Source organism: Elaeis guineensis, chromosome 4, assembly GCF_000442705.2.
Source record: "Elaeis guineensis isolate ETL-2024a chromosome 4, EG11, whole genome shotgun sequence".
Taxonomy (NCBI): domain Eukaryota; kingdom Viridiplantae; phylum Streptophyta; class Magnoliopsida; order Arecales; family Arecaceae; genus Elaeis; species Elaeis guineensis.
Genome location: NC_025996.2, coordinates 10499565 through 10571653, shown reverse-complemented (window position 1 = coordinate 10571653; position 72089 = coordinate 10499565). Strand labels below are relative to the sequence as shown.

The window sequence follows — 72089 nt, the reverse complement described above, 5'->3', positions numbered from 1 at the left end:
CCGGGTCCTTCCTGGCGTGCCGTGGATGGCGGCTTCCACCGCCCACCGCCTTCACCTCGGGAGCCGTCCCTCCCGTCCGCTTTTGGTCAACACCCAAACCTAATAATACATACGGCTCCTTAACCTTAGTTTTTATAAAGCTACTATAAAATTATATATCAAATTAAAATAAATATTATGCCTTTTTTTTTTTTTCAGATCAAGTGGTCTTATACCTGTCAGTTAATCCATGACACAAGACGCAATTAAGAAAGATGGCAGTCGTAATCACTGTTGGTTGTTTTATCATGGATAGTGATCATGTGGCTGAGACGTAGACACGTAGATGGGTGTGACGTGGAGCGAGGCACCACGGGACAATGAACAACTTGGCACGGTATGGTCAGTTAGAGCGTTGTACTTGCCCATCAAGCATGCGGTCATCCTGGCCGACAAGAGGCGGCTCGTCAGAATTTATTCATTTCAAGAGTGATGGAGTGAAGCCAATAGGCCCATCAGGTGAGCTAGACTTCGCAACCATGAAAAAAAAAAAAAAATCAACCTGCCTTGCAGCATGGGCACATTAGTATGACTTGGACCGACTGTTCTGCTGCATGGTAACTTGGTGGAATCATTTGTTATCATTGGAGCATTTCATCGGCCTGATGAATTTTTTTCCAGACATTTTAACCTGAAATTTATATGATTTCTTGATATGGCTGGTTCACTTTTCTTCTAAATTTTTAAGTATGTTCGTTCTAAATAAATTAAACATGAAAATCATAGATTGAGGTTGCTCTCTCTCTCTCTCTCTCTCTCTCTCTCTCTCTATATATATATATATATATGTTGGTGTTTTTCTCAAAAAATATACGTTGGTAAGTTTGATTGACAGGGCAATAAAAAAATTTTCGAAGACACACGGGAGAGGGGCTAAAGAATGAGAAGATATTATATATTTAAAACTTAAACAAGAAAGCCGCTTTATGTAACATTTAGCTAATTTTGCCAGAGCAGATTAAATTGTGTGATAAAATTGCTTCACTTTGTGCCATATTGGAAGATGAATTATGGATAGAACCTCATAGGAAACATTGTATCAATTGGCTTATAATTAAAACACTAATGCATATTTGTTTTTCTTTACAATACATACATAACTCCAATTCGAAAGCACAAATATTGGAAATTAGGATAACCAATATTTTGTTTTTAACCTTAGTGTGAGGACCACGTAAATTGCATGGCACCCGACGAAGATCTCGAATAATAAGGTAAAAAAAAAAAAAGGAAGAAAAGAAAACAGATATCATCATCTCTGCTTCTTTATGTGTCACAACTCCGTATCGGATTCAGGGAAGGCCACCTAAATTTATCTATCTATAAAAATGAAAAAAAAAAAAAAAAAACGTACCATTATGACCGTACCAGCACATGCCTTGGGAGCCCACATGCTGCAGGCGATAGAAAGATGGACCATCAAAAACGTCGATAAAGTAGTAACCTTGCAAACTAAATGCGGTGGGAACTAGCTAGCCGATGCTGCTCCGGCCACACTAAGTTCATCCTGCCTTTCCGAAAACTGGAAGCATATAAGACATGGCTAAAAGAAGGCAATCTTTCTACGTGTCCAACAATCTGACAGCCCAACACCTGCGGCACGATTCCATTAGCCATGATATCATCCCCCTTGAGAATTTTTCAGTAGTCAATTTCGTCAATCTAAAAGCAGGGTTTCCCATAACCACAGGTCGAGGTTTTCCATGGCAGCAACAGTACTAGAATTTAATAATCCTATCGACCCTCCACTAGAAAATTCCGCGATGGTTCTGTCCACATTCGCCGAATCGCGCATAAATCGGACTTTTCTCGGGAAATAAGGGCTGATAGCTTTGTATTCCAAACAGGTGTCCCACATCCTGCGATAGACCTTCCCGTGGACTACGCCATCCCGTTGCTGTCTTAGCTGAAGCTGATCTTTCTAGAGGCTTATAAAATGTCAGGATTGGCCTTAAATAGGAGCAACCGTAATTAAAGAGGCAGTTAGTGGAGGATGTGGTTTAGAGTGTCTTTTGTGGTGGAGATCAGTTTGGCTTGGATACTCCCTCAAACGTAATTGGCTGGAAGAGGAAACAACATGTGACTAAGTGGATTGTGTGTGAAATCCACTCTTGTACATGCTATGAATAAATTGTTATCTGTGACGAAGGATTAGGTTGTAGTTTTATTGGCAGTATCGTAGTAACAGATACGGATCAGGGGCTCGTGAGTCAAAAAGATCAGGCACAAGTAAGTGCTTTGGTGAGGCAATTTTCTTGAAGCCTATTCATGACGAAATCAAAAACTATTCAAGTAATATTTAGTTTCCGGCTTCTTCTGTGAAAGTTTTAAAATTAGATACATCTCTGAATAGTATAATTTCGCTCATGCTAGTTGCTACATAATCAATACCGTACTAATGACACTCATACGTCATGTACAAGTAGATACAAACTCTTCAACCATCAAACCACCACCTGCTACATATCCAGAGTACAAAAAGGTCTTAGAATCAGATAGACGAGTGATACGGAGCCTCTTGCATACTAGTCGTGTACCCACGATTTCAAGCATTGCCGGCACGTGTCTCACCCAAGAATGGCAAGGTATATGCTTTGGTCTAATTGCCAAGAATGTGGTCCATGGCCTAATTCATGATTGTAACTTGATAATTATTTTTTCTCTCTGTTGGTTTTGGCACCATCGTAATTGGACCCCAGACCTATCCCTAAATAAATAAAGCGAGGCAAGAAAACAACGTAGACCTAATTTAAAAAGTGGCATCAGAAATAAACAAATGGGCTTAATGTGGTGGGGGGATGTAAAGCAGGGTTCCTTGCAACCAAAGCAGCTTAGACTCGGAGGGAGCCTCGGAGAAGCAGAGACTACGAGCGGATAAGAACAACCCAGCCCCTCACCACCCCCCTCCCCCCCGGCCCCACTCACGCCCACTCAAGTCTACAAAGACCTCAACCCCATCCCTTGCAGCCCCTTCTAACCCCTCCTCTCTAAGCTTTCTCACCTCTCTGTTTCTCCGCTCTCCTCCCCCCACCCTTCCCCTCTCTTCTGCCGAGTGCGTCTCTCTTATCCTTAAAAGAGAGCGAGAGATAGAGAAAAAAACGAGAACACTTTGCTCAACAAACTGGCGATCGATCACGAATCCCCCTTCAAGGAGCTCAAATTCAAGAACAGAAGGGCCATGGTGAGCTTACTATTCTTCATGCTCTCTTTCTTATTCTTTTGTTGGCTTGTTCAAATGTTGTTTTATTTGAGTTGATTTGTTTTTGCTTTAATGCTCAATAAGTTGTCAGTTGTTGTGTGGAACGGGAATTAATTGGCTTTGGAACAGGGAGGAGGAGGACCGGACGACGACAGCCGGTGGCCGCCATGGCTCCGGCCGCTGCTGTCGACCAGTTTTTTTGTGCAATGCAAGCAGCATGCTGACTCCCACAAAAGCGAGTGCAATATGTACTGCCTTGACTGCATGAATGGCGCCCTCTGCTCGCTCTGTCTCGCCCACCACCGCGACCATCGCGCCATTCAGGTATCTTTGTTTCCTTCAATCTAAATGCTTCATACACCGATTTTTTGTTCCGAAGACTTTCCTGTTTTTCTTGCAATTCGTGTTTCTTTTTTTTTTTTTTTTCAATAAATGCTATATTGTTGGTCTTATCAATTAAGAATCCGGTTCTCCATTTTTTTTTTTCTTTTTTTTAAGCTATCGGTTTTCTTGTTTCTCGGTCTCCTAGTTCCTACGTTTCCCGGACTTCTGTGTTATTTCCCACCAATGCGACAATTTTTGGGCTTCTAATTATTTCTACTTCTGATGAGATATAATTTCTGTGGTATATTTACTGCAGATAAGGAGGTCATCCTACCATGATGTGATCAGAGTGTCTGAGATACAGAAGGTGCTGGACATCAGCGGCGTCCAGACTTATATCATCAACAGCGCCCGCGTGGTGTTCCTCAACGAGCGCCCCCAGCCGAGGCCCGGCAAAGGCGTCACCAACAACTGCGAGGTCTGCGAGCGGAGTCTCCTTGACTCCTTCCGCTTCTGCTCCCTCGGCTGCAAGGTATCCGTCCCCTCCTTTATTCCCTCGCTATTCCCTTATCTTTCGCTTGGAACAACGTCTATTTTCTTACAGTGGAGATTCAAATTCTTGTCTTTTAATTCAATGTATTGCTCGATGAAATGCCCAGATTGTTGGGACCTCTATTGATCACAAGAAGAAGAAGAAGAAGAAGAAAGCAGCGGCTTCGTCGGCCTCCGACTCCGAGGAGTCGTACACCAGCACCAGCCGCGGGAGCGAGAAGAGCAATGCAGTACAGAGCTTCACCCCGTCGACCCCACCGCCGACCGTCCTCAGCTACCGGACCGCCAAGAGGCGAAAGGGCATTCCTCACAGGGCCCCCTTTGGTAGCCTCATCTTGGAGTTCTAGATTGCTCCGGTGGTGCCACGGAATGCATACTAGTATAGACGTAGAATATACGTATGTAAGAGAAGACAAGAACACCAACCCCAACTCTCTCTTGATGTCATATAGTTCATAGCTACATGGGGATATCATCCACGGCACTCTGTGCTTCTTGATGGGGAGGCCGGTGCTGGTGACTCACATCCATGCACAGAGAAACGGAGGAGCAGATGGAAAATACCTCAGACAGCTCATAGTTTAAATAGGCTTGGAAGTGTAGCTAAACACGGAAGTGAAAGAGAAGCAATCACAGGTTATGGTGTTAGATGATATGAATGGACGTACGTGTTTACTACTCTCCTTATACCGAAGTTTTGTGATAATAGGTTGGCTTAGCCCTGGTTAAATGTAAATAGCAAGGAAGACAGAAGAATGTTAAAGAGAGAGTTTGTTGTAGCGAGGGAAAGGAGACAATGTCCATAAGATGGGGAATGTAATAAAATGCTCCTTATCTACCTGTATTGTATGCGTTTTGGTTTTATGGGGGAGTTTATTTCCGGTCCGGATTGTATCTTTCGACGTCGACCGTTGGATCGCGTCCTGCATCGATCTCAAAGCTCTTAGAACTTCCGTTTGTATAGATCCTGAAGAGACCATTGTGGGCGATCCAACGGTGGATTCGCGCGATGGAAGTCTAATCCTTCTTTCGGGCGAAAGATACCCTGTCCGTTTATTTCGCAGCATCGACACTGGTGGGTGGCTCTATCGGCTCACATGTGGGTCCCGCACCGGCGGCCGAGTTGTTTTGGTCCGCGTGTGCGTGGATGGCGTGGGGAAGCTGCCAGACTTCTTGCTTGTGTGGTCTGTCCTGACGAAGACGTGGCCGTTCATGGTTGAAATTGTTGGGGTGTACCATACTGCTTCCGTTCGTGACCCGTTCTCGGCAAGCGGCCCCCGTCTTTCATTTTGATAAATAAGTGGTCCATGGTGAATGAACACAGCGTGATGAGCATTCGATGGCTGTGGGTTGGTTTGCTGTGTGTCACGCTGGTGTGGAAGATATTGGGCGTAAGGCTCGTTCCACACGGAACTCTCGCACGCGCCAGTGGCTGTTCCCGTGATCCAATATTTACTTCATCATACGACGTATGATGGCTACCACTTTTAGACATTTAGATGAGAACAGGAATCCACGGGGCAGCAGATGACTGCGTTGAGCGGCTATCCGCTGCGATGGGCGGCGCGCTACTGACGATGGACGGGGAATACCGTGTCTCTCGTAGCTCCGCTTGTAAAAGTTGTCCAACAGAATAGTGCCACGTGGCTAGAGCGGGCAACTGGACTCCCCGCCGCCCAAGACTTCACGGCTCGACTTTTCGCTCTCGGGGGAAAATTCTTCGATGCACTCCATCTTCAAACTCGTTCACGGACCCATCGATCCCCGCTCGTGTGGTCCCCACGTTCCACCAATTGGGTGTCGATTCGGCTGTCAAAAGACTAAGAAAATTAGTCGTGTTGATTTTAACTGCTAACGTGAAATGTGTTTCTGGTTGATGCGGTTCCCACGAGCACTCCGGGGGAGGGTTGAAAGTGGGTGGAGATGTGGTTCTCACCAGGGCTTTTTCCTTGCCTCTCCCAAACCTCGAACAGCCCTGACCCAAGTGTGTTCTCTGCCTGCCATACCCCTTAATTTATTAGATTCGGCTCCTTGTGCTCCACCCACTTGCAAGCCCAAAAGCTCCGCCTAATGGTCGTTAAAAGTTGGTTTGGGTGGAGAAGAACTGGGCCCCACCCGCGACCTCTATTTCGTGGATTGGCCTAAGCCATGATGTCATTTGTTCACTAACCTTCATCGACGGCAAACCAAAACCAGTGGGCCAGTCCTTCGTTCGGTCAGCAGCATCGATGGGCATGGATTGTAATGAGGATGGATGGGCCCCTGCGTCCACCACCCCCATAGTTACGGCCGACGTATGTTAGGGGTTAGGTTTCTGATTAAAATGACCAATCTGGAGCTTGGCAAACTTAATTGGATATTTTAATGTGAAAGCAACAATGGTCCAGTGTACTTGTTCTTGCTTTATATGGTGGGAGGACATGGTTTAGGCAAGCTACTTTTCTTCTTTACTTTGTAACAGGAGAGGGAGCTGGTGGGTGGAGGTTGATGAGAACCAACCGATTTGAGAAGTGATAAGGGATGGAGGCCATGAACGTCATGTTGAATTATAGAGCCAGGTGCTTCAATTGTCGCGACCCTCCTCTCTTATGGGGTCATCTTTCTATTGTCCTCAAATAATAGGACGAGGGGAGATGAAATAAATGAATAAATAAATAATAAAGAAAGAAAAGAAAGAAAATTTTAAGGAAGGGATAAAAAGTTACTAGAAACACGTTCACATTTGCATGATTAGAATGTGGATTTGGATGTTTAATTTGGGATAAAAGTGACCATTTTGCGCCAATGGCTCCGGTTTTTGGGTGATATTTGTAGCCCTAGCTTGCCCAACTCTCGCGCCTGTGTTCCAAAACACAAAAGGAGGTAGCTAAACTGTTTGGCCTTTTTATTTGACAGTGGAAAAGTCATATGAAGATTTTGGAGGGTTACGACCCACTAATCTATCATAAATCATGACTTGTGAGCTTGGTTAAGTTGCGCGTGAGACATGCGCCATGTCTCGTGCCTTGAAAGTTAGATAGTTCCATCTGATCTTGTCCTTTGTAGAAGGTAGAAGGGAAGCATATAGCGTCAGCATCAATCAAGTAATCTTCTCGCAGTGCCTTGGTTGCATTCCTGAAATTTTAGCATAAAAGAGGAAAAGAAAAAAAGAAAAAAAACGTCAACCGAAAACGAACTCAATGACTTTAGGTTATATCATAATATTTTGATAGATCTAACCCTGTTGTAGGCCAAGATCAAGCTAGCCTCAAAAATGAATCATCAGAGCCCAAGAATCAAATTATGGTGCACTAACCACTGTCAAAAAGTCTTATGATGGTAGTTATCTATAATTCAACCTTAGTAAATAGATTTCGAGTCCCCAGAAATCGACAATATTTATGCTATTCATCGTCAAATTATTGAATGGCGCCAAAACTAGCATTGAAAGGCAAGATAACTTAGTTTATTCACCATCAAAACCAATTTTCGTTTAAAAGATTAAGAGCAGTAAGATAGTTTAGTTCAGGTAACTTAGAAGTTGTTTCTCTTGTTATTTTCAAACTATCAGGATACCTAAACATTCCTAACTTTATAAGAGATATAAAACATAGAAATACCCTTTCTTGAACTTAATTTTAATCATTAAAAAATTAATAAAATTTCTCTTTTACTAGGCGTATGCTCTTTTTACAATGATAGATCTGCATGATCCAGATAGATACCGAGAAATGGCCTAGTTAGTGGAGTCTCAAGTCATAAAGTATCTTAAAGATACCAGTTAGTGGACTCCTTGACGACGGTGAGACCCTCTTAGTAATTTTTTAAAAATTCCATGCATTTGCTTTGTTGCATAGCCTGTTCTAGTTTTCAATTAGGTATAACTCCAAATTTATGCGAGGCCCCTAGCTTGGTCAATCCTTTACAACATTTTTAGTTTATTATATAAAAAAGTTCCAATGTTTGCTAACCACAATTCTCTTGGCATTTTAAAATGATGAAAACACTCTGGAACATTTGATAAGATATACCGATTCATGGCACGCAAAAATATCTTGTTTCTTTTTTTTTTTTCCCTTCTGTTCTGAAGATGTAAATCTTGCTAGCATTTGTGTAGTGGTCCTTTGCATGCTTTTTTTTTTTCTTTTTCTTTTTCTTTTTTTTTGCATCTAGTAGTACCTAGACTGGTTGGTACTCTTTATTTTAATATTTATTTATTGTTTAAGAATATATTTGAAGATTTTCCTGAAATAATAAGTAACAATCAAATAAACTATGCACCGCCAATTTGATTTTTTCATCTTATCAGGTCCCAAATGCCAGACTAGAGACTTGCATGTCCCTAATGCTTGAAATCTAAGGTCTCCGATGGAAGTTTCAAGCGTAGATTAGTAAAGGAATTCGCATTTTTCTTTGATTACAATAGGCAAACCAGATGGCCGTGCTAGTCCACCTAATTCAAAATATATAATAACTGGCCATTTCAAGATTGATAGAAGTGTATTTCTATTTTGATAATAATCATTTAGCTGATAACCTAGGGAGATATACTTTGTTGATGGTCAGCTTTGTTCGTATATGTTTTATAACCTGCATATTGATAATTTTGTTCATGCAAAATCCAAATCCATAAAAATGAAGAGGGGAGAATTATGATCAAAGTAAAAATTGAGAAATACTTCATGTTTGGTTAAAATTTTTTCAGGAGAAAGATGAAAAAGTAGATTTTTTTATAATAATAATTTTTTATATTTTATTGAAAATAAAAACTTATGAGAAAGTCTAATTCTCACCGATTGAAAATTGTTGTAATTTTTTTCTAAAAATACATTAAAGTTTTTAGATCTAATGAGGTAAAATCATTTATTTTTTTACTTAAGATATGATAGATACTTTACGTAATTTTTCTAAAAAAAATAGATTGACCATGACTGTTTTTCCATGCAAAGGAAGATTTATACTCGCACTTCAACAGTGAACGTGATTAATTAGAGATAGGACTTTGGTCGAGATGAGTCATGATGCCTGGATCTTCAGCTTGCTCCTCTCTCAGTAGCCGATCTACACCGATATATATGGAAGTGGACAACCATCTACAGGTCTATGATGTGATCATTGCTGATGACAGGGGTTGAAGAATTTAGGACATCATCTATCTTTTTGGTGAGTAGCTTACTCATTGAGAAAAGCAGACTAGTGCCAAACAAGAGAATCGAGGCAGCTTCAATCTGGAGAGTGACTGCCCATCCCAGGGTTAGATTCTTCTTCTGGAATATTGTCTGGGACTAACTTTCGACTCAGACACTTCTCAGAGACAAAGATATGGAGCTTCCTATTACTTGCCTAGTCTGCGGGGTAGAGAATGAATCGATGAAGCATGCACTTCTTCATTATTCGAGGGTAAGTTTGATTTAAAGGATGGCTAGTGGTTAGTTGTGGGGGGCAATTAGTGACCCTTGTCTTCCCTCTTTCTTGAATGCAATCCATTAGAGCACGATTGAGGGTTCGTCCTAGGGCGGTAGGATGATATACACCTGTTAGCTTTAGCTGTCTAGAAATAGCCTAATCTTTGATGCCAAAATTATACATGTGCATCGAATGCAATTATACATGTGCATCGAGTGCTTAAAAGAGCTTGTTGCTTGGCTGCGGAATTCTGTCGCTTCGATACTGCTAGCTCGAGTCTTATTGCTCGAATTTCTGGGACTCTATTGCTACACTTACAGTGATCTAGAGAATTCTGTTGATTTCTTGAGAGCCTCGTCTTTTGGGGTTTATTAAGGTCAACAAATGTCAGAAATGGCAAAAGTGGTTCAGGCTATGTTATCCAGGATCTGGATGCCAGGCTGTTGGCTGCAAAAGACATATTTTTTGAGCCGTCCGTCCTTGAAGCTGAGCTTTGTGTCATTTAGATGGGCATCATCTGCACAAGGCAGGAGCCATGAGCAGATAGAATCTTCATTAAAGATGACTCCACCATAGTCATCGGCTGAATCTGGAATGAGGCGAAGTATCTAGATATTCACCTACTCCTTTATGACATCTGAAGATCTTTTCGTCACTCCACCATGGTAACTGTTCAGCATATTTTTTGAAAGACAAGCAATACTGCGGATTGAGTTCCTTCCTTTGTTGTCAAGTACACTAGAGACTAGATCTGATATCAAGACGACATTTGCCTTCAGATCATGAAAAATATTTTATATTTTAATTTTTTGAACTGTATGAGAATGATGTAACCGTCTGTTTATATCAAAAAAAATATTTAATAAAAAAATAAATTATTATTTTTTTATAAATTTTTGTATAAATGAAATGACTCCTACATTTCATCGATTGTATCATCAAGCATCCGAACAATACATATATGGGTTGCCAACATGCGAGGCGAGGAGCTTTGGGTTGGACAACATGGCGGTTTGGGACCGAGAAACACCGTTTCTTGGCGCACGAGTTCCGTAAATTTCATATAAAATTTCATATGGTGGAAATGGGTCTCCATGCAGGCACTCCCGCCATTTAGAGGAGCAAACCCCAGGCTCCGATGCAAGGCACCCATGTTTTAAGGGCTTAACGGACACAATGTTCGATGTCAAACTTTGGCAGTCACGCAAACCACGAAAAATAGCCAAGGTAACGTGAGTTTGCTCGATTACCCTGATAGCAAATTAACCACCTCGCATCGTGGTTTCACCTTTCCGGGCATCGACGAGGCTGTTGGCTCAAAATATAATGCAACCGCCCTCCCTCCGTGTTATAATTATCCGAGTCATCATTTAAATAAAAAATAATATTGAATTTTGATTGTATGTATATGATTGTAAATATTGCAATAAATCATATTGATAATTACAGATTATACTATAATTCAAAAGTATCATCAAAAGATTATTTATACTAATGATTATCAAAACTGCATTAATAAATTTTAATGAGGCCATTTATTGCTATAGTTTATCATTGATATAGATTTTATTAGTAATTTTTTATATTTATTATATTTATATTTTAGCTACTTCAGTAGTTTGTTTTTTTTTTTTTTTTTTGGTGTTATAACGCGTAATTGGATCAAGAGCTTTGCTAATTGTTCGATGTACACGTGCGTATAAGACTCAAGCATCTTGTGGACCCCGCACTATAGGGTCCTGTATCCTTTTTTTTTTTTTTTTTTTCTGGTAATAATTTGTGTCCTTTTTGACTGCAGCCGTTTGACTCTTTATTGGCGCCCGTGAGTACGTGGGACCTATAATGCACATGCACATCTGGTACTTTGAACTAAAAAACTGTTTCAGCGTTTGCGAGGAGCATTGGCCTGTTGTTGAATGTCGTAATAATCTTTTGCCCAAAAAAAATCAGATTGGGAGCTTTTGACATGAGATGGTCTACAATAATATAAGTAAAAATGATAAAATTAATATATTTTATTATATCACGATAATTTTAAAATAATATTATATAATAATAATTTTAAATTATTTTTATTTTTTAAATAATCTTCTAATTCAATGATGGAATATCCATTCTCAAGTTCGGAAATCCAAAATTATCTTCGGACAATAATATCTCTTAGTCTAACAAAAATAAATTAGTTTATCAATATATCATTAATATATTATATCAATATTATATATATATATAATAATATATTATATTTATCATTATATATTATATTTATGATATATTACATCATAATATATTATTAATCATATTATTATGATATTATGATTTAATGATAATTTTAAAATAAAGAAAAAATATATTATTGTATATATTTATATAATAAAAATATTTAATATATTAATTTTATTTATCTTATTTTTTTAATCAAAATAAATATTCATATTAATAAATAATATATTATAAGTGTAAATAAAAATATTAAATATGTAATACTAATTAATATATTTTATAGTACTAATAATTTATAAGATTAATAAATAATTTTTTATAGAATCTATTAATTATTAATATATTAATAAATATAGTAGTATTCTATTTATAATATATAATATATGATTAATAAATATATTTTTATGAAATATATCATAGATAATTTTGACATTATATAATCAGTGATTTTGAATTCTCATAGAATACCAAACATATTACTCATAGATATTTGAGGATCTTTAATTACTAGATTATGGTCTACCAAATATAGTGATCTTATATTGTTGATGATTAGATTACTACAGGATTCGGATCATCAATAATCTTAGATCACTATAGTGATCTCATTTGAATCACCAAATACTATCATAATTACTTCAAAAATTATTTGTCTTTAGAAAAATTTATCAAACAATGAATTTTTGCATAAAAAACAAACATTTCTTTTTACACACAAAAAAAAAAGATAAATTTTTGTTTTCTAAATGAATGCACACCTTTAACTAATTTAATGCAAATACACTTGCAATAAACGTGCAAATAATATATGTTGAGTGCAAATTACATTCTTATAATTGTGGTGTGGATAGGGATATAATGGTTCGATAAAATTTTCAATAGCAACAAAAATGATTTTTTTTTCAAAAGTTTCCAAGAGAATCATGCAATAGACCCGATCGTCAAATTTGCTCAAATTAATCCATCCCAAACGCGGTCTTATTATGACCGTTTGTCTCTGTACAAACACTATTTTCTATTTTTTAGTTACAGTCCATAAATAAAAACTGTGGATTGATGGAACCTTTTACTGTGACTCATTGCACGTTTCAAAGATTCACAATTTGGTAGGATTAGGAATAAGTCTTTCGTGAGCTAGTAGGCTAAGCAACTTAATAAATGGATTAGGTTAGTTCATGGGTTCTTATCACGACCTTGGTCTATGTACTCAGACGTTCCACTGTTGAAGTTGTCTTCTGTCAACATTTTTTGTTCTCTAAACTATCCTACATACTTTGTACCAAAAACAACCACATGTGGCCAACTCACTTTTCTCTATTGCATGTCCTGACGAGCGAATATTACCTGGTTAAAATAGGTTTGGATTGCATTTTGCAGCAAAAAAAAATAATTTTTTTCTATATTAATTATTAGATCGTATAATGCACATCTTCAAAGCATTTCAACTCTTTTCTTTCATTTGCAGCATAAATTATATTATGCTTTGAAAGATGTACAATACATGATTTAATAATTGATATCATAAAAAAAAAAAAGATCAATTATTCTTTTTGCGTGAAAAGCACAATCCATACCGATTAAAATGACCTTACGAGGTTCATCCCGTGCTTTCCGGAGCAACATTTTCGTAGGCGGCTTAAATGGGAATAAAAATTCCATGGAGGGCCCTCCATAGGTTTGTCGCGCCTTGGAAATATCGTCATAGAAATCTTCGCGAGTCACGGGTCTTTGATGCGGATTTGTTTAGTTTGAAGCCTGAATCATATTAGTCAAAGAAGTCAAAATCATGGACCATGACTTTTTCAAGTAAGCCATTTGAATGGCTCCAAATGCAGCGTGTGTTTGTAGAATTAGTACAGTCTTGCTCGGAAAATGTTGTGGGTCCAAGCATTGGGATATCCGGTTCTTGCCCTCCAAGTTTGTTTGTTGCCTGCACAAGTTACTTAGGGTTTTCCCCAAGTCTTCCGCCCCCACAAAAAAAAAAAAAAACTGATTTGGTGGTATGTTTTGTTTTCTATTGCTTGAAAGCCTGTTTGAATAGGTTCAAATTGTATTTTTTTTTATTAAAAAATAATTAATTTTTTTTTTATGACATCAATCATTACATTATGATTTACACAAATTTGAAAGCACTCTAAATTTTTTCTTCATCCCTCTATATAGATCTCGAAGTGGCCATTTTTCATTCCAATATTGGTTGATATTATAAAAAAAAAAAAAAAAGAGCCATTCTTTCTTGCAAAAGATACAATTGGTTCATGTTTGGAAGGTAACATTTATGTCAATCAAGTCATGATCTTAGCCCAAACTATGTTATTAGATGCAAGCACCAAAATCCATGTTTGCCTATCTTTGCTGAACACGATATAGTTTGTTCCCTTCTTTACATCTACAAAATCCTCCTATCTCATTGCCTCCGTGATAGACATCCAAAAATCTCATTAATTGCACGTATCACAACTTTCAAGATTCCAAGTGATGGATGGATGGAAGACTGCGTTAGATGTAGCTGTAATGTTATCATGTCCTAAAGTTTATGTTCATATTTTTTTCACTAAGGAACATTGCTGGAATTTGGTCATCAAAATTCAAACCTAGCCTCCTCTCGAGCATCAGAGGCGTCATGGAAGCTCGTGCTCAAGGGCTTCTGAAACCCTAACATCGATCAAACAGTAATAATAATAAAAAAAGATTCAAACCGAGAAGATTTCTCCAGCCTATTGTTGAGATGGATGGTCTGAACCACCGGACCCTATACTGTACTGCATTGCACTGCTTGTATGCCATGTGTCATAAAAAAATACGTGCAATTCATAAGATAGGTACAATATAAGGTGATGATCATGGTCCATAGTAGGCGGACTAGCCTATATTATAATTTCTCTCAAGCATGTGCACGTAGACGTAACGTACGCTATGTTGAAATAGAATATGAGATAGTTCACCAAAACAATAGAATATGAGATGCCAGTCCACAGGGCAGGGAGCAGACGCGTTAGATGGTTGGTCGACGGTCATAATTAGATGGTTGGTCTTCAGTCAAGAGCCCATGGGCTTCCATAGCGGGTTCACCAAATGTCCAGAAAATGAAATAAAAGAATCCATTGAAATGCTCTCCCCATGGTGCAAGTTGTCGGCGAGTTAGGGCCACTAAGACTTTTAGTCATGCTGAATTAAGATTACGTAACACTGAGGACTAATTGCTAGGCTAGTTTGTTATAAAGTGTAGATTAACACTGGAATTAAGTTATTCTTATTTTAGAAATTGAAAGTGATCTGTTGCCCTGAGAATCTAACGTGCAGTCAGAGGGTGCAAATATTAAAGCTTTGATTAAATGAATGAAATTAATATCAATCAAAGACTTAGATATAGCAACATGTCATATAGAAAAAGCAATTAAAACATTGTGACTTCAAGGATCAAAGATCACCAGTTACAGCACTGAGCCATGATTAAACAAACTAAAGAAAATATTCGATGCCCCATTATGCTGGACTACTTCAGGGAATCTCCTGTCCTTATCTCTCACTGAATTTCACCTTTATTCCCTTCCCACCACAACCAATCCACATCACCACATTCACCACACAACCTTTGTCCCACCAAAACCTCTCTTCCAAATTGTGTACTTTGTGTACGTATTACCCTAACATCGATCATACTAAGTGTAACCTTGCTTGTATCTCCTGAAGAGCTCATCAGTCTTGGCAGTCCGTAAGACATAGCAGCCCATCAGGTAAACACAAATGAGGGCCAGTAGAGTGACCAGTAGGATTATATCTGCCATCCTCCATTCCTTCCTAAGGTTTGCAAGGAGTCCTGCCTTGCATGATGAACACGAGTAGCAGAGTTGTGTCTGATTGTTACTCCACAGCACGCAGTCCATGTCGGCTGTAATGGTAATTGGGCTGATCCAGTATGTCGGGTTCACGAATGTATACCCACATTGGGTTGGTGGCTTGCAGCATCCTGACTGGGGAATGCAACAAAGAAAAGAAGTGGTCAGTATGGACTATGGATGGAAACAATGGCCAAGATCCCTTGCTTGCAGTTCGTGGCACATTATGGGCTTCAACACTGGGTGCACAAAATATTTTTCGGGATGTTAATAGGCTGGGCTTGCATCATCCATAGAATCAATTTGGTTGTCGTTGTTGTCATAGCTCATCAGTGGTCTAGTTGCTGGGCCCATTAGTTCCTTTATTGTTCAACATATTATTGTGGCCGAAATAGCCTATGTTCACATAAGATAGACCTATCAAGCTTGTCCTCCCATACTGATTGATGTCATACTAATGAGATTTTATTAGAAAGGAAAATTTTAGAAAAACATTCTATATTTTATTTTGAAAATAATATATATATATATATAATATATAATATATATATTTTATATATATATATATAATATATATATATATAAGGGAGAAGAAAAAAATGATAGTATATATCCAATGTTCTATTGCTGGCATGGACGTACCCAAGAGGTGAGGAAGTTAAAATTCATTAGGAACTTTCACATTATAAGAACATATAATGATTATTATATCATGATCATATTTTTTCTTTTTAATTTTTTGGGATATTGTCTTGATTATACAATGTATATTTCAAGTTATATATATATTATATATATTGCCCGTTGCAGACACGTCCAAGGTTTCTAGAGCTTTTATGATTCCTATGAATTCTCGCATTAGTATTGGAAGAACTAAAAGAAAATCATCTACATTGACCGCAGTAATAGATGGTCCAATTTCTGGAGACAGGTATTGAGATTATGTCTGAAATGAGGTTATCTTTTATATGCACAGAATTTATTCCATATCTAACTAGGATTAATTCCTTGCTAATGTTGTGGTGGATAGAGGAAGAGAGGAGTATTGAAGTATTTCTTACTAAGAAATAAAGAGGATAGAGATTTTTGCAAGAAGAGAACTTTAGCTATGTTTGATATTCCTTCAACTCTCTTTTTTTCAAAGTGACTCAAGTACATCCCTTTATATAGATAATTTTACAACCCTTCAACTATCCTCTACACAAAATACCAAGAGTCATAATTATGAATGACACTTTGGTTTTATACAAAGAGAGGAATTCTAAGTGCATTTCATAGAAAACACCAAGAGTCATTGCTAATAACAAGATAACATTAATTTAGTTTTCTAATTCCAATACCTTCTCTTGAAACAAGGTGTCTTGAGAACACAAAAAAAATATCTCTTGATCCAAAGCACAATTAAGTTTATTTATTTTCAACACCCCCCTTTAAACTTAATTGTCTTCCATCCTTCATACCAAGTAAACCTTTGAATTTGTTAAAGAGATCAACTCCAAGTGGTTTAGTAAAAATATCCGCAATTTGATCATGAGTCTTTATATAAATAAGCTCCACATCTTTATTTTTCACATGCTCCCAGATTGAATGAAAGCGAACATCTATATGTTTGCTCCTTTGATGATAGACCGGATTTTTTCTCAAAGTAATTGCCGACTTGCTATCAATATAAATTTGTGTAGCTTTATTTTGATCAAAATTAATTTTCTTTAGCAAGTTTCTTAGCCATATTGCATGACTAACACATGTAGATGCTACAATATATTCGACTTCACAAGTTGAAAGAGTAACAATCAATTGCTTCTTTGACATCCATGAGAATGCCGTATCACCCATAAAAAATACAAATCCGAAAGTGCTTTTTCGATAATCCATATCTCCACCCCAATCACTATCAGAATAGCCTTCAAGTTGAAAGTCATTAGAATAAGAATAGAATAAACCAAGGCTTAGAGTACCTTGAATGTAACGTAGGATTCTCTTAGCCGCCTTCCAATGGGTTGATTTTGGTTCCTCCATGAATCGACTCACCAGACCAACACCATATAGTATATTTGGTCTTGTACATGTCAAGTACCTCAAACATCCTACCAAGCTTCTGGAGAGTGTAGAATCAATTACCTTACCTTCATCATTCTTGGATAATTTTGCACCACAATCCATTGGTGTTCTAATAGGATTGCATTCTTCCATCTTGAACTTTTTAACCACTTCCTTTGCATAGTGCTCTTGGGAAAGAAAAATCTCATTTTCTAATTGATTCACCTCTAAGCCAAGAAAATAAGACATAAGTCCCATGTCAGTCATTTCAAACTCCTTCGCCATTGCTTGTTTGAATTCTTTGATCAATTGTGTAGAATTATCGGTGAAGATAAGATCATCAACATATAATGAGACAAGAAATATATTTCCATCCTTCTTTTTGACATAGAGAGCTTGTTCATAGGGGCATTGAACAAAGCTATTAACTTTGAAATATGTATTAATTCTTGAGTTCCAAGCTCTAGGTGCTTGTTTCAAACCGTAGAGAGCCTTTGTTAATTGCAACACTTTGTCTTCTTGCCCACTTCTGACATAACCTTTAGGTTGATCAATATATACCTCTTCATTCAAGTAGCCATTAAGAAAGGCTGATTTGACATCAAATTAAAATATCTTTCATTTATTTTGAGTTGCCAAAGAAATCACTAAGCGAATGGTTTCTATTCGAGCAACGGGAGCAAAGACCTCTTTGTAGTCAATCCCGACCTTTTGCTTGTAGCCTTTAGCCACAAGTCGTGCTTTGTATTTCTCTACTTCAACTTGTGCATTCTTTTTGACTTTAAAAACCCATTTTACTCTAATCGGTTCAAAACCTTTTGGTAGAGAAGTGAGTTCCCATGTCTCATTCTTCTCTATGGCTTTTATCTCCTCATTCATGGCTGTCCTCCACTTCTCATCTTTGATAGCATCTTCAAAAGAAATTATTTCTTCATTAGCAAAAAGATAAATAAGATTTAGGGAAGTTGTTACCTCATATAAATCTTGAATACTCCTTGTCTTTATTGATGTTGAATCTTCTTCATCCGATGAAATAAGAGATGAAGGTGGTGTTGGTTCTCTAGTTTGCTCCTTGATTTGTTCTTCATCTTGTATCATCACCATGTTAGTGTTCCAATTCCAAATGCCATCTTCTTGAAACTCTACATCTCGGCTTATAATGACTTTCTTCTCTTTTGGTTCATAGAGTTTGTAGGCCTTAGATCTTGGATCATATCCGATGAAGATGCATGACAAACTTTTATCATCTAACTTGCTTCTCCTTTGATCTGGAATATATGCATAAGCTATGCACCCAAACACCTTCAAATGAGAAATATTGGGCTTGTAACCACTCCATGCTTTTTGTGGTGTTATCCCTTCTAAATTTTTTGTAGGACATCTATTAAGCAAGTAGACCGCACAATTGATGGCCTCGTCCCAAAACTCCTTCAGCATCTCTTTTGTTTTAGGCATACTTCGGACCATATCAAGTATAGTCCGATTTTTTTTTCTACGACACCATTTTGCTGAGGTGAGTATGGTGCGGTCAAGGATCTCCAAATACCATGAGATTTGCAAAAAAATTCAAACTCCTTGGATGTGAATTCTCCTCCACGATCTGACTGCAATGCCTTGATAGTATAACCACTTTGATTCTTCACCAAAGCTTTAAACTCCTTGAAAGCTTGAAATACTTCTGATTTTTTTTTCAAAAGGTACACCCATATTTTTTTGCTAAAATCATCAATAAAAGTTAGAAAATAACGACGACCTCCAAATGAGCTAGGAGTAATCGGTCCGCAAATGTCGGTATGGATGAGTTGAAGTGATATTTTTGCTTTATTATAAGACTCCTTTGGAAAGCTTCTCTTTGGATGTTTGCCAAAAATACACCCCTCACATATATTATTAGGGGCATCAATATAGGGCAGCCCCTTCACCATTCTCTTACTTGAAAGAAGTTTTAGAGCATCGAAGTTTACATGTCTGAACCGCAAATGCCAAAGCCAAAAAACATCCTTCATACATGCACTTAGACATTTAGCAGTAACATGATTTATATTTAGCATAAACATGCATTTATTTGACATAAGAACTTGAGCAATCAATTTATTTTGTTTTCTTAAATAGAAGCTTCCTTCTTTCAGTTGCATATCAAATCCTCTCTCCAAGAGTTGCCCAACACTAAGAATGTTGTTGGTGCAAAAATCCGCTTGCGCCGGAGAAGCTGGAGTCGAGGGAGTCGCGGTCGCCGCCGGGACCTACAAAGGAAGTCTAAACCGGAGGTGGGGTTGCTCCGGCAAGACCCTCCGACGCTCAAGTCAGTTCTCTGCCTCAACAAGAATGGAGTGCTCGAACGGAGAATTTAGCAGAGTTTTGAGGTAAAGAATTAGAGCTTATCGAATAACGTATCTGAGGCCCCCTTTTATAGGCGGAGGGGGCAGTAGCCTGATAGCGACATCTGTAACCGTCTGGCAGTGGGCTGCCCAGGGTCAGGTGGAGTTTGCTGCGAAGAGTAGTGGAGTGGACCCGTGGCTATCACCGGGGCGTGCCACATGGAGTCTGCCGCGGGGAGTGGAGCGGCGTCTGTTGTCGCGACTTGCCAGCGGATGGGAGAATCGCGCTGCATCCGTCGCAGGAAGTGGAGCAGGATCGTGGCCGTTATTGTGGCCTGCCAGGGAGTGCAGATCCGTCGGTTGAAGTTCGACAGCGGTCGGAGCTGATGACGGAGCCCGGTTCCCGTGGGAGTCTGGACGGAGTTCTCCTTGAGGTTGGAGTCGTGGGCGGAGTCCGGCTCTGTGGGAGTCCGGGCGGAGTCCTTTTGGTGCTGAAGTCGCGGGCGGAGCCCGGCTCCCGTAGGAGTCCGGACGGAGTCCCCTGCAATTTAAGTCAGGTGCGAAGTCCGGCTCCCGTAGGAGTCCGGACTGATCTTACCGGCAGTCGAAGTTGACGACGGATCCCGGCTCCCGTGGGAGTCCGAGCGGAGTCCCCCTTGAGGTTGGAGTTATGGGCGGAGTCCGACTCCCGTGGGAGTCCGGGCGGAGTCCCCTGCAATTAAAGTCAGGTGCGAAGTCCGGCTCCCGTAGGAGTCCGGACTGATCTTACCGGCAGTCGAAGTTGGCGACGGAGCCCGGCTCCCGTGGGAGTCCGGGCGGAGTCCCCCTTGAGGTTGGAGTCGTGGGCGGAGTCCGGCTCCCGTGGGAGTCCGGGCGGAGTCCTCTTGGAGCTGAAGTCGCGGGCGGAGCCCGGCTCCCGTAGGAGTCCGGGCGGAGTCCCCTCGGAGTCGAAGTCGTGGGCGGAGCCCGGCTCCCGTAGGAGTCCGGACGGAGTCCTCTCGGAGTCGAAGTCGTGGACGGAGCCCGGCTCCCGTAGGAGTCCGGGCGGAGTCCTCTCAGAGTCGAAGTCGTGGGCGAAGCCCGGCTCCCGTAGGAGTCCGGGCGGAGTCCTCTCGGAGTCGAAGTCGTGGGCGGAGCCCGGCTCCCGTAGGAGTCCGGGCGGAGTCCTCTCGGAGTCAAAGTCGTAGGCGGAGCCTGGCTCCCGTAGGAGTCCGGGCGGAGTCCGCAAGGGCTAATCCTGTTGAGAACTTCGACCGTGGGTATTTTATACCCAACAGTTTTTATATCAGGCACATAATAGACATTGAAAATAAATTGTTGGCTTCCATTTTTGAGTTGAATAAATATTTTACCAATGTCCTTCACCTTTACCTTAGAAGCATCTCCAAATGAAACATGATCATTCATCGATTTATCAAGCTCCATGAAAATTTCTTTATGCCCGGACATGTGGTTACTTGCACCGGAGTCCAAGTACCACATATTTTGATTGGTAGCATCTCCTTCTTTTCGTGCTAGTAGAAGCACGTCATCTTCATCATCATCTTTTTTGGCATAATTTGCTTTCTCATGAACTTGATTAGATTGATTAGAGTAGCACTCAAAAGAGTAATGCCCAAACTTATTGCAATTGTAACATTGAACTTGACCTTTGTCATACCTTCGGCCTCTACCTCTTTGTCCTCTTCCTCCACGATTTTGGTTGCCTTCCTCAATATTATTGTGGTCACCACAGCCTCTACCACGACCATAGGCTCCACCTCGACCTCTACCACGACCACGTCCTCGACCACGACCGCGGCTTCTTTGGCTACTTTCGCCTCTTGACTCATCCTTCTTGTCATTCACGGAGAGCTTGCTTTGTAGAACTTGCTCCAATAGCTCTTGTATTCTCTTTAGTATTCTTTGTTCATGGGCTTGAAGCGAACCCATAAGCTCATCCACCGTCATAGTGTCCAAATCTTTGGACTCTTCAATGGCCACCACAACGTAATCAAATTTGTGGTCCAAAGATCGTAGGATTTTCTCTATGACCCGATTGTCATCAAGTGTCTCACCATTTCTCCTCAATTGGTTTACAATGATCAAGACTCTTGTAAAGAAATTCAAGATGGATTCGGACTCTTTCATTTGTAGGGCTTCAAATTCACCTCTAAGAGTTTAAAGGTGAATTTTTTTCACTTTCTCAATTCCTTTGTATGCATTTTGAAGAATCTCCCATACTTCTTTAGAGGTCGTGGCCGCCGCAATCTTCTCAAAAGCCGACTCATCTACGGCTTGATAGATGAAGTAGAGAGCCTTCTTATCTTTCTTCCTCTTATCCCGCAGGACCTCTCGTTGTTGCACCGTAAGAGTATCTGCTTCTCCAGCTTCTTCATAACCTGTAATAACCCAGATAAAAAAAAAAAAACAATAAGAAAGAAGAGAACGGAAGAGGACTCCTGATAGAGTCCGTCTTCCCTCTTTGAATCAGAATGGGATTGGGACTCTAGGAGCCCTAGATCCCATCTATAAATTTCCTCTTCTTTATTTTAAGCAAGCCATGAAAACATCAGGCTTCCTCTTTTTTCTTTCTCCCTCTTTTCTTTCGATGGAGTCGTTGACTGCCTTCACCGTGCCCACCGAAAATCAAGACTGGAGATGCCACCGGAACCAAGGTAAGGTCCCAATCCTTCCTTTTCTCTCTCTTGCTCATCTTCTCACAACCCCAGACCTCACCGTCGGCCATCGATTTTGCTGGAAATAAATTCCAAAGAAGATCTCCTATTTTTCGAAAAAAAAATCCACCAGTCGAATCCCATCGCCGACTGGCTTCACATGGTCGGCCGTCGTTGCTGGATCTCCGACCAAGCCATCGGAGCCCGAGCCACCGAGGGGGGACCTCACGGTCTTCCCCTGTTTCAGCCAAGGGAGGCCGCAGGAAGAAAAGAAAAGAAGAAGGAAGAAGAAGAAGAAAAGAAAAAGAAAAGAAAAAGGAAAAAAAAAAGAAAAGAAAAAGAAAAAAGAAAAAGAAAAGAAAAAGAAAAAAGAAAAAGAAAAGAAAAAAAAAGAGAAAGAGAAAAATAAAAATAAAATAAAATAAAAAGGAGAAGAAGAGAGAAAAATTTTCTCTCTCTCCTCTCTTTACCTTCTCTCTATATTTTCTCTCTCTAGATTCCTCTCTAGACTTTTCTCTCTCTGTATGGATTTTGTCTCTCTAGGATCTTTTCTTCCTCTTTGATTGCATCATGGACCCTAGGATAAACTTGAGATGAAAATAAGATGATCTGAGATTGCTCCGAAATTCGTACGGTAGATCTGATCCCAGTCTGATCCTATTCGAAATTTATAATATTTGATTTATATTGAGTCATCCTGATAGGACCTCTGATGATCTCGACCATAATTGCCTCATCTGAAGGATACGAAAATTTTTCTCTCCACTTTCTCTCTTAAAATTTTCTCTCTCTTCATGGATTTTCTCTCTCTAGAAGTCTTATGGATCAGTGGAGGATCTAGATACTTAGATAAATCCTAATTTTGATTAATCCTAAGAGAGGTCCTCGATTTGTGTTATTAAGATCGATTATCGGTAAATTCTCTATATATGATTTTTATATTGATCAGGATCATGAAGAGATGATTGTCTGCATATGATATCGAATGAAATATTTTGTTAAAAAAATTCATAAATCAAAGAAGAATATTAATTTTTGGTACTTGGATCAGTCACCGGTAAAGGTAAGAATCTCTGTATATGATCACGATTGTATATATGCTATTTTACTGTTGGTCTTGCATTATTAGTTTTGCATCGTCGGATTGAGATCGATGAATTTATTATACCTGAGATACTGTTATTTGACTTTGAGCATGGGTATGTTATGTCAATATATATGTATCAGAGATTGATGGCATGATTATATGGATATGACATATCTGAATTGATCATAATGCAAGTCGGAATTGATTTGATGAAATCAACATATAATGATTAAATGAAAAGAAAGAGATAAATGATATGGACTAGTCTTGTCATATGGAACAGCCGTCAGGAGCTTATGCCTGGGACAGCCCCCACTGGCTTATAGGTGGATCAGTCGGTCAGGAGCTCATGTCTGGGACAGTCTGCCAGGAGCTTATGCCTGGGACAGCCTCTCACGGGCTTTCGTACGTGGGACAGCCGGTCAGGAGCTCATCCTGGGACAGTCTTGAAAGGCTTTTTATGTGAAAATTGATTCGGATGATAACTGAGGTATAGACTTGGATAGTCCAGAGCCAGAAAGAAAATGTTAAAAATCATGTGATTATGAAAGGAGAAATGAAAGATAAGACATGAAATAATTGTTGAATAAAAGTGTTTCACCTGTTAACATATGATGATGTATCTATTTTAACAATACAGAAAATTTATGGATATTTGTATTATTCTGGACATTGAACATCAAATTTTATGTTTTATTGCTTATCCTTATTTTCAGATTATATTATTATATCAGTGTGATATAAGAATTCTTACTGGGCTGTAAAGCTCACACCCCTTCATCTTTCTTTTTCTTCTCAGAGATACAGGATGTTTATGATTGACTATGGCTTGGACTTACGAGTGAGCAGATGGATAGATAGAGTATCATAGTACCTGATCAGAGGATTGAAGAAATTTAATTTATAATTATGCAAAGTTTTACGAATTATTGTTGAAATTAATTATTATGGATGTTAAGGTTGTAATGATTTATTTTGGCCTTGCATATTCTTTAGGACTTGCTCCAAGGAGTGTGCGGCCATCACGTATCCGACTCGGATGTTGGGTTCGGGCGTGACATAACCTCTTTCAACTATGTCCCAAATATCTTGAGATCCAAGCAACGCCTTCATATGGATACTCAAATTCTCATAGTTGGTGTTGGTAAGATGAGGAAGAGAAAATTATGAAAGTCCTCCTACATTAGCCATAGCTCTGATACTACTTTGTTGTGGTGGATAGAGGAAGAGAGGAGTATTGAAGTATTTCTTACTAAGAAATGAAGATGATAGAGATTTTTGCAAGAAGAGAACTTTAGCTTTGTTTGATATTCCTTCAACTCTCTTTTTTTCAAAGTGACTCAAGTATATCCCTTTATATAGATAATTTTTCAATCCTTCAACTATCCTCTACATAAAATACTAAGAGTCATAATTATGAATGACACTTTGGTTTTATACAAAGAGAGGAATTCTAAGTGTATTTTATAGAAAATACCAAGAGTCATTATTAATAATAAGATAACATTAATTTAGTTTTCTAATTTCAATATCTTCTCTTGAAATTGAAACAAGGTGTCTTGAGAACACAAAAAAAATATCTCTTGATCCAAAGCATAATTAAGTTTATTTATTTTCAACAGCTAAGACTTATAAAGCATTCCGCAAAACAACTGTGCAGCTTTATACTCACCTCCAGGGGATTGATCCTTGCATTGAAGAAATCCTGGGCCTCTCTATAAGTTTGGTTCAATTCAGCACACGTAGAAGTGGAGCCAAGACACTTCTTGATCCGATCCCACTTGTGTGAGCTCTCAACTCTTCGTCGAAGCCATCCTGAGTAGTCCTCGAGACGATACTCCAAGTAGGCCCTGCTTGGGGCAGGGTGGGCTCCCCCAGGGTTGGTAACAGTGTAGATAAATACCACCAAGCTCGCGACCAGAAGAATGAGGACGAACATGGCGACGAGGTAGAAGAGGAGGAGCCACGGGATGCGCCAGAAGGCACCCACGAAGCCTGCGAAGGCCACAACAAGAATAACGACGCCCAGCACGATGACCGGCCATTGGAGGAGTCCGACGCAGGAGTTATCGGTTTGCATGGAGAGCCAGATGCCGGCTGCAATGATCGGGATGGAAAGCAGCATAGCGACAAAGTTTATGGCAGCAATGATGGTGTTGCTGAGAGCCATTTCGAAGAGGGCTGGTTGAGGAGGATAGATGGAGGATGGTTTGTTATGGAAGCCGTTGCTTGGGAATGAAGGGAAGAGGATGCCTTGGGGGGTGCAGCTTGGCTATCAGCTGTACTCTTGTTCTCTCTTTTGATATGGGGGGAACATTGTTGGAAAAGCAAAGAGATACTTTTGCATTTGATGAGTTGTGTGTAGTCTAATTTGATATATGTAATTGTATATAGGATCCTTTAGAAAAAGTGAGGTTGTCTCTTGGGGTTATGCTATCTATCTCAGTGTACCCTTTTCCGATCGGATGATGAACTTAGGACACGGCAAGAATATTAGGTTAAGATGAAGTTCGATGTTCCTGGAGTCACGCAGATCGATACCTCATGCACGCATGATGGCTATGAGACCAGCACCCAATGTCTCTCCCTCTGTTCATATCGTTTTGCCTAGATTCTAACCATAATTGGCAATGCCTTGTACATGTATTTGTGGACGACTTTTAAAGTTCTATGTAGTCTTCATCTCTAATTTCCTTCTCACAACAAATAATCAAAGTTGCCTGTTGTCTTTGTCCCGGGTCTTATACGATGATGCCGCTTCCTAACGATCCAAATCGAAGATTTCTCGACTTCATTGCTTGTGTTTGTACCATCTCGATCGATCAATCAATCAATTATTTTTGATTGGTATAGTATGATAGAGGAATATCATTGAACATGCACTTCTCTTGGAGATCTCTTTATTTTGGCTTGGAGCCTCCATTTATCCACCATGCGAGGAGGGTGAAAGGATGCTGTCCTTTTGTTTATCAGGGATACATATGAGATGACGATATGATCCAATGTCCTTTTAATCAGCCTTAACTGAGCATTACATCACTAGGCTTGTTGTTGAGAACGCATCACGAAAACCAACCATCCGGCGGTAAGATTTCATGACTTTCTCTCTCTCTCTGTGTGCGCGTGCGCATGCGCATGCGTGTAAGACAAGCAGAATCACATGTCTGAACTTAATGAAGAAATGAGGGCTTTCAGAGCGTTAGATATACTACAGCACACACGCCCTTGTTTTTGTCTGGTAGGTTGGATGAGATGAGGTAATTTAAGAGTCTCAAATGGTATAGCCTGGATGAGTAATGAGATGAAGTTAAGATTCTCAAATAGTAAAAGTAAAAGCAAAAACGAAATACATTGAAGCCCAACCATACTAATAACGTAATATATGTGTACGCCGTTATAATCCAAAAATAGTTGAATAAAATAACAGTAAAAAATAACAGAGAAGTTAATATGCATGACGTATCAAGATTTAATGTGGCCTATTTAAAGTTTGTGCTGCATGTACAGGGAAAGTGACCATTACGCTCCTTTGCCCTGTACAAAATTTTTCTTTTCCTTATCAATAAATGACAGGTGGCTGCGCCTCTTTGATCCAAAAAAAAAAAAAAAACTCTCCTTCGCTCTCAGTCACGCCTCAGCGGAAGTCCTTTCTTACAACACATTATTGCTTACTGAAAGCACACGTCATAAGCCCTCCTTTTTATATTCTAGTGGAGCGGGTAGAGACGAAAGTGGCGTGAGTATTATTCGGCCGAATTCACTTTCGTATCGGAATTAAATCGAATAAGAACAAAAATTTAAAGATTCGATTAATATATATATATATATATATATATATATATATATATATATATATATATATAGACGAAAGTGGCGTGAGTATTATTCGGCCGAATTCACTTTCGTATCGGAATTAAATCGAATAAGAACAAAAATTTAAAGATTCGATTAAAATTTTTATATATATATATAATATATATAAATATAAATAAATAATTATTTGATATGTATCTAAATATTCAAATCTACATATAATTTTATAATTTTATATAATATTTATTAATTTTTTAAAAAATATATAATTATATAAATATATTATTATTTTATTTTATCATTTATTTAATAATATCTTTGATTCTATAGTCATAAAATTCAATTATCTAAGTTATATCTGTTGTGGCCAATTTTCTGAAGCACCTGACGTCGATAAAGAGTACCTGCAAAAGAAGTCCATACTAATCGAAATTGTGTCCGACGGAAATTTTCAGATATTTAAGTTAGTGAAGAGTGATCGAACGAAAAGTAGAACATCAAAATTGACAGTACCAGTCTAGAAGTATCTTACCAATACTGTTCATTTACCTTCCCTCTATAGATGACTCGGATATAACCGTCGAGCACATGATCTCACTTTTTATAGTACTAAAGGGTAGTTATCCCGATTATCAAACCATAATCATGGAGTTAGTGGATAATTTATACTCAGTAACGATCATGGCATATAGTTATTATCCACAATTATAGTATAGTAATTATATATTTGGCAGTCGGCTATTTGACAGTCGACAATCTGTCGTTCAACAGTCGGCCGTTATGATGCTGGTTTGGTCATGAAGATGATCAGTCGGTCATGAAGATGGTTAATTGGTCATGATATGAAGATAGTCAGTCGACTATGACATGAAGATGGTCAGTCAGCAATGAAGATATTGCTTCAACCATGATGACTCAAATTCAGTCATGACGACTCTACTTTAGCCAGATGACTCTGATTCCGCCATAATGATTTTGCTTCGATTAGATGACTCTCATGAGAGTTGAATTCTGAAAGTTTCTTCTCTTCCAAAGCCTCCTCTTTTGGGATCTCTTGGCTTTTCTTATATAGGTATGGAACAAAAGGCAGATCTTGAATATGAGAGCTGACGTAGAATCACTACAAGAAATTCTATTTTTTGCGATGAATTTATTTACGATGAAAATATATTTCATCGCAAATAATGATATTTACGATAAAAATCAAAATTCATCGTAAATAATTTGTATTTACGATGAAACTAATTTTTCATTGCAAATATCTTTATATTTGTGATGAAAATAAAATTTCATCATAAATATAAATTATTTACTATGAAATTAATCATCGTAAATAATAAAATATTTATTTTAATTTTAAATTTTTAAATATTAGCAATGAAACAAGCTTCATCGTAAATAATGAAAGTATTTGCAATGAAAATTAAATTTTTATCATAAATATATGTTATTTACGATAAAAATTTTTCGTCACTAATATTTAAAAAAATAAAAAATTTTAAAAATTTAAAATTTAAAGATTATTTGTGATGAAAATATTATGTCGTAAATAATAGCATATTGACGACGAAAACTAAATTTTCATCATAAATTAATATTATTTACAATAAAAATTTTTCATCGCTAATATGTGAAAAAAATAAAAATTTTTAAAATTTTTAAAATTATAGATTATTTATGATAAAAATATTACGTCACAAATACAGACATATTTTTAATAAAAATTTATTTTCTATAGTAAATATTTAAGTATTTATGATGAAAAATTTTTGTTAATATTTAAAAGAAAATAAAAAAATTAAAAAAATTTAAAAATTATAGATTATTAATGATAAAAATAATACGTTGTAAATGATTATTATTGGTGATGAAATCAAAATTTTTGTCGTAAATATATTTTATTTACGATAAAAAGTTTTCGACGCTAATATGTGTAAAAAAATAAAAAATTTTAAAAATTTAAAAATTATTGACTATTTACGATGATAATGTTACGTCACAAATACTTGAATATTTATGATGAAAATTAATTTTCTACCGTAAATAGTCAGTATTTACGATATAATATTTTCATCGCTAATAAATGAGAAAAAATAAAAAAAAAAAATTTAAAAATTATAAATTATTTACGATGAAAACTCTATTTCTATCATAAATAATATGTATTTATGATAAAAAATATATTTTTATTGTAAATAATCACTATTTATGATAAAAAATTTTATCGCTAATATTTATATTTTATCTTGTTTTATCATTAGTTAGTTCATAATTATCATATATATTAAATTTTATATTTATTATATTTATAATGATATATTTAAAGATAAATCTTGATTTTGTTGCTTGTGATTTTTGAAAACTTCATTTTATTTTATTTCTTAGTTATACGCATAAGTAATGAATAAAAATTTAGAAAGGTTGATGAGCTGATATAGATGAAGAAAAATGATATGTGGGGTATGGGTCAAACCTACTTCAACCTGCATGTAAACTAAATACAAATTGACCCATTTACACCCCTAGTTTGAATCATGCTTTTGTCCGATTTTGGTAGGTCTTCCATCCATTTTACTTAATAAATAAAAGAAAAAAATAAAAAAGATGATATGGCAGTAGATCAAGAGAAAATTTTGCACCTCATATCTAGACTTTGGTGTTAAAGAGGTTTAGTTCTATTTTTTGACTTCTCAAATATCATTATTTTTCATAGGAAGTCCTGAGTTAAAAAGTTTGCAGCCAAATCCTTGAACTCGCTTTCAGTGAATCAATATGGTCCTGCCGTCTATCTTGTCAGTTGGATCTGAATAAATTTTATCATGTGAACATCATATAATTACTTATTAAAAACTTATAAATGAAAAAAAAAATTTAGTAATTATTAGCGACGGAAGAAAATTTTCATCGCTAATAACATAATTAACGATGAAAATAATCATCATAAATAAAATTTTGGGACTATTAGCGATGAAATTATATATTTTCATCGTAAATAAAATATTTATAAAAAAAAATTTCCAGCAAAATTTTTTTTTTGTTTGGCGAGAAATATTAGTGATGAAAAGTTATTCATCGCTAGTTAGTTATCAGCGATGAAAAGCTTATTTTCGTCACAAATTTTTTTTTCATTTAACTTATTTGTGATGAAAATAAATTATTAGCAACGAAAATTTTTGAAAAAATTTTTTTCCAGTGAATTTTTTTTTATGAAAAATATTAGTGACAAAAAGTTATTCATCTCTAGCTATGTTATTAGCGACGAAAAGCTTATTTTCATCATAATTTTTTTTTGTTTAAATTATTTACGATAAAAATAAATTATTATCGATGAAAATTTTTATCGCTAATACCCCGCATCCCGTCATGTCCCATCTGAAACCCATTTTCCCCCCACCGCCCTCACTCGGCATTCTCTCTCTCACGTTCCCTCCCTCCTGGAGTCCCGCATCTCTCCCTATGGTCGGCCGCCATCACCGTTCGATCCGCCGTTGCTATCACCGTCCGCAAAGCCGTCGCCAGCGCCGCTGTCGAGGTGAGCTTATTCCTTTTTTTTGTGGGGGGTTCGGGCTGGAGCCGGAGACGGGGATGGTGATGGGGCCGGTTGGCCGAGGACGGTGGGCCGGGGCAGGGGATGGTGGTTCGGGGCTACGGGGCCTACGGTTCGGGGCAGCGGGGCCTGCGAGCTGGGGCTGCGGGGCCTGCATGCCGAGTTTGACGGGCCGGGGCAAGGGACGGGGACAACGATCCAGCGCCTGTGGGCCGGAGATGGGGTTCTGCGGGGCCGTGCCGTGATTGTGGCCGAGTCCGGGTCCAAGGTAGGGCGAGGCGGGGCGGGGCCGGGTCGGGTCGGGCCCGTGATTGGGTCGGGCTGGGTCCGTGATGGGGCCGGGCCTGGTCGTTTTCGGGTCTTGTTGGGTCGGGCCGGGTTGGTGTGGGTCGGGTCGGGCTGGGGCGGGTCGGGTCCGTGATTGGGCCAGGTCGTGTCGGGTTAGGTTCGGATCCGGTTAGGTGGGGGCCGAGCCGGATCGGGTCAGGTCGGGGCGGGTCAGGTTTGTGATTGGGCCGGGTCGGGTCGGGTCAGGTCGGGTCCGGGTCGGGTTGGGGCCGGGTCGAGGCAGGGTGGGGTGGTAGGGCTGGGCCAGGTCGTGCCGCATTCGGGTCAGGTTGGGTACGGTACGGGCCGGGTCTGGTCGGGCCCAGGCCGAGTCTAGGTTGGGTCTGGGCCGGGTCCGTGACGGGGCCGGGCAGGGCCTGGTCGTTTTCGGGTCGAGCTGGGTAGGGCCGGGTTGGTGCGGGTCGGGTCGAGTTAGGTTGGGGCGGGTCGGGTCCGGGCTGGGGCAGGTCGAGCCGAGATGGGGCGGGTCGGGTCTAGTAGGGTTCGGACCAGGTCGGTTCCGGGTCGGGATGGGCCTTCGGGGATGTGTCCAGGGATGGGGTCGGGATTGGGCAGGTCAGGTTGGGGCGGGCCAGGTCGGGTTCGTGATTAGGTCAGGTCGGGTTCGTGATGGGGCCGGGCGGGCCTGGTCGTTTTCGAGTCGTGCTGGGCCAGGCCAGGTTGGCGCGGGTCAGGTCGGGTCGGGTCGGGCTGGGGCGAGTCGGGTCCGTGACTGGGTCGGATCGGGTCGGGTCCAGTTCGGGCCGGACTTGGGTCCGGGTCAGGTCGGGGCGGGGCGGGCCGGGTCGGGTCGGGCATGGGTCGGGTTGGTTTCAGGTCGGGTCGGGGCCTTCGGGGATGGGTTCGGGGATGGGGACGGGGCGGTCCGGCAGGTCGGGGGGGCCGGGATTGGTCAGGTCGGGGCGGGTCGGGGTCGGTTTCGGATCGGGCCTGGTCATGTCGGGCTGAAATTATTATAATTGTTGCATAGTATTTTTTAGTGTTACTGCTGAAATTATTTAATTATTTGACTAATTATTTTTTCACTAACATAATGCACGTTGCTGTTATTTGTTATAATTAAATTATTTTTTATGCTATTTTGTATGCTGCTGAAATTATAAATTAAAAAAATATTTTTATTTTAGAAAAAATTCTATTAAAATTTTAATGAAAAAATTTAAATACGAAGTTATTCTTTTTTGATAAATTAGAAATCCATCTTCGAATGCATATTCAAAGATGGTACTTAAATTACATTGAGCTGTAGATTCCCGTTCAAATTTCGATCTTCATCGAGATCGAAACTTGGACGTCCCATATTCGGATTTTTTGAAAAAATAATAATAATATTATTGTTAAAAGTTGATATTTCATTTCATTATGTGGTATTCAGTAGTTATCTGTCCATTATTCTTCGGGTATAAGGTGGATAGGATGCGTAGGCACCAAATCCACATCGTATACTTGGAGAACCATGAGGAGATGCTGTCGAAATTTTCACAAAAATAAGATGAAATATCCACTAATAACAATAATGAGATTATTATTTTTCTGAAGGGAACAGGACCACACCTGTTAGTAATGATTTGAAAAGGATAGAATCATGCATTTTGTATCAAGTGATCTGGATCCAGATTTTAGCTGGAATTCAGAATGCAATTCAGTCCGAAATTTATATCGGGATCCAGAATACCACTAAACTTTATTTTGGTTGTTAATAATTTTGTGTTTGTTGTTAGATGAATATCAATAAAAATTGGATGAATGCTAGAGGTATTTTTTTGCTTGAATATCGAAAAGGAGTTCGAGATTTCATTGACTTTGCACGGCATAAGGCTGACAGTGCTAGTCGGATAAAGTGTCTATTCAAGAGATGTGTCAATTTGATATATCATCACATAATACTTGTTGAGGAGCATCTGCTACAATATGGTATGGATAAGAAGTATACTTGTTGGATATAGCATGGGGAGGGTAATCTGAATGAAGTGGTGCGCGACGATGATGATACTGAAGATGATAGTACTGATGATGCTGGACCTGTCGAACATAGTGGTATTGAAGAATTGTTAGATGATTTACATCAAGGTGCTTGTTCAAATGTATGCATGAATACTGCTGCATCTGAAAGCAATTCTGATCATGAGTATAATATCTGGCTTGAGGTAGAAGGGACTTTCGAACAGTTTGCAAAGTTTGTAAGGGATTCACGAGAGCCACTCTATCCAAATTGCACAAAGTTTTTCAAGTTAGAGTTTTAATAAAATTGTTTCATATTAAAATCGTGAACTGTTGAGTCAGAAGTTATTTGACCAAATTTTAACATTGATTAAAGCAGCTCTGCTCGGTGGAGATAGACTTCCGAAATCATATTCTGAAGCAAAAATATACATGCGAAAAATGGGACTTGGCTATACTCCTATACATGCCTGCAAAAATGATTGTATATTATTTTATAAGGATAACGAACAAGCAACTGAATGTCTGAAATGTGGTGAGCCTAGATACAAAATTGATAATAGAAAAGTAAAAAAGATACTTCAAAAGATTTTGAGATATTTTCTATTGATTCCAAGACTTCAATGGTTGTATATATCCATAAAGATAGCTGAAGAAATGAGATAGCATTATGAGCAGCGAGTTCTGAAGGAGAACATACTTAGCCACCCGGCTAACTCTTTAGTATGAAAAAACTTCGATGCAAAGCATCCACACTTTGTGAGTGACTCACGCAATATCCGATTTGGTCTAGCAATAGATGGATTTAATCTCTTTGACAATCTGAGTACCTCTTACAGTATGTGGCCTGTGATGCTAGTTGTATATAATGTGTTATCTTGGAAGTGCATGAAAGAATCATCTATTTTTATGTCACTGTTGATTCCGGATCCGAAAGTACCAGGTAATGAAATTGATGTATATCTACGATCTTTAATTGATGATTTGAAGGAGTTATGAGAAAATGGAGTACAGACATATGATTCTTTGAGTCGAAGTAATTTTAAGTTGCATGCTTCGATTCTATGGACCATAAATGATTTTTCGGCATATGAAATTTATCTGGATAGAGCACCAAAGGATATCTTGCATGTCTAATATGCAATAGGGATGCATCCTCTTTACATTTAAAATACGGACAGAAAATATGTTTCATGGGTCATCAGTAGTTTCTTCCTACTAATCATTCTTGGAGGACCCATTATAATCAATATTTTAATGGTAAGTTCGATCGGCGTCCGCCATCTAAGGAGTTAAGTGAAGCAGAAATTTTAGAACAACTTGAAGTTATTGAAAACATCCAATTTGAAAAAATATCGGATACTCGTAAGGGAAGCGTACTAAAGCTGAGCTGAATTGAACGAAGCGAAGCATCTTTTTCGAACTACCGTATTGGAAGCAGCTATTACTTCGTCATAATCTGGATGTAATACACATTGAAAAAAATATTTGTGATAATATCATTGATACTGTATTAAATATTTCAGAAAAAATAAAAAATGGTACAAAAACTCACCTTGATTTGCAGGAAATGGAAATCCGATCGAAGTTGCATTTAGTTCGTCAAGGTGAGAGATTTTTTATGCCACCCGCATGTCATTCACTGTTTGGAGAGGAAAAAAAAATTCTGTAGATGGTTCAAAACCATAAAGTTTTTTATGCATACGCTTCAAACGTATCGTGGTGTGTTGGAAACAACGACGGCAATATCTCCGACATGAAAAGTCATGACTCCCACATGATGATGCAATGTTTACTTCCTGTGGTCATGCATGGTTATTTAGATGGTGATGGTCAAACTGCAATGATTGAGCTAGGAGTGTTCTTCCGAGAACTGTGTTACCAAAAATTAAAGATTAATTTACTTGAGAGATCAGAGAAGATATTATACTCTTTCTTTGTAAGTTAGAAAAAAATTTTCACCATCATTTTTTGATGTTATGGTGTATCTGGCTATTCATCTTCCAAAAGAAGCTCTTTTGGTCGGATCGGTGTATTATCGATGGATGTATCCTATTGAAAGATAAAGAAATTATACGTACTTTGTCATATCAATTATAAGATGTAAATATATTTCTAAAATTTAAATTTATTTTTATTTGTAGATTTTTGTGCACGTTAAAAAAATATGTGCGTAATAAAGCAAGGCCTGAAGGGTCTATAGTGGAAGCATATGTAGCTACTGAGTGTGTCACGTTCTGCTCGATGTATCTTGACGATATCGAAATAAGATTCAATCATGCAGATCGTAATGTAGACCATAAATGGGATGACAATGAACTAACATTGTTTATATTTAAACAAACGGTTCGACCTACTGGTGCAAGGAGATATGAATTTATGGACGTGAACAAGCTATCCAAAGCATACATTTACGTTCTAAATAATTATGAAGAAATTGAAGATTTTATTGAGTAAGTATCATCTTACCATACTATTTAATTTTTAAAATTTTTTTCATGTCGATATAAAATTAAAAATCATAACTTCTTGTAGTGAGCACAAGAGTATACTATGTAGAGAGAATAATACGGATGTCGATGATCGACATAGAAAAAAATTTACAAAATAGTTTGATGATCTTATAAGTTACATTAGTGATACGTTATTTATTTACTTATAAATAATATTATTTAAACTAACATAATTTTTTATCTTATGATATAAATGAAACATAAATATTTCAATAAAGAAGTGGGTGCGATCGATGAGTTGCACAATTTAGTATGTGGTCCCGATCGAAAGGTTAATCACTACATATCTTGTATTATTGGAGGAATGAGATTTCACACAAGAGAGCTTGAGATGCAACGACGGACCAGAATAGTAGAATTGCTACAACAGGATATCAAGGAGAAGAAGAGATTGATTATTATGGTGTACTGATAAATATCATAGAATTGAAATATGATCCAGTAATTCTGTATTTTTATTTCAATGTGAATGGTGAGATATTAGTAATAAAAAGATCGATATTCATATCGATTTATAATTTATCAGTGTAAATCTTGCATGAATATGGTACCAAAATGAGCCGTATATATTAGCAACTCAAGCGAAACAAGTAATATATTTGAAGGATCTAAAGTATCGAGGTAATTGGTATATTGTACAAAAAATAACATCTAGAGGCGTATATGACATACCAACTCAATTAGAGATAGATAAAAATTCAGATTTACATGAAGAGGAAGCTTTTCAGCAAAAAGAATAAACATTAGCCGAGCTTTTGGTTAATGAAAAACTTGTAACGGCACCTTTGAAAGGGCTGATCTTCCGTCCAATGAAGTTGAAGCTGATTTTATATTTAATCTTGATAAGTCGGAGGGCGACGATCAGTTCATAAATGACGATGAGATAGAAGACGACACATATATCGATTACTGTGATTCGAACGAGGATCTATGCATCGAGGAAGAAATGAATATTGATGAGTAAATCTATATTCTTCGTTCAATTTTATCTTTCAATAATGATATACGATATAATTATATTCATTAGAATATTATTTGATTTCTACTATTATTATTCAATATTATATTTATTTATATCTCAATTTCTGCAGATATGGTACCAGGAGACAGACGACGACATTCGCATTCACAGCTCTCTACAGATGCCTCAGAGGTTGAGGCACCTCCACCGATCTCCGTTGCTGCACCAGCTTCACTATCAGAGGATCCTGCACTGGCAGTCCTAGTGAGGCGGTCCTAGTGAGGCGAGTTCAGTGGTATTAACTATTACACTTTATATATAATAAAATTTGATTCTTTTATTTGGATCATACTAATGATTTATTTATTGTTGTTTCAAGTGAGTTCTCATCGGTGGTGAGGCGAGGGCGAGGTCCATCGAAGAACCTCGCTCTGGAGCATTGGAGATGCGAGTACCCGAGACAGCATCTCCAGATCAAGATACCAGCCAGCTACACCAGACCCATTAAGGGATGGTGTGATCCATGGCAAACTGAACTGGACATCATATACCACAGTTATGCCCCCGTGACGCTCTTCGATTAGCGTCACATTCTACCGGCTCAGAGGAAGATTTTCTACACCCACTTACAGATAAAATAAATTATATTGTGAATATTTAATTTGCATAGTATTCTTTAATATTTGTTATTGGCAGGGTGTATTTGATATCGCTGATTTTGAGGAGGATCGTGTGAGGCGAGCCATCGACATTCAGTTATCGTTGTATTTCAAGACTTAGCACCATCACATGCATCAGCATTGGTATCGGGTGGTACAGGATTATGGAGAGGAGGCAGTACGGCAGCAGCCCTATGACAGCATCACCATAAATGATTGGACTATTATATGCCGACAGTACAAGGATCCGACATATCAGGTTACATATCTAAATTTTTTTTATAGTTTAATGACTTAATCATTTATTCTTAAATTAAATTTTTTATCTACTAATTTTACTGATAATTTTATAGAGATGATGTGTTCAGAATGCGGCGAATCAGACGAGACAGACTGTGCCACATTGTGGGATTCGAGATCGTTTGCTCGTTACATAGAGCATATGGTAGATAATTTTTAATTTCTAATTAGCATATAATTCTCTAGTTATTTAAAAATTTTTAATTAATTTTTAAATTACAAAGAGATGCTGAGAGTGGTGAGCTTCCTAGTAGGATCGATATCTACCAGCGATCTACCTACGATGGTCAGAGGAGTGGACGACGGGGAGTCAGGAGCTCTTTGTAAGTTTTTTCAATTATTTTTCATTCGCAATCTAATTTTTATTACAAAATAAAAATAACTATAATATTAATTTTCAGGTTCGTATGATAGAGATTAGATCCCAGTCTATCCTGAGGGCTCGATCGCACCCACAGATAATGAGATCTGTGATCGGGTGCTCGGTATGAGACCCTGTTATATTAGGAATCTAGAGTATGGGATCATTGCTCCTTCATCTTCACGCACATCTAGGGTGGACATCCATTCTGCATGCGAGGCTCGGCTGATGGAGGTGCAGAGGTAGATTGTCGAGGATCGACAACAGACTATCGAGGATCGACAGCGTGGTCAAGAGTTGGCTGCACGCATCGACGACTATCAGCACTTTTAGATCCAGATGATGGAGCAGATGGCGCAGCTGATGAGGCAACAGCAGGCCGATCCAAGCTCCATCACCGGTCTGAGCTCCGTTGAGCGCTTTTCGTCTCCAGCTCATTCTCCAGATGTCCATATTTGATGACTTACTGATGTACTTTTTTTTATTTCAAATATCTTATAATTTTAATTTAATATAATAAAATAATAAAATTTATTTATTTTATTTTTATTTTTATTTTTTTAATTTATAAAAATATTATACATATAAATTTAAAATATATATTCATAATTTTTTTAAAAAAATATGACTAAATTATTAGCGATGGAATTATTTTTGATAAAATATCATCGCTAAAAATATTTTACTAACATAATTTAATTTATCAATAAATATATAATTAACAGTGATGAAAAAAGATTCATCATAAATAATATTATTTACGATGAATTTTTTTGTAGCTAATATTATTCAATTTTTTAAATAATTTTTTATTAAATTAATAGTAATGAATTATTTTCGTTACAAAAATAGTTTTTTACGGTGAAAATTTTCATTGCTAAAACTTTAGCAAATAATAGCGATAAATTTTTTATCGTAAATACCTTTTTTTAGATTAAATTTTTTCATCAATTTTTTTTAACGACAAAAAATATTCATCGCAAACATCTTTTATTAGCGATGAAATTTTTTTCATCGTAAAATATTATCAACGATGGGATTATTTATGATAAAATATTAGCGATCAAAAATTTATCGCTAATATCATTAGCGTTGAAAATTGGTTATTAGCGATGAAAATTTTTCGTCGTTAATAATCTGTTTTGTTGTAGTGAATCGGAGGAAGCAAATCTGATTATCCCAATAGTTATCCCCCACTTCTAAGTTCAAGGTGACTTGACGTATTTTTGGATGATGAAAGTCAGCGTATCTTCTACCATGACTTCAACTCTCGATTCTATGGTCATTTTAGTTGATAATGAAAAAAATTTTTTTTTTGTTATCGAACCTTAGTCTGATTTTGTAGCCTTCAATTCGTAGTGAAAGAAATTTTTCTCTGTGTTGTCTTTTTGAATATGATCATTATTCATCATAGATAACTGTTGAATATTTTCTGACTGATTGGAGTCGAGTGGGCATATTCTACTGACCGATCATATTCGAGTCGGCATATTGTTCTGTCCGACTGTAGTCGAGTCGGCATATTTTTTGCTCGACCGTAGTTGATCGGCATATTGTTTCATTCGACTGCAGTTGAATCGGCATATTGTTCTATCTTATCATATTTGAGTCGATATGTTGTTCCATTCGATCGGAGTCGAGTCGAATATTATTCCGCCCGACCGTAACCAAGTCGGCATATTATTCTGTCCGACTGTAGTTGAGTCGACATATTGTTCCGTCCGATCGGAGTCAGTCGACATGTTGTTTCGTCCGATCGGAGTCGAATTGGTATATTATTTCGTTCGACCGTTGCCAATCACATGTTGTTCCATCCAACCATAGTCGAGTCGGCATGTTGGTCCTCTTGGGACTCATTTCGATCTGGAGATCGATATTTTTCTACTTTGGCCCGAACTTTCGGGGCTTGAGTCAGAACTTGTATTTGTCATCGAACCATCTTTAAGCTAGAGCTCATATTTATTATCGAATTATCTTGAGCCAGAGCTTATTGTATTGTATTTCAGCCGAAAGTATGTTAAAAATCAAACATGCCATTCGAATATATTATGTTGTAAGGATAATTTTATTAAAGATACAGTCATAGATTGTTGGTATTTCATGTCTGAAGGGCAATCATTCTACCGTAGAGGAACATTGTTGTAGATTGCTCTATTGATCCAGAACATGATTGTAAGTTATTCCATTGTAGAGAAGCATAGTCATTATTTGGAGAAACTTTTCGAATCGTCGATCAGGATCGATTTGTCATTTTGAGGGAGCTTTTTGTATCATCGATCATGATCGATTCGTCGTTTAGAGAAGCTTTTCGAATCGTTAATCACGATCGATTCATTATTTAGAGAAGCTTTTAGAATCGTTGATTACGATCGATTCATCATTTGAAGAAGCTTTTAAAATTTTCGATCACGGTTAATTCATTATTTGGAGAAGCTTTCTAAATGTATATCATCAATTCTCCTTATTAGCTTTGTTCGGAGAAATAATGGCGATCGCTGCATTGGGAGTGATGAGCTGAGTGATGTGGCTAATCCCATCGATGAGACTATCTTCAAGATTACACCACCATTGATTATTAGTTGTGTCGAAATGAGGTAGCCAATGATTGACGACATCGATTTGAAGGAGCGATTGAGGATGGTGGGGCTCCCTTGATTGTTGCTGTGGAGCCTGAGGCTCTACGTTCTGGCTCAGATAGCTTCTTCCCATAAAAAGATTATCAGCCATTGTTGATGGATATCTTCTGGGCTTTTTCTCTTACCATTGCTCTTTCAGAGTTTGTTTGCCCTCCTACCTGGTGCGCCAATCTATTATGGCCAATCTCCTGGAGCGCCTAACATCGGTGAAGAGTACCTGCAAAAAAAGTCTACATTGATCAGAGTTATATCTGGCGAGGATCTTCTGATGCTTAAGTCAGTGGGGAGTCATCGAATAAGAAGTAGAATATCAAAATTGGTAGAGTATCAGTCTAGAAGTGTCTTACCAATATTGTTTATTTACCTTCCTTTTATAGATGATTCAGATGTAACCGTCGAGCACATAGTCCTATTTTTTATGGCACTAAAATATAGTTACCTCAATTATCAGATCATAATCATGGACTTGTGGGCAATTTATGCCCACTAACGATCAAGGCATTTAGTTATTGCCCACGATTATAGTATCATGATTATATATTTAGCAATCGACTGTTTGATAGTCGGTCGTTTGACAGTCGGCAGTCGGTTGTTTGATAGTCGAACGTTATGATGCTGGTTTAGTCATGAAGATGGTTAGTCGGTCATGAAGATGATCAGTCAACCATGACATGAAGATGGTCAGTCAGCCATAAAGATGCTATTTCAGCCATGATGACTTAAGTTCAGTCATGATGACTTTATTATGGTCAGATGACTCTAGTTCGTCCATAATGACTTTGCTTCGGTTAGATGACTCTCATGAAAACTGAATTCTGAAAGTTTCTTCTCTTCCAGAGCCTCTCTTCTTGGAATCTCTTGACTCTTTTTATATAGATATGGAACAAAAGACCGATCTCGAATATGAGAACTGACGTAGAATCGGAGTGAGTAAATCCGATTATCCCAATAATATTTATAATTATATCTATATTTTCGATATCTAAATTATATCCATATCTATTTAAAATAAATATAAATTAGTGTGCATCTATATAATATTTATATTTATTAAATTAAATAAATATAAATATATTACTATTTAATTTATATCTAATTTGATTTCAAATCTGAGAGCGGGCATAATCTCCTACTCATGATAGAGGGGCAGAGGCTTCAAGTACCACCTTCGTAATTAAAATGGGCTCCCAGACAGAAATGAGTGGGACTCTAAGTCCCATCCTTCCTTTTCCTTTTTAAATAGAACAGATGAATTAACTCATAAGAATGAGTGTATATATATATATATATATATATATATATATATATATATATATATATATATATATATATATATATATATCCCATCTCTTTACTCTCTAGGCAACTAAGTTAAGGTTCTGCTCTATTGGCCCCAACGTGTAAATAGACCATTTTTTGTAACGTACATTTTTTTTTTAAATGAAATGTTGGAAGGTCTTCTTTTGGTTGTGTCTACAACCTTCGGCTATGCTACCTTCACATTTATCATTCTTTTAGTTTACTTTCAATGCAATCGGTCACTCTTCCCTCTCTGCTTACTTTCCTTTTAATAAAAATTTTTAAAAAATGTAGGAAGATCTCTTTAGTTGGATCAAACATGCATCTGACCTAATAATCTTATTAGCTATTAGTGCTAAGAATGTATCATAGTCCCAAACATGGCGTCCCTGAGCGAGGAAACTGAACTATACGGTATAGTGCTTGCCTTTTCAAAAAGTCCAAAAGAAAAGTATGTACCATGATTCATGAATTTGGACTCTCTTATTATTGAAGTTACTGGAAAATCAATTTCTTCAACGCACGTTACTCACCGTCCACGTAAGCGAGTCTCACATATTAATATACATGTTCTTTGTAATAAAATGACCCTTTCTCCGGGTCAATGTTGTTTGATGGAAGGTGCCATTTTGAGGACTCACAATCTATTTCCACACGTAAAGAGGATGTAGATTAGGGGGTGAAAGTGAAATGAAAATTATCCATCTGGATCCATTTTCATATCCGAATCAATCTGGATGTGAATAAAATTTGAGTATCCGATTAATACCTATATTTGTATCCATATCGTCACCAAAAAAAAAATGGATATGGATAGACAATTATCCAATCCGTATACGAATATCCGAATCTATATATCCTACGTAATTTTATGTAGCACTTATTAATTTTTAAAAAAATATATAATTATATAATATTTTATTAATTTGATTTATTATCTATTTAATAATATTTTTAATTTTATTGTTATAAAATTTAATTGTCTAATTATACCGATAACCATATCCATACTTCTAATATCCAAACTGATTCGTATCTATTTAGAACAGGTATAGATTTAAATTTTTAATTCGAATAATATTTATTTTTATATTTATATTTATCAAATAAAATAAATATAAATATAGGTATATTGGTATCGATCCGGCTGCAGCTTTAATGCAAATCAGGATAGATTTTGTGTGCTCCGATGCGATGCCGTCTGGCGTTAAGTAATTTTTCATTATCCGTTTTACCGTTCAACCATGGGATTTTCCGGATGAATGATGATGGACAAATAGCGAGTCCGCCTGACCTTCACCACATCGAATTGTGGCCACCCATTTTTTCGGAGCGCAAAAGAAGTTGACATGTTTTCCTCGATTTATTAATTAAAAAGAAAAATTAACAATGAACGAAAGAAGTAAGTATGATAGTGAGATCCCAAACAGTTTTCAATTGCGGAGAAAGTTACTAAGCAAACGCCGAATACATCGCACGCACTAAGAGCTTGGTGGAGGAACCAATACCCAAATTTATTAAGGAAAAAGAAGTTAGATAAAGCATTTCAAATTTGTTGACAACTCTTTTTTTTGGATGATATTTGCTGATGAACTTCAATTGCCTTTTTGGAGCAAATATTCTCCCAAGAATGAAAGATTTGAAGCATCTGATAATCAGTAATGAAGATGGAGCATTTCCTGTTAAAGAAATTTATTGTATTCCTCTCAGGCCAAATATGCAAAGCCAATGTCATCAACAGTTGATCTTAAGCTTTTTTTGATTGATTGTTGGATTTTTGTTTCCGCCTCCACAGTATCTAAAGAGAATAAAGATTTGAAGACCAGCCTTTTATGTTCAAACGAGTCTTGATTGTGGATCAGATACTTCTTGCAAAAGAATATCTGAGAAAGAGATGGATAACTGGCTCAATATTACTTCCGCAAAGTAGGCACTCTGCTCTCAAGCCAACCCTTCATGTGTGAAGTTTATTTTCTAAAATAAGCTAAATGAATGCCTTGACCATCCAATATTTTTCAAATTACTTGTAAAAAAGAGCAAAGGAGATCACTATCGTTGATGAATCTGCAATATTAATTTACAATAAAAGAATTTTATTTGGTGAGCTTCCATGCGACAGCATCAACCTCTCGAGAAGGTCTCATACGTGAGAGGAGGTCAAGCAGGTGTGGTTCTAATTATGTGGTCTAACAGGGGAAGAGAGGAGTTATTTTTTCTGATAACCGGAGAGGAGGTCATTTGAAATTCACAAGCTCAGCCTATTGTGGTTCTGATAGGTCGGCAAGAGGCCGGGGCTTTTGGTGTTAGCAAAGAGCACCTGGCGCTAAATAAAGCTACATCAACTTGGACACCTTTATCGAAGAATTAGGGTTAGAATCCAAAAACCTATTACCATGATAGCAAAAGTACCATAAGATTTTCTCTAATGATTCTCTCTTTCAAGTCATCATCTGCGTAGAAATATTATTTTCAATCTATTAAAGCACTCCACAATCTACTCACCATTCTTTTAATAAAATGCGTGGAAGTGCATCTACCATGAACTTGGATCCTCCACAGTCATTGGGTTGAATCGGAGAGGTTCCATTTTGTCGAAACACCTCCTCCCCGTGAGCGAGGATGGCAAGCTGGCAGCAACGGCCCTTATCGTCTGCCCCAACCGTAAGTCCAGACCAAAGCGGCGAAACCCCTCAACTTCTTGGCTGGTTATAAATCGTTAAGCAGTAGAATGGGAAGAGAAGAGGCTTCACCTTCATTACCTTTGCTTGGGAGGAGGAGGAGGCGCTCGCAGCCAGCGATCAGCTTGATTCTGATGTAAGGAAATTTGGATCCTCGCTCTAAATTTTACTTATTTTTTTATTTCTTACTTCTTTGTTAGTTTCGTTTATGAGTTTTAGTTAAATTATAGTTTGGTTTGATCTGGATGGATTTGGATTCTTGATTTTCTTTTTTTTTTTAATGCATTTTCCTGGATTTCCTATCCATCTAAAGTTTGGGATGGAACAACTTGGGCGGTATTCTCTTCTTACTTTCGTGATGTTTACTTAAATTTCGTTGTTGTGGCTCCAATCAAATTTATTATAAGAAGACATATCCTCGCTGGTAATTCCTCTGGTTGTGAGTTAAAGCCTGTATCTCTTCCCAACCTAAAAACCTGGGAAGCTATATGATGATATTTTAAAGTAAGACATATTGGAAAAACCCCTACAAGTGAGAAAGTCAAACTGGCTGCCCTTTGTTTTTTTTTTTTTTTTTTTTTGAAGAAATGAGAGAAAATGAGGTACTTTTCCTTTCTATATTTATATAAAAGCTAGGCATGGTACAATACATTAAGTCAGATTGCATAGCAACCCCCCATCCAGCTAAACTATCAACTAATACAACATATGCACATACCCAAAAAAATCTATTTACTTCGCGTGCATTTAAGAAACCCAGGCCCCATAAAATACTGAACACGGAGACAACAGATATGCTACCGCTGATCCCTTTATTGATAAATACCGTAACGAAGGTACGATAATGTTGTATCGATTTGAAGTCCCAATTTTCCAAGGCTCCGATGTGGCATGTGATATATTATTTGATCTTGCGGAGAGGATAATTATTGTTTGGAAGTTCCCTCGTTGCCTAAGCCCATCCATGACCCGGGTTAGGCTATTCTTCTATGGAGATCATTTGCAAAAGTGGCAAACGGAAGCCGTTTAGGAGGTCGACATCCACTCTGTGTCAAGGAAGATCGTCTACTCACACACCATCTGATGTACCTCAGCTTCAAATCGAAATATATTTTTATTGCTTTCCTTCCAAATACACTAACATCCCATGGCTATTGAGGAGTCCACCGCATTGGTAAGTTTTCTGTTGTTCAGACGACTACATCATTTATGTCAGAGATCATAGAGGATTTGAGGGAGACTCCGATCACTTGACCCCCCAAGAAGTGAAGATCAAACATGTTTAGAGAAATCACAGCTTAACGTTAGATGGTCAATATTTTTGGCATATGCCGAGCATAAGGGACAGCGTCAGGGATCTCGTACATCTTTCTTCTCAAGTATGTTGTCCGTTAGCATTTTGCGATGATAACATAACCGGTTAAACTCACTGCCCGTTTGGACACTGACATTTTATCCCTGCTTATTTAATTGAGCTTGAAGCATATTTATATAAAAAAGCGTGCTTTTAGGAAGATGCTGGTTCTCAGGGACTTCTCTATGTGCTTCAACACAGAAACCAGCCATCTTGGAGGCTGGATATATGTTCCAACCTGCTTAATGTTCTTCTTTTGAAAGGATTATTTTTATAATGTTAGTCATGCAATATGTGAATATGCTGAAAATGGCAATGGATTTAATATGCCTTCAGCTCATGAACAGCTGGGTCATAATGCCTGGGTAGACAGAAAGAAGGTAATCGGAGAAAATAATTTTCCTATGTCTGAGATAGTGGCGAGGTTGGGATGGGTTGGGACTGAGCATTATTTTTTGTTCAGTATCTGACATTCAGGTTATTGGTATCAACTTGCAACCAGAATTGTCTCCTGTTAATCAGAGCAATACATGAATCATGAAACGCATCTGAAATTATCATAATCCTAGTTGATAAAGAATCTAGTTTCGATGGATCCTTAAACAAATAGATGAAATAAATGAATTGTCACGTTATTTGGAAGAAGCTCAGAAATGGATGTCAAATTAGATTGTCCTAACTAGATTAAATGCTAACTATAACAAGGGCAGTCCGGCGCTGTTGAAACAGCGAATTAGACATATACAAATAGAATAATGTTCTTTAAAGAAACGAAACTGTACCACTATTTAGATGTCCAAAGTTTGAAGATGCTTGGTTTAGATACAGTTTGCAGAGGGTAGCTTGACAATTTTTTGGATGCTTATCAAATTATTGGCTGATGTATTAAATGTTGAGTCAAAAGAAGCAATTCATTTAAATATTTTATTAATGGTATTCAACATGCATGCCAAGAACAGAAAGCTGATTGTGATAAACTTGGATTTTGTATAGAGAAAATTTCCCAACCACTCTTCCAGTCAAAACAAAGTTCGAATCTTTGCCAAGAATATGTTCTTCCTTGTTTTTTCTAATCACTCCATGGAAAAATTACACCAAATGCTAAAGAAAACTTGTTTACCACACTTAGTTTACTATTGATGAGTGGACAGTATGCTTTCTATGGACAAAGTTCAGTTTTTTTTTTTTTTTTTTTTTTTTTTTTTTTTTTAATAGTGCATTCCCGCTTTGACATTAACGTATACTATGAGTTTATGTGAATGTGAGTGGAGTTACTATATTGTTTTGGCATACATGTTACAGGATTTAATGAGAAGACCTGTTTTTCACATTGCATCAAAAGAAGGATGATGAATTTGGAGGTGAGCCAGGCAATACAGATGGACAATCCAACAACTCAAATAAAGTGCACAATCGCCATTTTTTTCTGCTCATTTCTGCCAAAATATCACTTGCAAACATTTATGGACATGTCATGTATATCATTCGTGCTGGGTTTCACTAGGAAGAGCCTATGATTAGAGTTCTTTGTCATTTTCCTTTCGGTGTGTGTACTAGTTCATACACAATCCATGCTAAACAACCTGCAGGAAATTTGGCAGGTTTGAAGAAGGAAATCATTACACCATGACACAACACCACAGATCGATGCCCTCTTTTCCACTGGATCGATGCCCTCTTTTCCACTGGAGCGATGCTGGTTCTTATGGAAGGAGCGTAATCGAAGACCCTTTAGATTCGAAGCTTATTCAAGCAAAATTGTAAAGAAGACTATCCAACTGTTTAGAGATTGGATCTCCAACGCTAAGAGAGTGGCAAAGTCGTTATCACCAAGATGGCGTGCAAAGAGAGCAACCAAGATGAACGATTACATGCTGCCTCAATCCTCTAGCTGAAGAAGATGACATAATATAGCCTGCAGAGTGGTGGGCTCAGAGTTTTTTCGTTACATGGCACTGTAGCTCCCCTTGTATAGGGAAGGGGATAATTTGACCCATCCTCATACTTTGCTTAAACTTGAGACAGCCAATACTGTCTTGGCACAACCTACTTTCTCACCAATGTACATATATATATATATATATATATATATATATATATATATATATATATATATATTAATAATATGGGGAGGTAACTTTCCTCCTCCATATAGTTTCAAAAAAGAAAACTTATACATTATTGCAAAAGTAATGGGAATGCATGCAGGTAAAGATGAGGCCAAAAATTTACTTACCACTGGTTCATTATTAGTTTTGAGTACCTGTTCAACATATATATTGTGCACTCTAGGAGTTACATGCTGAACATCTTGCATCTCCCTGGATGATGATGGATAATGTTTATGTAGCCTCTATAAGTAATCAATTTTTTGATCGCTTGGATGATTGAGGTTGCTTTTTTAACACATACAAAATCGTGATAGAAATCAGCTAAATTTGTGAGAAAATATTTGTTGTTACTGGACACTAAACAAATCTCACATCTTTCCGTCACAAAATTTCTCAAATTTTAGCAGGTTGCGCAAATCAACAAAAGACAGCATATTTACACAATAAACAACATGGTTAAATGGTCATGTTGTGTAATTTTAGCACCCCATCACCTCATTATCCACTAAACAACAAAAGCAGCAACATTTCCCCCTTGAATCACCATCTCTGAAGTATCCTATTACCTCATTCACCTTTATGATGTACTCTGCTTTCGTATTTGTTGATTTTGTTAACAGGAAAAATTTCTGAATAAAATATTACGATTCCAAAATTTTATAAACTATACTGCAACCTTGCACCATAGTAGCATAAGCCTTCAGAAACATTGATTCAGTGTATTTTAATAAAGGAAAAGGCTTCTCAGCACCCACTCGCTCTCGGCTCGGCCGTTAAATGTGGCCTGCCTGTTACCTAGGTGGCCCCACATACTACACCAATGCCGGTTTACCACAGCGGACTGCTGCAGAGGCTGGAATGGAGTGGTGTTGGGAAGAAGCAGCAGTCTATAATGGATATTAAAATTTAAGGAACTATATATCTAATCGTACAAACATCAGCAGGAATGCAGGTCTAGCTTTAAGTGACGTTGCTGCCCTCCAACGTTGTCTTTAGATCACTAACATTGGCCAAGGTCAGACGTCTTATCCCTTTCCTCACTGATGCCACTTTGCTAAATTTTCCGACCCTCACCAGATGATGACTCGTCAGTGATGGCTCCTCTCTTCTGGCTTGAGTGATGCTTGTTCCTTTGAAAAAGAAGAGGAAGACAGGTTCTCCATTGGATTTATAGCCTTTATTCCATATGGTGGGCCTTCTCTCTGAAGCTTGTTTGGGCCACCCGCTTTGTCAATTCCCTAGGAGATCTGACTACAAAGACACGCTTTGCAACAAATCAACATACGACACGCGGTCAACCTTGGTGGGGGCCACTGAAACCATGAGAGTCAATGTCGGCCTTGTCAGCTTTAACTTTGAAGCCACTGGACACCCAGATTGGGCCGAGGGAGTCTACTTTTATCGTCTAGACTAAGATTGGGAATAAAAAAAAAAAGTAAAGCTGGGAAAGGCAGTGGCTCTTAAACCGACCATAAGATCAATGATCTTTGTTTGATCAAAATCTATCATTTGAAATTGGATGAAGATGGAACTCTAATATAGTTTATTCACACCAACTCTCAAATGGCTTTGTCAACTGTATTGGTTGAGATCACCTATTGTGCTGACATTGGCAGAGTTTTTTGTACAATAGCTACGGATTCCTAACCATCTTGATATTAGAGATAGAGGCTACATGCTAGGATTTGGCAAGTTGGAGCTAAGATGATAATAAGATTTCTTATGCAAGTTTTGGATGGTCGGTGCAAATCCATTGACTGATGTTAAAGATATTAAGCCTATTAGCAACACGTAATGAATGCAGAAAAGAATGCAGCAGCAGGTAGTTTTGCCCACGAAGTTGGAAACAAATGCAGTGTTGGGTCAGGATTCTAATATGCTTTCTAGCTCACAAGAATTTAGTTTAGGGATTTAGGTAAATAATGTGTAATGTGGTGTAATCTTTTGGCCAATAGTAATATGGTCATTCGATCGGCCGGTTATTGCTATCATCATTTCTATGTGTGGGAGAGAGATTGATTGTTGTTCACAAATGATCCACTTGGCCATCGTTCAACCATTTGACTGTAGTAATTACGGATGAGATTAGGAGTGCATACAAGTTGAATTTGGTTGGCTTGAGCTTCACCGAGCTTCATTTGAAACTAATTTTGAGTTTGAGATCCAGCTTGGTTTGTTTATCATTGGACCCACATATTTGATTCAAGCTTAATTTCGACTCAAACTGAATGTTAACCTAATTGATAAGTTTGAAAATCTTAAATCGAGCTGGAAATCAACTCAAGCTCAGGGCAAGCTAAGTTCAAGCTTGAATTCAAACTCGATTCAAACAAATTCAATTATAAATTAATCTTTATTGGATTCAAAAAATTAAATAAATATTTAGTTTTGAAATAATCTTAATATCATGGACAATCAGATCTAAGATCCGATGATGGCTATTGTTTGAACTCAACATAGAAAATATATATTTATACGCATGTATATTCAAATCTAAACAAATCCGTCATGGTCAGGCTGGTTTTATTTTTGGCTCTGGTTTAATTTTTGGCTCGACTTGAAATTAATTATGTCTAACTTGCAGCTTGAACCAAGCGAGCCCCACCTCTTACTAGGAAGATAACAAGGGAAATTTTGTAAATTTTGGAGCAGGGCGTGGACATGGTGTTGGATTAAAAGGAACCCTTATCTTGAGTAGGTGGAAGAAACCGGACAACGGGTGTGGCGTGACGTGCAGGGCTGAGAACGTCTCTTTCTTACCTAAAAAACATTTGAATTATCTTACTAAAAAAGAACATTTGAATTAGCCATGACTAACAAGAATTTGAATTAATTGTAAAGAGCATTTCAAACTTACCCGAGGAAAAGAACATTTAAATTATCACGGAAGATACTGCAAGAAAAATTCTTGAAACGTTAAAAGAGGAAGAAGAGCCATCACACGATAAAAAGTTGTTGTGAAAGAGAGAGGATAGCTTCTAATTACTTGTACACTCGCCACCCAAGTCCTTTGACTGCTAATTCAGCAACGCTATATTCTGATGTTTGGTGAGCGGAGCCATCATATATATATATATAATGATAAACATTCCCTCTCATCTTTCTGAACAAACTTGAGGGACGAGCCCATTAGAAACTGTTATAGTAAAGCAAATCAATACCATTGGAGTAGGAGAAACCTTTAACACTCAGTAGTGCTCACCACATAACCCCACCACCAGTCACCCACTTTAAACCGAAAAGTTTCCATATCCCCAGAGGTTGGGTCTTCAATATTGATATGTGGCCCAACATGGATACCAGATGGTTCCTAAACTAATATGGTATGACAAGATTGGTGTAATTCAAGCCACGTAGGATTGAGATTTGACAACCATTTTGATAAATAGTTTCTACTGTATGTAGAACTTGTTTCCATAATTTTCAGATTTTTCTTCTGAAAATCAGCTTTAAGTTTTTATTTTTCCATATTAAAGAAAACTAAAAAAATTTTTACTTTTCTGCTTTCTAATGGAATACTCGCTGTCAGCCTCCAAGTCTCGGTCGACCAACCATCAACTCTTTTTGGAGAGAAGAAAGATGCATAGTATAGGAGAGAAAAAGGAGACCAAAACAAAAGCAAACCAACCGTCTCTCTTCCCCAGTACTTTTCCTTGGAGCCGAGCACTTTGGTTCGTTCACCATACTCCGAAAGATACCCTTCCCTTTAAGCACAAGCTCCTGGTCTCTTACCACCCTCACTCACTCCGCCCTCCTTCCGCTGCCATCACATAACAATCTCCCAGTTCCCAATAAAAAACCTTAGACCACCCCTCAAATCTATAATCCAGAAACCCACAAAGATCCTAATGGTACTTCCATTTGAGAGAAGACAACCCCTCTGAGCCCCCCTGTTCTCTGACTGGCCTTTTGGCCATGGCCAACGCTGACAACCAGCAAACCTGGGTTCCCTATGAGCCAACCAAAGACTGCACTCAGGGCTTATGCAGTGTCTACTGCCCACAGTGGTGCTACCTATTTTTCCCACCACCTCCCCCCTTCGAGCTCTCCGACGACAGCTCTGGCCCGACCTTCTCCCCCCTCGTGATCGCCATCATCGGCATCCTCGCTGGCGCCTTCCTCCTCGTCAGCTACTACGCCGTCATCTCCAAGTATTGCGGCAGCTTCGACTCCCTCCGCCGGCGGCTCCATGGCCACGGGGGTGTGCATGACCGCGAGCTCGAGGACGGCCTTGGCCAATCCCGCCGCGACGAGCCAGGGCACGTCTCCCCATCGGACGGGCTCGACGAGGCCTTGATCAATAAGATTGCGGTATGCAAGTACCGGAGAGGCGATGGACTGGTCGACGGCACCGACTGCTCGGTGTGCCTCAGCGAGTTCAGGGAGGACGAGAGCCTTCGATTGCTCCCCAAGTGTAGCCATGCTTTCCATGTCCAATGCATCGATACTTGGCTCAAGTCGCACTCTAGTTGCCCTCTCTGCCGTGCCAATATTGTCTCGGTGGACCCATTGTCGCCGCCACCGCCGCTACCGTTGCCAGCTCCTCCTGAGCTGGAAAGCATGCCTGCCGTGGCCGAAGGTGAACACCTCGAGGAGATGGTTGTGATTATAGAAGATCTGGACAGGGGTGGAGAAGAAGAGACCCAATTGAGGAATGATGGTGATGTGCCTGCCAAGGAACAGTCACACCCCTCTCAAGTTCTTTGTAATCAGGAAAGGATGGAGGAGAGTGATAGTATAATTGAGATTAGAGATGATGCTGTCTTCCAACCAATTAGGCGATCGTTCTCGATGGACTCCTTGCATCGAGGGCGGGTTTCGATTGCTGAAGTCTTGCAAATGAGCATGGAGGATGAATTCTTAGCTGCCAAGGATCATGGGTCTTTGGTTGGCATTGGTTCATCGACACGATGTGGAGGAGAGCAGAGTAAGGCTGGTAGCAGGACCAGGGGCTTGCATTGTGTTATGAGCCCCGTCCCAATGAAGAGATCCTCCTCTAGTGGGAGGTTCTGCTTCACCAGGCATGGAAGGGGAAAGGATTGTGTCCTTCCTGTATAAAAGAATATATACCAAGTAGGATATAGCACCAAGCTGTTCTTCTTCCCAGTGGAAGTGGTAAGAGAAAGGAACAGAGTCTCATTCTTCAGCTATCCAGTCGAACAAGGAAAGACCTAGCATCAATCGGATTTTGGAATTGATAATATACGGATTCCTTTGCTGAGGGAATCCTGTTTGCTGAGCACCTATCTGTCTTATCTAAGTCTAAATTCTATCATATGAGTTTGTGGATTTGGTGGAATTGGGATGCTCCAGAGAACCTCATATCAAGTGTTCTTTTTTTTTTTTTTTTTTTTTTTTTCTGTCATCAATTCTTCTGTTATTGCTTCGAGCATGCGTATGCCCTCTTGTTTTCTTTCTATTTTTCTTTCAATGTAATATTGTAGTTTTGCAGATGATTTGGTAAGTTAAAACCAAGTAGGAACTGGAGATTTTTCTAATGTTTTTAAAGATAATTTCACCGTCAAATTCTGAGATCAGAGAATGTTATTTATTGGGGTGCGTTCAGTGTTTCCTTAATGTCAGTAATAATAAAAGCATTGAGATTTAAATTCAACTGCCTAGGATTCTGCATGGCAATTATCCTTTGCCACCAGATCGAAAAGCCCAGAAAGAAGTGTTTGGTTCTGTTTCATGACCTACATGAATGCCTGAATTGCAAGCAAAAGTTAGGAATTGGAGTAGATGAGGTCTAGATCAAGACTAAGGTAACTGGAATTTTTCTATAAGATTCAGGGACCTTCTGGGGTTTCTCTATGCCGGCCTTGTTAGTTGTGACATTGATTCAGGATGAGACAGCAAGGTATACAGTTGGACCTTATTTTTCAGTCTCTTTTAGAAGCCTGGCACCATGGGCTACCAACTTTTATATGCTTCTAAGGTGGAATTTGATACATGTTAATTTAGTATCATAATCCATGGGCTAATAAACATTGCCATCCAGCAGTCTGGTTTGTTTATTGGATATTTTTGCCACCTTCATCTGATCAATTGCTCGAGGATGGTTTGATTATACTTAGGCTATGTATGAGAGGTTCAATTTCTTGTTGTAGGTGAGCATGGTTAAGAAGACAGCATATCTTTCTTTCCAGATTATGATGAAAATATTGATTTGTTGAAGTCTAAACGCAAGTCGTCTTGCTTTAAAACCAGACAATTGTTGATTTTGATTGAACGATTGCAATTGTTCCGGCACCACAGCAGGAAAACCATTGCTTTAAATGGACGAAAAAACTTTTTTACATAGAAAAAAGTGAGCAATCTCTGTCATGTGTGATAATTTTTTAAAAAGCACCTAAAATAGGGCAGGAAAACCTAGTAATGAACGTTTTTTCTATAACTTCTCTTAGTGCATTTACCACCCCTCTACTGTGTTACCTTGGAAATTCTGACGTTGGTGCTTGCTGAAGGAGCGAATTCAGAATCGGCTTATTTCAAGGTTTGATTGAAGACCCACCAACCAACGTTCGGTCAAGATGTGCCGGGTTACATAGATCGGCACGCAGTCTTTCCCTCTGACTCCTGAACTACCGAAAGCCCGACATCCGCTTCCAAGTTCTCACATTCAGGGCTCGGATAGGAGGCATATTTTTTGATAGGCTTAGGCACCAATTAGATTGAGAAAAAAATTTTATTCAATTAAATACAATCGGATCGAAGAAAATTCAAGTAGCTGCCAACTATTTAACATGTATCAACCGTTTGAAATCGAAGTGAACGGTTTGTAGCGGATTCGGATGGGTTATACCGATTTGAGTTTCAATATTGATCCAATGTTGATTTTAAATACAATATTGGTCCACTTAAATTTATTTATTTTATTAATTTAATATAAAAAAATCTAAATCTTATAAGTTACAAATTTTGTATTTATTTTTGAATCTATATAAAATAAAATAGAAGAAGGAAAAATTTACACATCTGAAAGCTTTCACTTTAAAATTATCTCAAATTGATATATTTCTATCAATAATTCACTATTAATATTCTTATGAATCCAAATAAGTAACGTGGTATTTTTTAGAATGAAATATTAAAGTCTAAACAATATCGTCCCAAAATGAATGTGAGTTTATGAAATACAACATTGGTTAGATTCGGTTTCATGCGATTTAAAAATATAGAAACCGAATCCGACTATAAATAATCGATTTTTTATAAATCCTAATTCGATTCTATTTGATTTATATTTTTTAATCGATCAAAATTGATATTTATTAAATCAGATTAAATAGGTTTCTTTGAGTTTCAGTTATTTACTCAATCCTATTTTTTGATAAAAAGCAAAATCAGCCATGCAACCAATTTAAAACAGCACTGCAGAAGAAAATATTATACTGGAGAAAGAAAATTCAATATGATACTCTAGATTTTGGTTTATTCTCTATAAAAACTATATATATATATATATATATATGCAGAATATTTTGTAAAATAATGCTTATCACAATGATATACTGTGATAATTTTAGTTAAGGATGAAAGTGACATAAATATTATTCATCCGGATTTATTTTCGTATCCGAATCAATCTGGATATGAACAAAAATTTAAGGACCTGATTAATATCAGTATCCGTATCCATATTCATAAAAAAATAAATATAAATATGGATAGATAACTATCCGATCCGTATTCGAATATCAGATTCTATATGTAATCCTATATAATTTTATGTAGTACTTATTATTTTTTTAAAAAAATATATAATTAAATAAATATATTATTAATTTAATTTATTATATATTTATTTATATCTTTGATTCTATAGTCATAAAGTTTAATTATCTAAGTTATATCCGTAATTATATCCATATTTCTCCTTTCTGAATTTTATCTGTATTCGTTTAAAATAAATATGGATATGAATTCTTTCATCTGAATAATATTCGTATTTGTATTCGTCAATCAAAATAGTATAGATATAGATATGCTGATATCCGATTCGAATCCGATCTGATTTCAGTCTTATTTTTAATCACAGAGAGATGGTTATTTTGAAAATAATATTGATGCTACTAAAATCATATGTTTATGGTGGTTTCTAGGAAAGAAAAATATATACATTTGTAGCGCAGTATTCATTATATATTAAAAAATTTTTTAGGAATCTTATAGGTTTTGATTTCTGTACCTTCAAAGTATGTGAAAACTGAAAACACGAGGATATGTTACGGAAAAACAGATATATTTACGATGAGTTTGGTCCCCTGGCCAAGAGTCGAGAGGTGGGTTCTTAAATCCTTTTTCTTTTTTATTCACATTATATTCTTCTGCTATTTCTAAACACTCATCAAATGCCTGTGATCATGCTTGAATCACACATCCAAGATTAATGACTCGATATGGTGTCAATGGGAGTGCATCCATCGCACATTTACCCTGGAAAAGAGTCAAATACAAAGATCGTGTTTGGCTTTGAGCTACAACATAATAGCATGCACGGTGAGGGGCCTCTTACAGACGAAGACCTAAAATATATAGATAATTAGCATAAAACCCGCACTAGATGCAGATACCATATATTAATATTCCAAAGATATATCATATATAAAATATGATATAATTATATTTCTAAGTATTATTTAATATTTATTAAAAATTAATTGTTTTTTCAAAGAATATATTTGAATATTATTTATTATTTTCAAAAACACGTGGTAAATATATCATGTATACATGGACGTTTCAAAAATATGTCATATATAAATATGACATAAATATTTATAAATAATATTTAATATTTATTAAATATTATTTATCTTTTCAAAATATATATGTCCATGTACACGTGACGAATGTAGGCGCTACCAATATAAGATGCCTGTTTCAAAAATATGCCATACATAAATATGGTATAAATATATTTCTAAATAATATTTAATATTTATTAAATATTATTTAAAATAAATTATGTTTATAATTTTTAAACTATATTAAATTTTTTTAAATGATTCCTGAACTATAAAAATCTAAAATTTAAACCCCCGAACTTGCTGAATCGCTTTAATGTTGCCTTTCGTCCATTTCCGACATCTTTCTTGCATTGAAAATCCTACGTAGCAGTCACCGATGCTTATGTAGTAATCACCGATGCTGATCTGAAATAAAAAATAATATATTATTATTTTTTTATTTTTTATAAATTTAATGTGTAAAAAATAATATTTTATTATTATCTTTATTTTTTTTCTGTTCTTCTTCTTCTCCTTCCTCCCGACCGACCACTTCAGTCGCACCCCCGCCAGCCCCGATGCCCGCCCCACCGCACCCCCTCCAGCCACACCCCCACCCGCTCCGACCGCACCCCTCCGACCGCACTCTCGCCCACCCCAGCCCCCCTCTCCTTCCTCCCCTCCGACCCCCCTTTCTGGTTTTGAGGGCGAATAGTCGGTCATTGCCGCTCAGAATCCCACTGCAGATGGTCTCTGATGATGATGAGAATAGAAGAAGGATGGAGGAGGAGAGCAATGACGATGGCGGCGAGGTGAAGGAAGGGAGATTGGAGGGGAGGAAGGATGCGGGGACAACTGCGTGGACCCATCGCAGAAGAAAGAGAAACACGAAAAGAAAAAAAAAAAACCAAACCCCCCTTCTCCCTCCCCTATTTGATGGAAACAGTAGACCCCCTTTCCCTTCTTCTCCGACGCCCTTTCTCCTTCTCTCTCTCCCTCTCTGCCTCTCTCACATATGCTCACTTTCTCCCTTCCCTATTTTGGCAGGAACCAAAACAGAGCGTGCTGCGTGACGTGCGCCAGGGCAGGCAAGGGGGTGTGTGCCAGAGCAAGCGAGGGTGCGATGGGGCGAGTGCCAGGACAGGTGGGGGGAGGAGGGGTGTGCGCTGGACGAGCGGAGGTGCGGCAATGATGCGGGCAGATGGATGGATCAGGAGGAAGGAGAAGACTCAGTCTTCTTCGTTCCTTTTTTTTTTTTTTTTTTTTAATGCTTTACGATTCGTGCAAGGCATCTGATTATCCACATAAATACTGATTCAGGCGAAAGAAGTAAACCAGTAAGAAAAAATCATTAAAAATTATCGAAAAGACAACATTAAAATGATTCAAAAAGTTTAAAAATTAAAACTTAGATTTTTGTAATGTAGGGATCATTTTAAAAAATTTGATATAATTTAAAGACTATAAATATAATTTATTTTATTATATATATATATATATATATATATATATATATATATATATATATATATATATATTAGATGAGCAATGTTTCCTAATAACTTCGAAGTAAGACAACTCTATCGGTATAGGCGAGAAGCAGCTGCAGGGTCATGCCATTCTACCCACTCGTGACTGGTGACAAGGCGTTTTACTTTGCACTGTGGATGTTTGAAGCACAACTAAATCAGGACCAAAAACGATCACAGCCCAGCTAAGCTTGAGTCGGTAAGGGATGGGCTCAAGATTTGACAAACAGAAGTATTCTGACATCATGGACTCTTTCAGCTTTGACCTGCTAATCAAATTGGTCAGGTCTGTGTTGTGAAAAAGTTGATCCAAGCCCTTCAAATCCTAAAACGAAACCTCTGGTCTAATTCCAAGAAGATGTACTCATTGGCTTAGAGCCAATAGATAACACTATCGATGGCATTAAATAACACTAGAGTGGTGGTGGGGTTCCATGATCCTGGGCCATCCATAGTGGTGGACCCAAAGTAGACATCCACCCAGCTTTACAGGAAAAAGGAGACCATCAGGGTCAGAGGATAATAGTGGACATAACTGCAAGTTCGCCGGGAGCTAGGAGAGTCCATTGCATTCCTGTAGAATTCTCAATCCTCAGGGTGGTCAAAGGCTCTTTGCACCCTTTTATTGGCTTAGAGCAGTCACCTCTGCTTCAAACATGGAGAGCATGTGGTGAATTGCGGCGGCAATATCATCGACTGTAGTAAGATTGCATCCCTCCTCAACCTGCAATCATTACCACATCATCATACATTACTTATTTAGAGATTCATTTTTAATGAAAAACAAATGTATTCATATACATAATATATGTTGTGTATATATATGCGGGCATTGAAATTTAAAATAGTTACCTCTACCTCAGCAAGGCATCCACCATGCCTGCCGTTAGTGACCGAACACAATTAAAAAAAAAAAAATCATCATCTGCACTTAGATATATATAGAGTAGGAGCATGATTGGCCCCCCTCCCAAACCCACACCACCCCACCCCCCTCCCCCTCTTTTTCTTCATCCTTTGCTTTGTGCAACAGGCAGATAACCGGCCCAAACACCTGACTTGCGAAGAAGCCGAAACGGGGCCAAGATTTCAGGCCTAAAGCATGCGTAGGCCAAGTTTTCTTTGGCATTCCCCTCAGTTTTTACCGAAAAAAGGGGGCCCAATCAGACCCTTTCCGAGCCCAAGAAATGTCTCTAATGAGTCTGGTGTCAGAATTGATTATGTTGGGGCCCAATTTCCCAGACTCCACGTTTAAGGCCGATGCATGGGCTGGTGTATGAACAATTAAGGTTTTGTAGCATACTGGAATTTCTTCTGTTGCTGGGAACTAAGAGAATTCACAACCACAGTCCCATATTTACTAAGTTACATCATACGGAATAGCAAAGGCATTCCAATTACCACAAATCAATGCTGAGAACAACCAGAAAGAAATAAAATGAAGATTTCCTAACAATGCGGAGCCAGTCATGCAGGGGTTTGAGTTTGATTAGTTAGGGATATCGCATTAAAAACAAAATGACTATTGCACTAAATCTTGTAACTTCGCTAGTATCCGGTTAAACAACTTTGGTTGGAGGATAGTTATGAAATATCTCGGAAAAGCATGACTCTCAGGTCTAATTAAGATCCACGTCATTTCCAAGAAGTAGCAATCAAATCAGAAAAGAAGGAATAAAAGACTTTTTGGTCAAAAGCAACAGAGCATCCGCAGATGGATGGACCCCGGTGACAGGACCGAAACAAGCAAGCAGTGTTCTTTTCTCCCTCTCCCTTCCAAGAGATAGGAAGAGCTTTGAATGATGAGATACTCTATACACAGAGATAGAGAGACCCAAATGACTAGACGAGCAAAATCTGTGGGCAAAATAGCAGCCTCAGATCCCTCCTTGGGTGATCCTGATCATATGATTTGATTGGGGTCCCTCGTATCCCTAAACCAAAGGTGATCTCACCAAGCTATCATTTATTAGGTCCATGGGCCATAGGAACTCTCTAGTCATTTCTTATGATTGGATAGCCTAATTAGACCTCTGATTCTCTGTGTCCCCAAAATAAACTAAGCCATGATGCTAGCCGTCAAACATGAAAAGAAATGCTATAATTTACCTTGAGATCATTCTCCTGGAAAAATAAATAATTCACCTTGAGATGTTGAAGGTCTTGGCAATTAAGTTCAACTTCCAAGGAATCCAGAGAATTCAGACAACGCCCCCCTCTTAATAATTGATGTAAACTTCGGACGCAACACCTAGCGACTCTTTTTTGGTTTTAAAATTGTACCCAAGAAGTGCATGTGTTGTCTAATAAGATAATACATGAGAGACCACTTTAGTGTCGCCCATGAACAGAAAAGGGCAAGCGCAGAGGAATATCTGACATTTCCCAGCTATCAAGACAACACTGATTTGGTTTCCTAATCACCCACGCAACATGCCTACGTAGATTAGCACACAACTTGACATGGATACCAGTGCGAATTTTGCTGCAAATTAGTACTAGAATAATGTACAATAATGGAGACATAAATATTTACCAAGACTCGTGAGAAGAGTACGGGTTACATACCTTGGTGCTAAGAGAGTAGAGCACCATGGAGTCCAGGGTGGTGACGTTGAGGTGCAGAATGGTGAGCCTGAGGCTCTGAAGCCCGGCCACCATCTTGAGGAGCTGTCCGGGCCTCCTCGGCGAGAGAATTCGAAGATTTGCATGCGTTTCGATCAAGGTGACCTCGATGTCGGCCACCGGCGACCGGTTCTCCGGTGGGGGGTAGTCCCGGGGTGCATGGCACCAAATGTACTGAGGGTAGGCAAAGAACTGAGCGAAGGGAGGGGAATCGGCGTCATCAGCGTTGCTGCAGCTGCTCCCTGGCTCAATTCTCGGCGTTTTTTTCTCAGCCTTGCCCTTCTGCTGCTGGAGTGTCCTCTTCTGGGCTTCAAGAGACTGGAGGAGTTGCTCAAGCTCCTTCACAAAATCAATGGCTCCGCCTACGATCGAGGCTTGGTCACCCTGCAAAATAGTACCAGCATCTCCGCTGATAAGTGGAGTCCTTTCAACTCAGTTGCTTTTTGAAGCAAGTACATTACTTGAAAGGAAAACTAGTAATAGGAATTTGGTGCTAATAAAGGGAGAATATATTAATATCCAACCAAGTGCCCACAGATAAGGTCGTATAGTAAAAGAAAATCTTTACAAGAAGATATGCCCTTCTTTTTCACCTACCTACCTTTTGTACCACAGAATACTTTCTACATACTTCGTTCAAGCAGAGGAAAAGAATACGCAAACAGAATGAATGAAGAAAAGGGGAACGATGCGGATTCCTTTAAACTGCATTCTCTTTTTACACTAAAAAGAAAAGTAATAGTAAGACTAGAAACAAATAGGCATAATGGGAGAACATCATTACCTATATAAACCAAGACATATGATCATTAAACAACATCTCTCGCCCAAAAAAACGAAGGTATTGTTTTCTTGGGAGCAATTAAGAAAACTATTCGGATAATTGCTTTTCCCAGCATGCCGTTCATACCAATCCCTCCCAGCTAAGCATCCAAGGAGGCTTCTTTAGAGAATTAATGGAAACAAGAGGTGCGGCAGTGGTTCATTCCAACCATGTGCTCTTTTAGCATTTAAAAAAGAGAACAGGCATTAATGAAGGGAGAAAAGGTAATATTTAACCAAAGACAAGTAAGCGTACATCAAGGTTGAAGAACCACCTCCAAATTAATTAAGGAGGACGTTTGCAACAAGTGACTTCCCAATTCCTTCATTTAAGCATTTACATGCAAAGCATCTGTGAGAATTCTGGTCAAGCAAAACAAGGAAGAAGAGGGCTAAAGAGTTAGGTGAGGGCCAAACCCTTTGGATGTAGGACTCCGGCATCAGGGACCGCAGGACGCTGAGGTGCTCGTTCATCTGGCGACGGCGGTTGCGCTCGACGGCAATGTGGGTCATCCGCTGGCTCTCCGCCTCCTCCTTATTCTTGCAGCTCCTCGGCCGCCTCCGCCGCTTCCTCCTCCCCTGCCCTGCCGTCGAGCTAGGCCTCGAATCCGGGGCCACCGCTAAGCCCCCTAACATCGCCGGCGCCGAGTGAGCGAAGCCCAACGAGTTCAGTCCATCGCCACCGCCGGCATTGTCGAAGAGGAGGGTCGAGCTTGAGGAGGCCTCATGGTGGTGGAGTGGGGTGGCAGAGATGGTGTCATAGATGAGAAACGTGGGGAGCTCGTTAGAAGCCAGTGCTTCTAGTGTCATGGCGCTCTACTTCCAGCCAGTGTTGGGATGTTTCTGTGTGTTTGTTAGTGCTGTCTCCACCCCTTCTCACCTCAGCTTCATTTTTCTTTTTCTAACAATTCTTCTCTTGGCCTCCAAAACTAAAGCTCAAGAGAGCTCCCATAGATCACATAACACTACAAAACATTTGACACCAAAACCCCACTTTTCTTTCAGAGGAGGGAGAGAGGGCTGGGGGGAAGCTGATGAAATGGAGGGGGGTTGAAAAGATTACACGTGAGAGGTCAGAAAAGGAGAAGAGCTTTTGTGCTTCAAAAAAGTGAGGGAAAAAGGAGAAGCCTTCCCTCTCTCCCTTCTCCCCCTCGGTTTCCCAAATCCAGAGATACTGTCAAGAGACTGCAGCCCATTGTCTTTAGCTGAGGTGGGGGGCCCATAAAACCACATGGTAGCGGACGCAGAAGCAGCAAAGCAAGCTGGTAATTGCACATATAATAGCCACAGTGAGATTTTTCTCAAAACCAATTGAGGTATCAGAGAGAGGGAAGAGAGCACATGGTCGGTGAGAGATGACCCGCAACCATCGCCATACCAACCTGTACTTCTAGATCTCAAAGGAAACGATCAGTATCTTCAGAAAAAGCGTGGAAATAATAAATGACTTCTTGCCCAAAAACCCAACACAACATCCAAGCGTTAAATCATATGATAGCTTCGTCGAACAGGGATGCAATGTTGTAGTGGCCCAGACAAGGCCTTTGGGTTCTATTTCCACTAGTGGCTACCTGCTCTAAGCGCAATGCAAGGCCAAGTCTAATCTTCTGAGTTCACCTTTTCATCTAATTATTTTGTGATTATCCAATTACGATGGTGCCAATAAGACGAAAAGACCGTAAGAACTCTGAAATTTAAATTGTCAATATTGGTGCAAAAATCCACCGGCGTCGGAGAAGCTAGAGTCGAGGAAGCTGTGGTCACTGCCGGGACCTGCAAGGGAAGTCTAAACCGAAGTTGGAGGTGCTCCGACAAGATCCTCCGACGCTCAAGTCAGTTCTCTACCTCAACAAGAATGGAGTGCTCGAACGAAAATTTCAGCAGAATTTTGAGATAGAAATTAGAGCTTAGAGAATAACGTATCTGGGGTCCCCTTTTTATAGGCGGAGGGTGCAATAGACTGATAGCAACGTTTTGTAACCGTCTGGCAGTGGGCCATTCGGGACCAGGAGGAGTTTGTTATAAAGAGTAGTGGAGTGGAATCGTGGCCATCACCGTGACCTGCCACGTGGAGTCTGTTGTGGGGAGTGGAGCGGCGTCCGCTGTCGCGACTTGCCAGGGAGTGGAGGAGCCGCGCGGTATCCGTCGTAGAAAGTGGAGCAGAGTCGTGGCCATTACTGTGGCCTGCCAGGGAGTGATGGAGCCACGTAGAATCCATCGCAGGAAGTGGAGCAGAGTCGTGGCCGTTACTGTGGCCTGCCAGGGGGTCCAGACCTGTCGGCCGAAGTTCGGTTGAGGTGCCTGACGGAGAGAGGTAGCTATCCATCTGAGAGGAGCTCGGATGTTGCAAATCCTGTTGGGTGCCTTAGGCGTTAAGGTTGCAGGCGAGGACCACTTGCCGTAGGAGCCCGGTCAGAGGCTTTCCGCAGACGCAGTCCGGTTTCGCGCAGAATTCGACAGAGGGTCGACCGGCGGTGGATGTCGGATGGCGCTAGAGAGGTTTATCCGCTGAAGGGGTCCAGCTGCTGGATTCCATGAGCCCAGAATTTGTCCGCTATAGAAGTTCGGTCGGAGTCCGATCTCCGTAGAAGCCCGAATGGGGATCATTTGTCGAGGAACCTCGGTCGAGGCTTGTCTGCAATAGAAATCCGAAAGAAATTCGTCCACAATGGAGGCTTGGGTGAAGGCTTACAATGGGAATCCGGCACGGACCGCTCGTGGTAAAAATTCGAAGTAGATCGTTTGTAGTAGAAGCTCGGAGTGGGTCGCTTGCAGTAGAAGCTCGGAGTCCGACTCTTGTAGGAGTTCGGGGTGAGGTCTACCTGCAACAGGAGTTCAAGGTGGAAGTCTGACTCCCGTAGGAGCTCGGACGAAGTCTACCTGTTCGGGGAAGAGGTCCGGCTCCCGAAGGAGTCCGGATGAAGGCTACCTGCAATTGGAGTTCGGAGAAGAGGTCCGGCTCCCATAGGAGCCCGGACGAAGGCTACCTGCAGTTGAAGTTCGGGGAAGAGGTCCGGCTCACGTAGGAGCCCGGATGAAGGCTACCTGCAGTTGGAGTTTGGGGAAGAGGTCCGGCTCCCGTAGGAGTCCAGATGAAGGCTACCTGCAGTTGGAGTTCGGGGAAGAGGTCCGGCTCCTGTAGGAGCCCAAACGAAGGCTACCTGCAGTTGGAGTTTGGGGAAGAGGTACGGCTCCCGTAGGAGTCCGGACGAAGGCTACCTGCAGTTGGAGTTCGGGGAAGAGGTCCGACTCTCGTAGGAGTCCGAACGAAGTCTAGAAGGTGGTCAATCACCGTAGAAACTTGGATGGAGTCCGTCCGTCGTGGAGAATCCGGTTGACGCTGGTAGGGGTTTATCTGTCGGCAGAACTTGGGAATGTTGCAGAGGCTCGGCTGTCGGAGAGGTTCGAAAAGATGTCGTCGAAAGTCAGGCGTCGGTAAAATCTCTGGAGGGTCACTCCTGACACGAACTTCGATTGGGGGATATTTTATACCCAACACCAGTCCTCCTACTTTCGAGTTCGAATTTCGAATGAAGGAAGTACAGAAAAATTTTCATAGCCGAAGTTGCCCTCTCGAATCCTGCGCGCGACCGTCCTCGAAAACCTGGCATTTAATACGCGCGTGCTGGAGTCTTTTCAAATCGGGACGATTCGAAGAGATTGCCCGCCTTCGAAGGCAGTTATCTGATGGAGCTCCGTTTGCTCCTGTTCGGGATCCCGACGAACTCCAATCCCTGAGAAGAACCGTAGAAGAGCTATCTATCGCCCTTGGAGAGGGGAAGGCCAAGCTACAGCAATTAAAGATCCAGCTAGTATACGAGCAGCAGACAGTCAAGGATGTGGAGGCGGAATCCGAGGTTCTGAGAAAGAGGCACCGAGAGGCGGAGAACGAAAGCCAGCGGCTTCATCAGAGATATATGGAGATGCTAATGAGGGAGAAGGAATTGAAAGAGGAAGTCGAGAGCTTAAGGCACTCCCTGATGAGGGTCGAAGTCGAAAGTTCGAAATCGGAGGAAGCCGGGCCCCCTTAGGGCTCTTTTTGCCTTTCGTCCTTCTATGTGTCTTCTTTTGCCGCTTGTTTGTTTGTTATTTTTTTTTTTCGATGCCGATGTCGTCTGGAGGTTCTTGGTCGTCGCCATGTCGGCTTGCTTTTCTTGTCATCTTTCTTCTTCAGCCTCAAGGGCTCTGTAATGTATATTTAATTAATGACATGAGAAGAGAATTTTCCGTTACCTCTTTTACTCGCATGTTGAATTGTCGTTTGCCGAGCTCCTTTCGACTTTTGCCTTGCTCGATATCGATGCCGTTCGGAGGTACCCGATTGCCGTCGCATTGACCCGTCCTTTTGTTCATGGCTGTAGATTTGTCTGGGGCTACTCGGGTTCGATGCCTCCTTTCAGAGTTCGAGCTCGGAGGTTTGAGCTTCTCGTCACCCTGAGGAAGCCATCTTATCCTTGGCCTGTGTTGAGAGCTCTCTTGGAGACCAGGGATTTTGATAAGAATCCCAATCCTCGCTGAGACGAGGTTCCCTGTATCTTTGATGTAATTTATTTTTCATTCGTCACTGATGCAGTTCGTCGCTTTCCTTTTTAACCCCCTTCCCCTTTTTTCTTTTTCTTTTCTCGAGTGAGGGTTTTCCCTCTGCTCTTAGTGGGGTCGCGGGAGCGCGGAGGGGCCGCTGAGAAGGTTCTCTTTTTCTTATCTGGTCTCGAATGACCGGACCTTAGTCGGTGTCAGGACGATGTTCTTCTCCTATTTCTGATGCGGTCGATTTCAGCTCAGATTAGGACGAGGTTCTTCCCCCGCTCCTAATAGGGCTGTGGGGGCACATATGGGCGTTGCAGGGCCTCTCCCCCCATCCGGTCTCAGGGTAACCGAGCCTTCGACTTTTCTCATGTTAGGGCGAGGTTCTCCTTCTGTCCCTAACAGGGCTGTGGGGGCGCATATGGGCGCTGTAGGGCCTCTCTCCCCATCCGGTCTAAAAATAATCGGGCCTTCAACCTTGCTCATGTTAGGGTGAGGTTCTCCTCCTGTCCCTAATATGGCTGTGGAGGCGCATATGGGCGCTGTAGGGTCTCTCCCTCCATCCGGTCTAAAAATGATCGGGCCTTCGACCTTGCTCATGTTAGGGCGAGGTTCTCCTCCTATCTCTAACATGGCTGTGGGGGCGCATATGGGCGCTGTAGGGCCTCACCCTCCATCCGGTCTAAAAATAACCGTGCCTTCAACCTTGCTCATGTTAGGGTGAGGTTCTCCTCCTGTCCCTAACATGGCTGTGGGGGTGCATATAGGCGCTGTAGGGCCTCTCCCCCCATCCGATCTAAAAATAATCGAACTTTCGATTTCGCCCATATTAGATGTTGTTTTCGTTGTCTGAAGGGGTTATCCCCCTGTCATTACAAGTCCATGCCAAAAGGGAAAGATGTGCAAATCTGAAAGGAATCTTGATTTAAAGCGAAGTCGTTCGTAATACATTTACAGGTTTTTCAAATCTCAGGGCTGTAGAAGGTCTGCTCCCCATCAAGGTCCTCCAGAGATGGAATTGATGATCCCAACTGGAGGCCGATCTTCGGGCTGCTCTTCCCTCCTCGGCGGCTCAGGTTGCGGCAGGGCCCTTGGTCGATCTTCTCTACCCTCAGGTCGGCGCCGAATGAACCTATCGAGCCGATCTTATCTGATGAGCTCCTCGATCTCGTCTCGGAGTTGAATGCATTCCTCTGTGTCGTGGCCGTGGTCATGATGGTAGAGGCAGAACTTGTTAGGATTGCACTTTCCGGGGTGTGTGCACATCCTTTCTAGCCTTGGGAGCTGCTCTCTGACTTCCATCAGCACCTAGGTTTTCGATGCGTTGAGGGGGACATAGCTGCGGAATCTTCCTGGGGGAGAGCCCCGACGAACCCGACGCTCCGGGCTTCTCTGTCTGCGCGCTCGGGGAGGAGTCTGGGCGTGCTTATACTCGGGAGGAGTTCGAGAATGTGGCCGAGCTTCTCTCGGCCCTTTCTCGACTGCGGGCTTACTCGAGTCTCCCGCCTGCCGCTCTCTCACGGTCTCCTCATCCTTCATCTTGAAGGCTTCTTCTGCTCGGGCGTACCCTTCGGCCCGAGCCAACAAATCAGTAAAATCTCTGGGGTACTTCTTTTTCAGGGAGAATAGAAGGTCGTTCTTTTGAAGGCCGCCTTTTAGAGCGGCCATCGCGACCGATTGATCCAAGTTCCGGACCTCCAACGCGGCGATATTGAAACGGTTGACGTTAGCCCGAATGGACTCCCCCTCCCTCTGCTTGATGTTGATGAGGGACTCCGAACCCTTCCAAGGATGCCGGTTGCTAACAAAATGAGCCGCAAACTGGTGGCTCATCTGATCAAAGAAAAAGATGGTACCCGACTTCAGCGCCGAGTACCAGTTTCTCGCCGCTCCCTTCAAGGTGGATGGGAAGGCTCGGCACAGGATGGTGTCTGGCGCGTCATGAAGCAGCATCATTGTCTGGAAGGCCTCTAGGTGGTCAACTGGGTCCGAAGTCCCGTCGTAGCTTTCAAATTGAGGAAGCTTGAAGTTTGACGAAATCGGTTCCTGCATGATCATTTGAGAAAAAAGAGGGTCAGTACAAATATCCTCACCATAAGCGAGGGGAGCGTGGCGGAGTTCTTCGATCTGCCGGTTCATCTCCTGGAGCCTCCGGTCCAGGAAATCCTCTCGACTACGGGTCTCGAGGGTCTTCTGGCAGAATGGAGGTAGAGATCTTCCAGGAGTAGAATCGTGATCTGACTGAGGGCTCTCCACCCTCGGATTCATCTTTTCGAGAAAGACGGGGTGACTGGCCCAAGTGGCCCGTCCTACTGCCGGATTTTGGAGTTCCAGCGACGTTCTCTCCAGTCGTACCGACGCCTGCGGCTGTTGCTGCTGCTGCATGGCCTGTACCGCTTCAGTGAGGCCTCTGACCTGCTGAACCAGCAAGTCGAATTGCTCCGCGCCAACTGCCGTTGCCGGAGGAGGAGGAGGAGCTTGGAAAACTGGAGGTGAGGTCAGAGCCTGAGATCTAGCCGCTGAGGCCGTGGATCGCTGGGTGGATGCTTTGCGGGGAGGCATCAGGCGAAGATTTGGTAGGGGAAGGAGAAGAGGACGTCGGAGAGGATGACCGAAGGCGGTCTCGTTGAGCGCTCCTTTAAGAATAAGGGTACTGCGAAGGTTCAAGCCGCCCTTCCTCTAGCGCCAATCCTGTTGGTGCAAAAATCCATCGGCGTCGGAGAAGCTGGAGTCGAGGGAGCCGCGGTCACCGTCGGAACCTGCAAGGAAAGTCTAAACCGGAGTTGGGGGTGCTTCGGCAAGACCCTCTGACGCTCAAGTCAGTTCTCTGCCTCAACAAGAATGGAGTGCTCGAACGAAAATTTCAACAGAGTTTTGAGATAGAAATTAGAGCTCAGAGAATAACGTATCTAGGGTCCCCTTTTTATAGGCAGAGGGTGCAATAGACTGATAGCAACGTTTGTAACCGTCTGGCAGTGGGCCGTTCGGGATCAGGAGGAGTTTGTTATGAAGAGTAGTGGAGTGGAATCGTGGTCATCACCGTGATCTGCCACGTGGAGTTTGTTGCGGGGAGTGGAGCGGCATCCGTTGTTGCGACTTGCCGGGAGTGGAGGAGCCGCGCGGTATCCATCGCATGAAGTGGAGCAGAGTCGTGGCCATTACTGTGGCCTGCCAGGGAGTGATGGAGCCGCGCGGAATCCGTCGCAGAAAGTGGAGTAGAGTCGTGGCCGTTACTGTGGCCTGCCAGGGGGTCCAGGCCTGTCAGCCGAAGTTTGGTTGAGGTGCCTGGCGGAGAGAGGTAGCTATCCATCTGAGAGGAGCTCGGATATTGCAAATCCTGTTGGGTGCCTTAGGCGTTAAGGCGGCAGGCAAGGACCACTTGCCGTAGGAGCCCGGTCAGAGGTTTTCCGCAAACGCAGTCCGGTTTCGCGCAGAATTCGACAGAGGGTCGACCGACGGTGGATGTCGGATGGCGCTGGAGAGGTTTATCTGCTGAAGGGGTCCAGCTGCTGGATTTCGTGAGCCCGAAATTTGTCCGCTATAGAAGTTCGGTCGGAGTCCGATCTCCGTAGAAGTCCGGATGGGGATCATTTGTCGAGGAACCTCGGCCGAGGCCTGTCTGCAATAGAAATCCGAAAGGAATTCGTCCACAATGGAGGCTCGAGTGAAGGCTTACAGTGGGAATCCGACACAGACCGCTCGTGGTAGAAATTCGAAGTAGATCGTTTGTAGCAGAAGCTCGGAGTGGGTCGTTTGCAGTAGAAGCTCAGAGTCCGGCCCTTGTAGGAGTTCGGGGTGAGGTCTACCTGCAACAGGAGTTCAGGATGGAAGTCCGACTCCCGTAGGAGCTCGGACGAAGTCTACCTGTTCGGGGAAGAGATCCGGCTCCTGTAGGAGTCCGGACGAAGGCTACCTGCAGTTGGAGTTCGGGAAAGAGGTCCGGCTCCCGTAGGAGCCCGGACGAAGGTTACTTGCAGTTGGAGTTCGGGGAAGAGGTCCGGCTCCCGTAGGAGCCCGGACGAAGGCTACCTGCAGTTGGAGTTCGGAGAAAAGGTCCGGCTCCCGTAGAAGCCCGGACGAAGGCTACCTGCAGTTGGAGTTCGGGGAAGAGATCTGGCTCCCGTAGGAGTCCGGACGAAGTCTAGAAGGTGGTCAACCACCGTAGAAACTTGGATGGAGTCCGTCCGTCGTGGAGAATCCGGTTGACGCTGGTAGGGGTTTATCTGTCGGCAGAACTTGGGAACGTTGCGGAGGCTCGACCATCGGAGAGGTTCGGAAAGATGTCGTCGAAAGTCGAGCGTCGGTAAAATCTCTGGAGGGTCACTCCTTACACGAACTTCGGCTGGGGGGTATTTTATACCCAACACTCCAACAGTCAGTATGAGACCAACATTAATCATCAACTCTACCTTCTAGGATCTAATGATTAGTATAACCATGAAAACATAATAATGTCTAAGATATTTGTGGTGTCTTTCCGTCATGGGATATAACAACTAAGGAATATTGCTCAACCCAGCCAAACCCTAATGCAAGACCAACTTTTTAACTTTTAATCTTAGTACAATATTGTGTATATATAAACAAAAATAAATAAATAAATAAAAAGGAGGGGGTTCTGGGGGAAAAATGCAGAAAGCCTATGTTCAAAATTGGTGAAACTACTCACGGTTACATACCGAACCCAAAATAAGGCAACGTGTAACTTGACACTCCAGTCTTTGATCCATATGAATATCTTAAGAGCATACCACTGCAGAAGTTCCCATGTAACGGCCTCCATGCATGGCCTTTTTCCACTTAATTAAGAGGTCCGACAACAAAAGCGTACTTGCCAAAGGATGGCCAATGGGAGCTAAGCTATTGCATTATCGTAAGGGTTGGGGCCCGGCTTTTCCAAGGAATATACTGGCAAAGTAAATAGGAACATACTATCCTAATGAAGTAGGAGTAGTGTTTGTAGGTAGCGTAACACAAGGTAGGTCCATCTTCTTGGGACGGGAGAGGGAGAGATTATGATTATTTTTAAACTAGTCTTGGCTTAACTATACTGTCCAGCTTTCGGTAAAATGATTTATGATGAAGCCCCACAGAAAGTCTCTGGGGTCTATAATCACTTGAAAAGGGTGAGAACCCAAATGGACACCTTTCACGCATAATCAAATACAAGGAGCGTTCAAGCATCAAGCCAGCTTTAGTCGTAATGATTATGCTATGAACATGCAATTATAAATAATTGGACACGGGAGGAAGGTTTCTGGGGTCCCCCCCTCCATCCCCGCAAGTGGAGTTTTTGAGGCTTTCGAATCCCAATTCCACAAAAACTAGGTCATCATGTCTTGAGCAGTTCCCGAGGCCTGTGTGCTAAGAGAAACAAACAGAGAGAGAGAGAGAGAGAGAGAGAGAGAGAGAGAGATTTATTAATGTTCAGAGAACAAAGATTAGAAAGAGGATAAAGGTGAAAGAGATGACAAACATAGGACATGAGCGACTCTGTTTCCCATATGTGGTGCTGAGGGCGTTTGAAGGCCCGTATAAGGCCCCTGCGGGAAGGCCTTGGAGCATGGTCCAACTTGTCAGGGAATCCATGTGACACTATCTCGAGAACCACGTCAATGGGAAGGGCAATCATCCACACTCAGGAGTCATTACCTCTCTCTCTCTCTCTCTCTC

General features: G+C 40.0%; 4 protein-coding genes and 1 long non-coding RNA gene across 6 annotated transcripts in view; 2 read left to right on the top strand and 3 right to left on the bottom strand.

The window, feature by feature from the left end:
* LOC140857122 (uncharacterized) overlaps positions 1-1835 on the bottom strand; it is a 2222-nt gene extending 387 nt beyond the window's left edge. The window contains exons 1-3 of the long non-coding RNA XR_012140611.1: positions 1394-1835; positions 216-424; positions 1-99 (exon numbers count right to left, since the gene is read on the bottom strand). The exon at positions 1-99 is cut by the window's left edge and continues 387 nt beyond it. This is a non-coding gene — a long non-coding RNA (uncharacterized lncRNA). The remainder of the gene's footprint in view (positions 100-215; positions 425-1393) is intronic.
* A 1114-nt stretch (positions 1836-2949) lies between these two features.
* Positions 2950-4952, top strand: LOC105043913 (protein RGF1 INDUCIBLE TRANSCRIPTION FACTOR 1). Its single transcript, XM_010921640.4, has 4 exons — positions 2950-3220; positions 3368-3562; positions 3879-4094; positions 4222-4952. The coding sequence occupies exons 1-4, from the start codon at positions 3218-3220 to the stop codon at positions 4459-4461; spliced, it is 654 nt and encodes a 217-aa protein (XP_010919942.1). The 5' UTR covers positions 2950-3217; the 3' UTR covers positions 4462-4952.
* Positions 4953-15115: 10163 nt separating this feature from the next.
* LOC105037386 (protein TORNADO 2-like) lies at positions 15116-26065 on the bottom strand. The gene is made up of 2 exons (XM_073255071.1): positions 25336-26065; positions 15116-15696 (listed from the first exon to the last, which is right to left on the bottom strand). The coding sequence occupies exons 1-2, from the start codon at positions 25831-25833 to the stop codon at positions 15385-15387; spliced, it is 810 nt and encodes a 269-aa protein (XP_073111172.1). The 5' UTR covers positions 25834-26065; the 3' UTR covers positions 15116-15384.
* A 25725-nt stretch (positions 26066-51790) lies between these two features.
* LOC105043912 (E3 ubiquitin-protein ligase Os04g0590900) lies at positions 51791-53697 on the top strand. The gene has a single exon (XM_010921639.4). The coding sequence runs from the start codon at positions 52100-52102 to the stop codon at positions 53240-53242; it is 1143 nt and encodes a 380-aa protein (XP_010919941.1). The 5' UTR covers positions 51791-52099; the 3' UTR covers positions 53243-53697.
* A 5074-nt stretch (positions 53698-58771) lies between these two features.
* Positions 58772-63003, bottom strand: LOC105043911 (transcription factor bHLH71). 2 transcript variants are annotated; one of them, XM_019849754.3, is made up of 4 exons: positions 62310-63003; positions 62168-62215; positions 61014-61454; positions 58772-59169 (listed from the first exon to the last, which is right to left on the bottom strand). In XM_019849754.3, the coding sequence occupies exons 1-4, from the start codon at positions 62700-62702 to the stop codon at positions 59068-59070; spliced, it is 984 nt and encodes a 327-aa protein (XP_019705313.1). In that variant the 5' UTR covers positions 62703-63003; the 3' UTR covers positions 58772-59067. The 2 variants fall into 2 exon arrangements, with proteins under 2 accessions (XP_019705313.1, XP_010919940.2); XM_010921638.4 differs by lacking the exon at positions 62168-62215 and having other exon boundaries at positions 62310-62968.
* Positions 63004-72089: the final 9086 nt, after the last annotated feature.

Bases quoted from the DNA above. Each gene is read 5' to 3' on its own strand.
- LOC105043913 (XM_010921640.4), top strand. The intron at 3,563-3,878 runs GTATCTTTGTTT...TATTTACTGCAG, and splicing joins GCGACCATCGCGCCATTCAG to ATAAGGAGGTCATCCTACCA. The intron at 4,095-4,221 runs GTATCCGTCCCC...TGAAATGCCCAG, and splicing joins TCTGCTCCCTCGGCTGCAAG to ATTGTTGGGACCTCTATTGA.
- LOC105037386 (XM_073255071.1), bottom strand. From the start codon at position 25,833: ATGGCTCTCAGCAACACCATCATTGCTGCCATAAACTTTGTCGCTATG. The intron at 15,697-25,335 runs GTGAGTATAAAG...TGCATTCCCCAG, and splicing joins CAAGGATCAATCCCCTGGAG to TCAGGATGCTGCAAGCCACC.
- LOC105043912 (XM_010921639.4), top strand. From the start codon at position 52,100: ATGGCCAACGCTGACAACCAGCAAACCTGGGTTCCCTATGAGCCAACC.
- LOC105043911 (XM_019849754.3), bottom strand. From the start codon at position 62,702: ATGACACTAGAAGCACTGGCTTCTAACGAGCTCCCCACGTTTCTCATC. The intron at 62,216-62,309 runs GTTTGGCCCTCA...GCTTAAATGAAG, and splicing joins CGGAGTCCTACATCCAAAGG to GAATTGGGAAGTCACTTGTT. The intron at 59,170-61,013 runs GTATGTAACCCG...TAATGATTGCAG, and splicing joins TCTACTCTCTTAGCACCAAG to GTTGAGGAGGGATGCAATCT.